The following is a 72089-nucleotide window of genomic DNA, read 5'->3' as shown; positions in this document are numbered from 1 at the left end:
TGACTCGATGAAATAATATGGAAGATCTCATAGGTATTGGTTAATTGAAAACCAACATCTATAAATCATTTTTCGTATTGCCAACCCTCTCTACACATCTAACATATTATGACATATTATGGGTGTCGGCTTGAAAAAAGCCATCACTCATTAAAAAAATAGTAAGGGTGGGGATTATTTTAACCCATGGCCCACATCTCCTGTTGTCTGTCTCACACCCTCCCCCGCTCATTCATCTCCACTGTCACCCCGGCCCTCCCCATTCTTCTCTCCATTTTCTCTCTCCATTGTCACGCACAGAAATTCATCACACGAATTACTGAACTTAATTATGTATTAAAATTCCCTGTCTAGGGCTAGTCAGGGTATAAAAAATACAATATTGGTTACATAACTATTGTTCTTTCAAACATGTGGAAATAACACGTATTCTAACGAGAAAAGCAGTCCACAGGCAACACTTCGACGGCGGAACAGCTCACTCTTGCGAGTGACCTCCATCGGATTCAACCTCTAGCTTTGAAGGGGAAAATACGCAAGGCTAAGTACGAACCACCGTACTCAAAAAGTAGCATGGAAAAGAGAGTAATAAATGATGCAAATGATCGTCAAGGACAGGCTAAGGTTAGTTGTTATAAAGCAGCACTTACTGAATAACAGAGATTAGACTGAATAAAGGTAAATAAGTAAGCAAAGAGTAAATACATAAATAATAGTTGTAAAATACCACATCACTGTCCAACGTTACACCACGCTGCGACAGACCCAACCAGTACTCAACGCTACACCATGTTGTAGTAGTCCCAAGTGAAATCCAGTTTACTCATGTCATCAAAGGTTCGACTAATCATAGTGAATCTGGGAGTCCACCCTTGACCATGGGCACGGCTATTTGAATGGATTATACTCTGATCAGAGGTGTACTTCTATACCCACAAGACACAACTCCACTGCATTTGAACGTGCGCCGACATGCCACAATGATATACCGGAAAGGAGACCGTGATAGGACCTGTCACATAACCCTCCCTATTTAATCGCACCACACTTCATGTTTCACCCCTCCTTTACACCAAGTCGGACAGACCCTCTTGTGCTTTGGTAGATCCGGAAGCAGCAGAGGCCATCGTTACACCATGATGTCCCGTCCAAACTCCATCACGCCCACTCTTGCCTTGGTACGTCAAATAGTTCGAAGTCATGTTTCAAATCCCAACTTACCCATTTTGGCATGGGGTTTTTCCTGAACAGGTTCTTGATTGTCATGTGTGTGACTCTCAGAACCATGCACGCAGCTATTCAGAACTAGTAGTGAATAATGTGTGAACCCATGAGCTACTTGTTCTAAGCACGGCTAAGCATTAACCTAGGCCTAACTCTACTCAAGTTACCCCTGGTATAACATGAATAAAGATGGATAAAAAACGGCATAAATATAGGTTACCAGTAAAATAAAGACAATAAATACTTTAAGTAAAACAATGCATGTTAGAATAAATAAAGCAGAGAGTTTGCAATAGTGGGTTCAATATGATCAATGATTAGTGCCACACACCTTGTTCTGGTCCCTGGAGTACCTCAGCGACGATTTCAATGTAAACCGGCGCGTCGACGGGCTCCAAATCTAAGCGACAAAGCAGAAAAAATAAATAAAATAGGTACAAACTCAACTGAAAGATCACAAGAAAGTATTTTTAATGGATTCTTGGCAATTTTATGAATTTAATGAAATTTGAATGGACTAAAATGGAGACCTGATAAATTAGTTATGAGTTTTAGAAGTTTTCTCGGTTTTTAAACTAAACAGAAAGTCCTAAATAGCATTTTGTCATGCCCAGAAATTACTCACACAAATTTCTGAAATTAATTGTGTATTAAAATCCCTGTCCAGGACCAGCTAGGGTACACAAATAGACAATGTTGATTACATAACCATCGTTCTTAGAAACAACTGAAAATAACACATATTCTAACGAAAATGCAGCAGAAAGATAGGGTAGACATAGCGGGTACGGCTCCAGTCCACAGGCAAACTTCGACGGCAAACTAGCTCACTCCTGAGAGTCACCATCATCGGACTCAACTTCTAGCTCTGGAGGGCAAAATTGAGCAAGGCTGAGTACAAACCACCGTACTCAACAAGCAGCACGGAAAAGAGGGTATTAAATGATGCATAAGGGTCATCAAGGACAGGCTAGTGTTAGTTGCAATAAAGCAACAATTAAGTAAATAATAGAGATTAAATTGAACAAAGGTAATTAAATAAATTAAAGAATAAGTAAATAATAGTTGTAAAATACCACAACACTGTCCAACGTTACACCACGTTGCGACAGTGCCAACCACTACTCAACGTTACACCACGTTGCAGTAGTCCCGAGTGAAAGCCAGTTTACTGTCACACCCGGAGTTTTGTCCTAAGCCTAAAATCGTAAAAAGAAATCCGTAAATAACAATTGGCTTAATTAACTCAGGAAAAATCCCTCTAAAAGAACTTAATTTAATTAAATCCTGGCTCGCAAATTGATTAACTAGATTTAAACTCAAATTGCAGAAGTATAAAATTTGGCCAAACAAATTAAGTTAAACCTCGGCAACAGTGGATCTTTCCTTTCTCCCTCCTTTTTCCTTTCTTTTTCCCTTCCTTCTCAAATTGGGCCGAAGTCCAATTTTCCTCCCCTTCCTTTTCTTTTTCCTTTTTCTTTTTCCTCTCCTCCTTCCTGGGCCGGCCCAGCCGAGCCGGCCAATCTCTCCCTCCAGCCGAGCCGGCCTTTCCCTCCCGCGCGCGCCCTTCCCTCCGCCTGGGCCGCCAGCCGCCGGCCTAGCTCGCTCGCCCGCGCCCGCGAAGTCCGTTGCCGCCTCCCTCCTCCCTCGCGCCACTGACAGGTGGGGCCCACCTGTCAGTGACCGCGCCCTCGCCAGCTCGCGCACCCGCGCCAGCCGAATCCGAGCCCGCGCCGCGCCGCCACCGCGTCGCAACCGCCGCGCCGCAACCGCCGTCGCCGAGTCCTCACCGCGCCCGACTCGGTCTCCAACCACCGCCCCGCCCTAGCCGGCCTCCCCACGCTATAAATCTCCACCGCCGCCGTGTCGTCGCCCACTTTTCCCTCTCCGCCCGAAGCTCCCGCCGCACTCCGCCGCCGTCGCCGCTGTTCGATCTCACTGCCGGACGCCCTTCGTCGCCGTCCAGCCGCGTCACCACCTCCGCCTCGGCTTCGCCGACTTTCCGCCATCTTCACCGCCGCCGGAGGACGTCCGAGCACCCTCGCCGCCTCCTCGCCCTTTTCGCCGTCGTGCCTGACTTCGCCGTCCGCGAGTCACTGAATCGCGCTCGGATCGACGCCGCCATCGCTTCGTCTGCCGTCACCCGTTCCTCCTCAACGCCGACGTGCTGCCGTCCTCCGTCGCCGTCGGTGAGCCCTTCCCTCCTCTCTTCCTCTCCTTTTTTCCGCCGTCGCTGTGTCTCCTCGTCGCCGCGCCGTTGGCAGGTGCCGTGCGTTGCCGCCGCGTTGCCACCGTCTCCGCCTGGCGTCGCCGTCACCACGCGGTCGCCAAGCCGTCACTGCTCGCCACCGCCTCCACCTCTCGGCGCCATCGCCATCACCCTGGGCCGTGCGATGCCGCCCGTCGCCTTGCGTCGCTCGTCGTCACCGCCGCCGCGCGCGTGCGTGCCTTGGGCCTCGCCGTCGCCCCTCCGCCTGCCGTCTTCGTCGCCTCGCCGTCGCCATGGTGGCTTCGCCGCCGCCGGAGCGCCACCGGGCCCGGCGCGTTGTCGCCGCCTCTTCCCCGTGCCGGCGCCGTCCTCCGTTGCCCTCCTCTTGGTGCGACCGCCATCTCCGCCGGCGCCGCCGGTCGCGCCGTCGCCGTCGCGCTCGTCGCGTCGTGGCCGCATCGTCACCGCCCGCCACCGCCGCCCGCTTGTCGCCGGCGTCGCCTTCCCCTCTCTGCCGAGGCCGCCTCCCCCTCCTCCTCTTGTCTGGGCCACTGACGAGTGGGTCCCACTCGTCAGCCGTCGACCGCCCCTTCCCTCCTCTCTCTCCTCCCCGGGTCCCACCTGTCAGCCCCTCATCCTCCCCTCCCCCTCACCGACAGCTGGATCCCACCCGTCAGCGCCTCCTCTCTCCTCGCTGACGTCAGCAGCCCCATTAATTGCGCAATAATTGATTTAGGACTTTTCTATTTAGTTAAAAACCCAGAAAACTTCTAAAATTCATAAGTAATTCATCTAGTCTCTGTTTAGGTCCATTCAAATTTCATTAAATTCATAAAATTGTCAAGAATCCATTAAAAATACTTTCTTTTGCTGTTTCAGTAGAGTTTGTGCCTATTTTATTTATTTTTGTGCTTTGTCGCTTAGATTCGGACCCCGTCGAAGAGCCGGTTTACTTCGAGATCGTCGCCGAAGTTCCCCAGGGGCCAGAGCAAGGCAAGTGCACTCATCTTTGATCATATTGGACCCATTATTGCAAATTCCCTGCTTTGTTTATTCAAACATGCATCGTTTTGATTAAAGTATTTACTGTATTTATTTTCTTCGGGTAAACCTTATTATTATGCCGTTGATTATCCAACTTTATTCATTGCTAGACCAAGGGTAACTTGATTAGAGTTAGGCCTAGGTTAATGCTTAGCCGTGCTTAGAACAAATAGCTCATGGGATCACCTTTAATCATGCTTAGTTCTGAATAGCTGTAATAATGATTCATTACCCGGTTCGGGTTAATGTCAACTAAAATATTGATAATGGTGGGCTGTGGGTGCATGGTTTTGAGAGTCGCACCCATGGCAATAAAGGACCGGTTCACGGGAAACCTTGGAAGTAATTAAGTGCTAACCACATGCCGAAATGGGTAAGGTGGGATTTGAAGCATGCGTTCGAACTATTTGACGTACCAAGGCAAGGGTAGGCGTGATGGAGTATGGACGGGCAATCGTGGTGTAACGAAAGCCTCTGCTGCTTCCGGATCTACCAAGGCACAAGTGGGGACTGCCCGACTTGGTGTAAAGGAGGGGGTGAAACCTGAAGTGCAGTGCGATTAAATAGGGAGGGTTATGTGACGGGTCCTATCACGGTCTCCTTTCCGGTATAGCATGGTGGTATGTCGGCGCACATTCAAGTGTAGTGGAGTCGTGTCTTATGGGTACAGTAGTACACCCCTTATCAGAGTATAATCTATTCGAATAGCCGTGCCCACGGTTATGGGCGAACTCCCAGCTTCACTGTGATTAGTGAACCTTTAATAACTTGAGTAAATTGGTTTTCACTCGGGACTACTGCAACGTGGTGTAACGTTGAGTAGTGGTTGGGCCTGTTGCAACGTGGTGTAACGTTGAATAGTGTTGTGGTATTTTACAACTATTATTTACTTATCCTTTAACGTATTCAATTACCTTTATTCATTTTAATCTCTGTTATTTGTTTAACCGCTGCTTTATTGCAACTAACCCTAGCCTGCCCTTGATAATCCCTATGCATCATTTATTATCCTCTTTTCCGTGTTACTTGTTGAGTACGGTGGTTTGTACTCAGCCTTGCTTTAATTCCCCCTTAAGAGTTAAAAGTTGAGTCTGGTGGAGAGGACTCTTAGGAGTGAGCTGGTCTACCGTCGAAGCTTTGCCTGTGGACTGGAGCCGTACCCGCTGGAGCTAGTCTACCTTTTTTCCGCTGCATTTTTGTTAGAATAAGTGTTATTTTCAGTTGTTTCTAAGAACGATGGTTATGTAATCAATATTATCTTTTTGTGTACCCTGGCTGGTCCTGGACAGGGATTTAATACACAATTAAGTTCAGAAATTCGTGTAAGGAATTTCTGGGCGTGACATTTACCCAAGTCATTAAATGTTCATTAATTACAGTGAAGCTGGAAGCTCGCCCTTAACCTTGGGCACGGCTATTCGAATAGATTTACTCTGATCATAGGTGTACTACTGTACCCACAAGACATAGTCCCACTACACTTGAACGTGCGCCGACATACCACCATGGCATACCAGAAAGGGAACTATGATAGGACCCGTCGCATAACCCTTCGTATTCAATCGCACCACACTTCAGGTTTCGCCCCCTCCTTTAAACCAAGTCGGGCAGCCCCCTCTTGTGCCTAGGTGAATCCGGAAGCAGCATAGACTATCGTTACACCACGACTCCCATCCATACTCCATCACGCTCACCCTTGCCTGGGTACATCGAATAGTTCGCAATTACACTCCAAATCCCACCGTTGCCCATTCTGGCTTGTGGTTATACTCTACAATTTGAATTTAAATCCCATTAATGATTTGCGAACTTTGATTTAATTAAATTAATTCCTCAAGAGGGGTTTTTCCTGAGTTTATTAAGCCAATTGTTAACTAAAATTTCTTTGACGAATTATGCTTAGGATAAAACCCTAGCTGTGGCAAACCTATCCCCCTTAAACAGAGTCTTGACCCCGAGATTCAGAGGCGCTGGCGGAGAGGTGCGGATGGGTGGCCTTGAGCTCATCTTCATTTTCCCATGCCGCTTCTTCTTTTGAGTGGTGACTCCATTGAACTCTGCCGAACCTGATCACCTGGTTTCTGGTATTCCTTTCACTGGTTTCCAAGATTCGAGCTAGCTTTTCCACATAGGTGAGATCCTCCTGGATTTCAAGATGTTCTGGATTAGCTTACTCCTCTGGTACACGCAAACACTTCTTTAGCTTGGATACTTGAAACACGTCATGGATTGTTGCCAAATTGTCAGGTAGCTCCAATTGATACACAACTTCTCCTTTGCGTTCTTTCACGTAGTATTGTCCCAAATAGCGTGGTGCCAACTGCTTCTTTGGTTTGGAACTGATGCACTCCTCGTAGAGGTGTTACACTAAAGTATACATAGCCTCCTGCTTCGAACACTAGATCCCTTCGACGGTTGTCTGCATAACTCTTCTACCTGGTTTGAGCTATTTTCAACCTTTCACGGATAATTCTGACTTTTTCTTCTGTCTGGCTCAAAACTTCAGTCCCAAAAACCTGACGTTCTCCCGTTTGATCCCAGAAAAAGGGTGTTCGGCACTTCCGACCATACAAAGCTTCAAACAGTGCTATCTGCAAACTCGCTTGATGATGAGGACATCAACGCCATCGATACATCCACAACCCCAAAAGTACAACTTCATGGTCCTATTACCCGCACTCGTGCACGTCAACTCAACTATCAGGTGAGTTCTTTCTTGAGTTCATGTTCCTCGTCTTTATACCCCGGAGACGCGTGCACTATTATTTTGCTCAGGAAGGTGATGAAGGTGCACTATTGTGTTTGTGGTGTCCTTTGTGGTTAGGCTTGTGTCTCTACTTCGACTAGCCTAGGACCAGCACTGTACACTCCCTTGAGCGATTATTCAACTTGCCTTGACTAACGTGGTTTCTAGTTTTCTCTTGAGCATTGCTTTTAGCCCACCAATAGCTCCACCTCAAACTCGACTACAGCTTGAAAGGTCTTGTTGCTACAGCAATCGATACATCTCATTCCATGGTTGCTGACTTGTTGGTTGCCGTCCCCACCTATGGGCACGGTAAGAACTGGTAAGAGCTTGTGAGACAGGCTACAAGTGAGTTGAGACACCTCCAATAGTTGTAGGGCTTATATTACACCCTTTGTTGTTTTGTTGTCCTTGTCTTGTAAACCATGACAGGTCTAGAGGATGATGAAGGTGCATCTCATTCCCCACGTACCAAAAGCATCATACAATATTTTACAAGGCAAGTAAAGCAGCACATAGAAGGACTTGATACAGATATGCAGGTGACAAACGAGAAGATTGGACAATTGGAGTCCACGCAGATCGCCACCAACACCGAGCTTACAAGGTTGGAGACATCGGTCGCCTGCATTGACACTAGCCTTGCTCTTGTGAGGCATTTTGATGCTCTTAGAGCTAGAACAGATGCTGGGCACAATGAAGAGGACATTGGCGTAGAGTACGCTGAGGATAATTTGGAGGATGAATATACCGCTGACACCGAACAAGAGGATCGAGATGTTCGTTATCGCCGTCAGCTACACCACAACCGTAGAGGTATGGGTGGTCACCGTCGACGTGAGGTACGCCACAATTATGATGCTTTTTCTAAAATTAAATTTAAGATACCTCCTTTTGATGGAAAATATGATCCTGATGCGTACATTTCTTCGGAGATTGCTGTTGACCAAAAATTTGCATGCCATGAATTTCCTGAGAACACTAGAGTTAGAGCTGCTTCTAGTGAGTTCACTGATTTTGCTTCGGTTTGGTGGATAGAACATGGCAAGAAAAATCCTAATAACATGCCACAAACATGGGATGCTTTGAAACGTGTCATGCGAGCTAGATTTGTTCCATCTTACTATGCACGTGACTTGCTAAATAGGTTGCAACAATTGAGACAGGGTACAAAAAGTGTAGAGGAATATTATCAGGAGTTGCAAATGGGCTTGCTTCGTTCTAATCTAGAGGAAACTGAGGACGCTGCTATGGTTAGATTTTTGGGTGGTTTAAACCGCGAGATTTATGACATCGTACACTACAAACATTACACTAATATGACCCGATTGTTTCATCTTGCTTGTAAGGCTGAACGGGAAGTGCAGGGGTGACATGCTAGTACCAAGGCTAATTTTTCTGCATGTAAAACTACATCAAGGCAGACACACACCGCTCCTCCATCCGGCCGTACTGCTTCCCCATCATCCGCACCCAGTCAAGCAGCACCTACTCCAACGAGTGACAAGTCACGTGGCCCTGTTGTTAGCTACGTAACAAAGGCGGCTCAGCCAGCAGCGAGTGCTTCCTCAATGGCATCCACAGGCAGAACAAGGGATGTTCAGTGCCACCGTTGCAAGGGCTTTGGGCATGTGCAGCGTGACTGCCCTAGCAAGCGCGTTTTGATAGTCAATAATGATGGTGAGTACTCCTTTGCTAGTGATTTTGATGATGATACACTTGCTTTGCTTGCGGCTGACCATGCAGGTAATGAGCCCCCTGAAGAGCATATTGGGGCTGACGATGCGGATCGCTATGAAAGCCTCATTGTGCAACGTGTCCTCAGCGCACAAATGGTGAAGGCGGAGCAAAATCAGCGACACACATTGTTCCAAACAAAGTGTGTCATCAAAGAGCGGTCTTGCCGCATGATCATTGATGGAGGTAGCTGCAACAACTTGGCTAGTAGCGAGATGGTGGAGAAGCTTGCACTTACCACCAAACCTGTTGCCTATTTTACTGAAAAGATGAGTGGGCCTGTTCTGAATTATTCTACTTATGATAAGGAATTGTATGCTCTTGTGTGGACTTTAGAAACATGGTAGCATTATTTGTGGCCCAAGGAATTTGTCATACATTCTGATCATGAGTTGTTGAAGCATATTCGAAGTCAAGGGAAACTGAACCGTAGACATGCTAAATGGGTTGAATTTATTGAATCTTTTCCTTATGTCATCAAACACAAGAAAGGGAAGGAAAATATCATTGCTGATGCTTTGTCTAGGAGATATACTTTGTTGACACAACTTGACTACAAGATTTTTGGTCTCGAAACAATTAAAGGCCAATATGCGCATGATGCCGAATTTAAAGATGTGTTGCTACATTGTAAGGATGGACGAGCATGGAACAAATTCGTCATCAATGATGGGTTTGTTTTTAGAGCTAACAAGATTTGTCTTCCAGCTAGCTCCATTCGCTTGTTGTTGTTGCAGAAAGCTTGTGGGGGTGGTTTGATAGGACATTTTGGTGCAAAGAAGACAGAGGACATTCTTGCTGGTCATTTCTTTTGGCCAAGGATGAGAAGAGATGTTGAGAGATTAGTTGCTCGCTGCACTACCTGTCAAAAGGCTAAGTCACGCTTGAATCCACATGGTTTGTATATGCCTCTCCCTGTTCCTACTATTCATTGAGAAGATATTACAATGGATTTTGTGTTGGGCTTGCCTAGGACTAAGAGGGGGCGTGATAGCATTTTTGTGGTTGTGGATAGATTTTCTAAAATGACATATTTCATACCATGTCATAAAACTGATGATGCTACTCATATTGCTGATTTGTTCTTTCGAGAAATTGTTCGCTTGCATGGTGTGCCAAACACAATTGTTTCTGATCGTGACACTAAATTTCTTAACCATTTTTTGAGAACTTTGTGGGCTAAATTGGGAACTAAGCTTTTGTTTTCTACTATTTGTCATCCCCAAACTGATGGACAGACTGAAGTTGTGAATAGTACCTTGTCTACTATGCTCAGGGCTGTTTTGAGGAAAAATATTAAGATGTGGGAAGAATGCTTGCCTCATATTGAATTTGCCTTTAATTGTTCATTGCATTCTACTACAAAGATGTGTCCATTTCAGATTGTGTATGGTTTATTGCCTCGTGCTCCAATTGATTTGATGCCTTTGCCATCTTCTGAAAACTAAATTTTGATGCTAAGCAACGTGCTGAGTTCATGTTAAAACTGCATGAGACAACTAAAGAAAACATAGAGCGCATGAATTCGAAGTATAAATTTGCTGGTGACAAAGGTAGAAGGGAACTGAATTTTGAACCTGGAGGTTTGGTTTGGTTGCATTTGCGAAAGGAACGGTTTCCTGATTTGAGAAAATCTAAATTGATGCCTCAAGCTGATGGACCGTTTAAGGTGTTAGCAAAGATTAATGAGAATGCATATAAGATTGATTTGCCTGCAGATTTTAGGGTTAGCCCCACATTTAACGTTGCAGATTTGAAACCGTATTTGGGAGAAGAAGATGAGCTTGAGTCGAGGATGACTCAAATGCAAGAAGGGGAGGATGATGACGACATCAACGCCATCGATACATCCATAACCCCACAAGTACAACTTCATGGTCCTTTTACCCACGCTCATGCACGTCAACTCAACTATCAGGTTAGTTCTTTCTTGAGTTCATGTTTGTCATCTTTATACCCCGGAGACGCGTGCACTATTGTTTTGCTCAGGAACGATGGAGAGGATCCAAAAGGGCGACAACTCGCGCGGGTAGGATTCGGATTGCACGACAGCGGCAACTTCTAACGGCCGCCATGACTTCATGCGAACTCCGATTTGGGCATACAAGCACTTCATGGAAAGCATATCAAGTCTATTTTCAAATGGATCCAACCACATGTCATTATCTGCTCTGGAGCGGCTGCTATTTCTGTTTTACTTTGGACTGTTTTCTGCCTCTGGGTGCTGCGTCACCTCTTTTGGCCCAATGGGTTGTGTATTAAGTTGGGCCCACTAGGGGCGTGTCCTAGGGTTAGAGCACGGCATTGTGGTCATCCTATCCCTCTATTTATGCCCCTAGCCGCCACCAAGAACAGCGGGTTTTGATGAATAGAGTTAGCTACTAGCTACCTGCTCACACCGCGCGTGTTGGCTAAACCACCCGTCTGCTTGTATCGGAACCCCAGCATTGTGTTTTTAATAGTGAGACTATCATCTTCATCTAAGCAAATCAGTGCTTCTTCTATTTGTTCTTGCTTGTTCTTCGATTGCTTGCAGGACGGGTGCCCTCGTGGCCGGGTTGTGGCGCACTACAAGTTTTCGACAACCATTAGAGACGGTGTATCGGTTGCTAAGGCGCAACGTCCCTGGATGGTTGTAGTTGAGCCGTGAACATCGTCTTCATCCAATCGAGTTATCTCCCTACCTCTCATCGAAAGATCGGGACACGACCCCTCGCGGGTTACCATCACTTGATAACTGTTGTATGAGAACTCTGTGTACGGCAAATTCTTATCCCATGCTCCCCCAAAGTCGTGAGCGCACGCTCTAAGCATTTTTTCAAGGATTCGATTTACCCTTTCTGTCTGACCATCTATCTGCGGATGATAAGCTGTACTGAAATTCATACGAGTTCCCAATTCTTCCTGCAACCTCTACCAAAACTTTGAGGTGAACTGACTCACCCAATCAAAAACAATCTTTTTAGGCACTCCATGAAGACACATGATCCTAGCCAAGTAAATCTCAGCTAGTCTCTTATCTGAATAGGTGGTGTGAACTAGTATAAAATGAGCGACCTTGTATAATCGATCCATGATTACCCAAATTGAGCCGTGACCGGCAGAGGCCCTCGGCAAACTGGTGATAAAATCTGTCCCGATTTCTTCCCACTTCCATTCCAGAATCTGAAGGGGCTGTAACAGTCCTGCTGGCCATTGGTGTTCTGCTTTAACTCATTGACAAACATCACACAAGATGACATATTCTGCAATCTCTCTCTTCCTGCTGACCCACTTGAACTTTACCTTCAAGTCTTGATACATTTTTCTACTCCCGGGGTGGATAGAATACTGAGTTTGATGAACTTCTTGGAGTATCAACTCCTTTAACTCCTTGTTATGGGGCACACACAACCTGTTTCACATCCAGATGGTTCCCGGTTCATCTTCGGAGAAGTCCCGAGCTTCACCAACTCGCATGTTCTTCTTCAATTCTGCTATTTCTGGATCATTCGCTTGTGCTTGACGAACCTGATCCACCAATGTTGGCTGCAATTCCAGAGCTGCCACAAAACCTTCTTCAACTAAACCCAAATTTAGTCGTTCAAACTCCTGCTGCAAATGTTCACAAACTTCAGTTGACAAAGAGGCACTGCAGTAATTCTTTTGGCTTAGCGCATCTCTAAACCACATTTGCTTTGCCTGGATGGTAACAAATACTTAGATCATAATCCTTGATCAATTCCAACCATCGTCACTAGCAGAGATTCTAATCTGGCTGTGTAAAGATATACTTTAAGCTTTTATGATCCGTATACACTTTACACTTGTTACCAATTTGGTAGTGTCGCTAGATTTTTAAAGTGTGGACTACAACTGCTAGTTCCAAATCTTGAGTTGGGTAGTTGCCCTCATGCGGTCTCAACTGACGAGAGGCATAAGCAACCACTCTTCCTTCTTGCATAAGCACATACCCTAGTCCAGATCTCGAGGCATCACAGTAAACTTGGAAGTCTTTCGCCTAGTCTAGCACAATCAACACTAGTGCCGTCACCAATTTCTGTTTGAGCTCTTCAAAACTCTGAGTGCACTCGGCAGACCATCTGAATTTCTCTTCTTTCTTCAACCGCTGTGTCATTGGCTTAGAAATCTTCGAGACATTCTCAATAAACCGGCGGTAATAACCCGCAAGTCCTAAGAAACTTCTGATTTGAGAGACCATCTTAGGTGGTGTCCACTTTGTTACTGACTCCACTGGGGCATTAGTAAGTCCAAATGACATTACTGTACATTCATACAGGCCATAGCGAGTAGTGAATGTTGTCTTAGGAATATCTTCTTCCCGAATTATCAACTGGTGATACACTGACGTCAGATCAATCTTGGAGAAAACTTTAGCTCCCTTCAACTGATCAAACAATTCATCAATCCTTGGCAGAGGCTACTTATTCTTGATGGTGACATCGTTCAGAGCACGATACTCCACACACATTCTCTTGGTTTTATCCTTCTTCTCGAAAAAGATAATCGGGGCACCCCAAGGCGAGGTACTCGGTTGAATCTAACCCTTCTGGAGTTGTTCATCCACTTGCTTCTTCACTTCTGCCATTTCATTGGCTGCCAATCTGTACGGTCTCTTATAGTTCGCTACAGTTCCTGGTTCCAAGTCGACACGGAACTCGATCTGTCCTTCTGGCGGCGTCATTGTGAGGTCATCTGGAAAAACCTCTGGATACTCGCAAACCACGGGTATGCCTTCCAACTTGTTTGGATCTTTGACTACTTCTGATGCTTGGTCTTCTGCTTCCATCTTATTCAAACTTGTTCCCACTTTAACAGACTCCGGTAACTGATAAGTCACAACTTCACCTTTTTCACTGGTCAAATTGATGGCTCGCTTGGCACAATCAATCACTCATTGGTGCTTGTTAAGCCAGTCCATTCCCAAAATGACATCTAGGTCCTTGGATTCGAGAAGGATGAGATTGGCTAGAAACGGTGTAGCTTGAATTTCTATGGGTACGTCAGGGCTATAGCGGTCCGAAGTCATACTATGCCCTGGAGTACTAACCCGCATCGGGTTCCTTAACTTTTCCCTTGTCAACCCAAGCATTCCCACAAACCTGCTAGAATGCGTAGCACCAGAATCAAAAAGTACCGTAGCAGGTACGAAATTGATAGGAAACGTACCCAGCATGACTTCTAGCACGACCTGTGCTTCTTCTATGGAGGCATGATTGACACATGTCCGCACAAAACTTTGCCCACTGCGCTTCGGCTTCAGGCACTTGTTGGCGAAGTGGCCTGGGTCGCCATAGCTGTAGCACACCCCAGCCTTGGCACATGAATCCTTCCTTGCTAGAGGAGGCTGAGCTATCGGAGGAGGAGCATTTTGCTGTCGTGGAGCTGGTGTTGGGAGGATACGTTGAGTCGGGGCACGCTGAAATTGGCCCCAATTATTGTTGTAGTTGTTGGGGTTGTAGGGACAATGCTAGTGGACACTGAAGATGGATTGCCCGTGCTGCTAACTTGGAGAGTGAGGGCCGATGGGGAACCAGGGCTTCTGCGGGTGCTGCTGGTGAAAGTGCATCTAGCCCCTCAAGCGGGTTTCGGATGATTAATGACAATCATAGTCAAAGCATGTGTGCACTAACCACTTGTGATTGCAAAGAAGTAAAGCGAAGCTTAATTTGCGCTCTAATGTGAAAGGTTCAAGTTAAACTAGAAGTGACTCGTAAGACGAAAAGCAAACAGATTTGAAGCTTTAGAAAGGCGTTTTCTTTTTCGCTTTGAGTCATAGGATAATCCGTACTATTAAGAGGGGTCACCTAGTCAACAAATGCATCCGTGAGTGATTGAGTGAGTGTTAGAGGCTAGGAAAAGAATTTCCAGAGAGCCTGGAACAGACAGTCCGACTCCAGGAAGCTTGTAGAACCGAAGTGTGGGCCGGACGGTTCGGCCCCTAGGCCCGAACAGTCCGGCCTATGTAACTTTATCCAATGGCGAGCTGACGTTTGATAGCCCTATATAATCCACCTCGGGACTCTAGTCGTTGGTGAGGCTTCCAGTTCAATCTATAGGGTTCCTAGGCTGGTTCTAGCCCTCTCCAAGCCTCCCCGACCAATCCAACACCTCCTAGAGTGATTATAGAGAGAATCTAGCCTAGGTTGTATTAAGAGGGATTAGTGAGTGACATTGAGAGTTCTTGAGCCTTCAAGAGAGTGATCAAGTGATCTTGAGCAACCAATTGGATGCATGTGGAGACGTGGAGGCTTATTACTCTAGGAGCTGGAGCTCCTAGACGGATAGGCGTCACCTGTCAGCCTCCAAGCTTTGTGGATCGCCCGGGATCAAGTTTGTGAAGGTTGGCGCCTAACCTCTGCAAGGAAAAAGGCAAGTTCTCTAGTGGATTCTTCTGCTTCTTCTTAGAAGGTTGCTGGGTAGAGCGAATTGCATCTAAGGACTTGCTAGTGCCTAAGAGTGAATTCAGAGACCCGTGTCGATCTTGTGTGAAGAAGCCAAGAGACGAAAAGGATCAAGAGAGATCCCGCTCAGTGGAGCGCCTGAACGGAGAGTAGGATCAAAGGAGGACTGAAAAGTCTCTCGTGTTCATATTTGTGCTCATATTTGTGTAAAAATCTCTCGTGTTCATATTTGTGCTTCCCTTCATTTTTCGCTATTCACGTGTTCTTCCTGAGTTCATTTTCAACACACATACACTACACGTTTGCTAGAACTCCACCAAGAAAGGAGGACTGAAAAGTCCCCTCTTTCACTGACCGGACGGTCTAGTGCTCATACCAGGACAATCCAGCTAGAGCTCTCAGTTCAACCCAAGGGCCCCGACCGGACGGTCCAGCCCTACTGACGGCTGCAATTCAAAAGATTTTTCAGGTCGCCTATTCATCCCCCTCTAGGCTATCTCCCCGGGATTTCAGCTGGTTGGGCCTAAACTAGGAGGCCTTCCTTTTCTTGTCCATCTGGAGGTGCTGGTCCTCCTGACGGATGGCATTGTCTACCAGCCTCTCAAAGTTAGCACAGTCGCCGGAAAGCAACTGCTTTTTCAGCTCATCGTCTAAACCTCCGAGAAACTTGTTTTGCCTTTCAGCGTTAGTGCGGACATCCTTAGGGGCGTATCGCGCTAGGTGATTGAACTCATGAAGGTACTCAGTCACAGTTTTTGTACCCTGCTGCAGAGCATGAAACTCACACTTCTTCTAAGTGACTATCCTGTCAGGGATGTGAGCTTTGCGGAAGTTGATGCAGAACTCTGCCCAAGTGACTTCAGTGGTGGCGGTGCGGGTAACCAAGAAATTATCCCACCAAGCAGAGACGGGACCCATCAACTGATGTGTAGCAAACGAGACCTTTTCCTGGTCGGTGCACCACAGTAAGTTCAGCATCTTCTCAATGGCATGGAGCCAATCATTTCCGTCCATAGGATTGGTGGTGCTCGAGAACGTTCGCGGCCTAACTTGGAGCAACTTGGGCAACTTGTACTACACCGGGGGTGGTCCATTCTGCTGGTTCTAGTTGAGTAACTGCTGGATCATCTGTGTCTGGCTGACGATGACCTGAGCAATGTCACGCCCAGAAATTTACACCAAATTTCTGAACAATAGCATGTATTAAATCTCGGTCCAGGCATCAGCCGAGTACTCACTATGACAAATTAATACACAGTTCCACGACTTAAAAACAAATAAAAACAATTATCTATCGAAATGCAGCGGAAAAGGAAAACAAGACTAGACCATCTAATCTTCAGCTTCAGCTTGCGAAGACGGCTCCACACCACAGGCACTCTCGACGGCGGACTGAACCTTACTTCAACCTTCGAAACAACCTTCTTCTGACACAGGCTCTGGCACTTGCTCTGGTGGGGGAAAAATTAAGCAAGGCTGAGTACAAACCACCGTACTCAACAAGTAACACCCAAGAGAGGGAGAATAGTGAATGCAATAGGGTATCAAGGATAGGCTAAGGTTAAATTGCACAAAAGCTGCAGTAATTTAGCAAAACAGTAAATTAAAATAGACGGAAATAAAAGTAAAGTAACATTTAAAATAATCATCCACTGTCCAACGTTACACCACGTTGCAACAGGCCCAGATCGCTGTCGAACGTTACACCACGTAGCGACAGGGTCAACCCTCTGTCCAACGTTAAACCACGTTGCGACAGACCCAAACCACTGCCAACGTTACACCACATTGCGCAGGGTCAAACCAGTTCCAAGATTAATAAAATTATTAAAGGGGTTCAACTAATCCCAGTGAGTCTGTCGGTTCGCCCAATAACCGCGGGCACGGCTATTCGAATAGTTTTACTCTGCAGAGGTGTACAACTTTACCCACAAGACATGGCTGCCAAGCATGTTACCATGCCCCAACGTATCACCACGATACCTCAGTACGGAAACCATGATAAGACCTTTCACCTAACCCTCCCTAGACAATCGCACCACACTTCAGGTTTCACCCCCTCCTTTACACCAAGTCGGGCAGTCCCCTCTTGTGCCTTGGTAGATCCGGAAGCAGGAGAAGCTTTCGTTACACCACGATTGCCCGTCCATACTCCATCACGCCTACCCTTGCCTGGGTACGTCGAATAGGGACAAGCTAGATTACGAGTCTCACCGTTGCCCATTCTGGCTTGTGGTTAGTACGTGTAAGACCTTCAGGGATTCCTGAGAACCGGTCCTTAATTGCCATGGGCACGACTCTCAAAACCATGCACCCACAGCCCACCATAAGCAATATTTTAGTTGCCATTAATCCTCAACGGGAAAATTAATAATGATTGCAACCATTAAAGGTCTATCAAAGTTTAATCGATAATCAAATAAGAATTGGTGAGCTAGTTAAACTAAGCATGGCTAAGCGTTGCCTAACCCTAATTCTAGTCAAATTAACCCTGGGGTGACAATAATAATAAATGGGGATCAACGGATATAAAGGTAAATGCCCAATAGATAAATACAATAAATAGATTTGCATAAAACAATGCATGTTTGAATGTAAAAGCGGGGGATTTTATAATCATGGGTTCAATATGATCAAAGAAGGGTGCCACTTGCCTTGCTTAGACCCACGAGGAACTTCGGCGACGACTCCGAGAACGAACGGCGCTGCGACGGGGTCAAAACCTACGACAAACAAGGCAAAACAAGAAAAACAGGCTATAAAACTACTGAAACAGAGAAAGAAACTATTTTTAATGGATTCTTGGTATTTTTGTGGATTTAATGAAATTTGAATGGACCTAAACGGAGACTAGATGAATTACTTATGAATTTTACAAATTTTCAGGGTTTTTAAGCTAAACAGAAAAGTCCTAAATCAATTATTGCGCAATTAATGGGGCTGCTGACGTCAGCGAGGAGAGAGGAAGCTGACGGCTGACAGGTGGGGACCACCTGTTGGTGAGAGAGAGGGGGAGGGAGAGACTGACACGCGGGCCCGGGGAGGAGAGAGAGAGGAGGCGGGCGTGGGGAACGACTGACGGGTGGGGCCCACTCGTCAGCGTGAGGGAAACAGAGAGGAGGTGACAGAGCGCGCAGGCTCGGGCGGACGGCGGCGATCGGCGGAAGCGGCGGGCGACGCGGCGGCGGCGGCGCACAGCGACGGCGGGACGACGGCGACGACGCGACGGCGACGACCGGCGAGCGGCGACGACGCGACGGCGACGACGGCGGAGGCGGCGAGAGCGCGGGCGCAACCGACAAAACAGCGGTGACGGCTGGCACGGCGACGGCCGACGACGCAGCACGTGCGGCGCAAGCGACGGCGGCCAAACGTCGGCGACGCGGAGGTGACGACGACCACGGCGGCCGGCGGGAGCGGCGTGCTTCGGTCTCGTTCGGCGATGGCGCGCGACTCGGCGGCGGTCGGCCGAAAAGGGGGAGAAAGAGGGGAGGAGGGTGCGGGTGCTCACCGGCGGCGACGAAGGCGCGGGCGGGTCGGCGAGACCGAGGCGGAGGTGGCGACGTGGGCGGGAGCGGGAGATCGGCGGTGGCGGCGGAGATCGACGGGCGGCGGTGAGGCGACCGGGCGCGACGGCGACGACGCGACGGAGGAATGCGCGGCGCGGGGGACGCTCACCGGCGACGACGAGGATGGCGACTGGTCGGCGACAGCGGCGCGGAGGCGATGACGCGGCTGGACAGCGGCGAAGGCGTCCGACGGCGAAAGTGCGCGGCGGCGGCAAGAGGCAACAGCGCGGCGGCGACACGAGCGGCGGCGGAAAGTGGGCGACGGCGCGGCGGCGGTGGGGATTTAAAGGGTGGCGGCACCGGCTAGGGCGGGCGGAGGTTGGAGACCGAGTCGGCGACGACGCGGTCTCGGCGGCGGCCGTTGCGGCAGCGGTGGTTGTGGCGCGGCGGCGGACTCGGACTCGGCCGGCGCGGGCTGGCGGAGCTCGGTCGCTGACAGGTGGGCCCCACCTGTCAGTGGCGCGAGAGGGAGGAGGAGGTGACGCGGACTTCGCGGTGCGGGCGAGCGGGCGAGCTGGCGACGGGCCGAGGCCGCGGCCCAGGCGGGGGCGCGCGCTGGCGGGCGGAGGGAGGCCGGCTCGGCTGGGCCGGCCGAGGAGGGAGCGGTGGGCCGGCTCGGCTGGGCCGGCGCGGGAAGGAAAAGAAAAAGAAAAGGAAAAAGAAAGAGGGAGGAAAATTGGACTTCGGCCCAATTTGAGAAGGAAGGGAAAAAGAAAGGAAAAAGGAGGGAAAAAGGAAAGCCCCACTTTTGCCGAGTTTTAAATTAAATTTGTTTGGCCAAATTTTATACTTCTGCAATTTAAATTTAAATCCTGTTAGTCGATTTGCGAGCCACGATTTAATTGAATTAATTCCTTTTAGAGGGATTTTTTCTGAGTTAATTAAGCCAATTGTTACTTACGAATTCCTTTTTACGATTTAGGCTTAGGACGAAACTCCGGGTGTGACAAATCCACCCCCCTTAACAGAATCTCGTCCCCGAGATTCGGAGGAGCTGTTAAAGAGGTGCAGATAAGCAGCCTAGAGTTGGCAGAACTTACCTGGAACAAACTCGGGTGCGGCTTGAGCTTCCTTGGCTGAGACTTGATTGACTTGGGCTTGCACGAATCCTGGTTTGTTGCGTCTTGGCTGTGGACACTCCTTGGCGAAGTGACCCGGTCTCTTGCAGTTGAAACAAACCCCTGGCTGCTGAGCTGGTGTTGTCTGGTTTGGCGGTGGCAGTGCTGATAAGGGCTGCAGTTGTCCTCCATTGTTGTCGTCGTCATGGGGGTTGTAGTTGCTTGGGTTGAAAGGTCGGTGTTGACGAACAATCAGTGTCGAAGACCCCTGTTGTTGTCCAAAGTGCAAACGTGGCTTCTGGTTCTTTCCTGTGTTGACTTGTTCCGATTTTCTCTTGCGATCCATCTGGTTGCACTGGTCCTCCTGGCAGATTGCTTTGTCTACTAACTTCTCAAAGTCCGTAAAATCTCTTGAGATCAGCTGTTTGGTCAGGTCATCATCCAAGCCTTCAAGAAACTTCTCTTGCCTTTCAGCATCGGTGCGCACATCTTCCGGGGCATAACGGGCAAGGCGGTTGAACTCATGGAGATACTCTGTAACTGTCATGTCCCCTTGTTGTAGATCACGAAACTCACGCTTCTTCTGTGCCACTATTCCATCCGGCACATGGGCTTTCCGAAAACTGTTGCAGAACTCGTCCCAAGTGATATCTGTAGTGGCAGTCCGAGTAGCCAAAGGTTATCCCACCAAACGGAGGCGGGTCCCATCAGTTGGTGAGTCGCGAAAGCGACCTTCTCTTGATCACTGCATTCCAAAAGATTCAGCTTCTTTTCAATTGCGTGAAGCCAGTCATTTGCTTCCATCGGGTTGGTTGTGCTTGCAAACGTCGGCGGTCGAACTCGAAGAAACTCTGATAACCTTGACTGTGCTGGCAGTGGCCCTTGGTGTTGATTCTGCTGCTGATTCATCAAAAACTGCCTCATCTGTTGGTGTTGTTGTTGCATTTGTTGCATCATCATGGTCATCATCTGAGCCTGATTGGCTAGAACTTGGGCAATCGTCGGGTACTCTTGTTGCGGCGGTGGTGATCCATTGCGCGAACCTTCATGGTTTTCTTGACTTCCAGTTGCTCCAATGTTGTTGCGGTTACTGTTCCTTGTGTTCACCATCTGAGCAGAAGGGGAGAACAAAGGGGAGGAGAAAATCAAAGGGGTTTTTCTGAATTACTCGACTGTAATTTTCTGATCTTGATTAAAACACTAAAAAGAGCACTCAACTCCTGGTGGTACAACCATAACGCCTCCACTTGTTATGGTGAACCGCTAACCCCAAAACACCTACACACACAAAAACTACCAAGCAACGACTAAAAGACGATGCTAGGGTAACGTCTACGGCTCGAAACGGCTGCGACGACTGAAGAAGCAACGCTTGACTCTTGAACGACTCCATCTTCAACTTGAGAGCGACGCTTGGAGTAGCGCAGACCTGACTCCTCACTTGAATCTTCGGTCTTGATACTTGATCTGCTGAAGTTGCTGACGACTGCTGCGACGAAGGCACGGGCTCGTCGATGGGATAACACACATATAGAGAGATCAAGGTTTGAGAAGCAAGTATGCTCGCTAAATTTTCAAAACCAAAAGACTCGACTCTTTTTCTTTGCAAACGACTCAAATTTTGCAAAACCTAATGCATATGAAAGAAGGCTCCTAGGGTTTCCATTTGGCTCATCCTACGGTCAAGATTGGCTCTGATACCAACTTGTCACGCCCAGAAATTTACACCAAATTTCTGAACAATAGCATGTATTAAATCTCGGTCCAGGCATCAGCCCGAGTACACACTACGACAAATTAATACACAGTTCCACGACTTAAAAACAAATAAAAACAATTATCTATCGAAATGCAGCGGAAAAGGAAAACAAGACTAGACCATCTAATCTTCAGCTTCAGCTTGCGAAGACGGCTCCACACCACAGGCACTCTCGACGGCGGACTGAACCTTACTTCAACCTTCGGAACAACCTTCTTCTGACACAGGCTCTGGCACTTGCTTTGGTGGGGGAAAAATTAAGCAAGGCTGAGTACAAACCACCGTACTCAACAAGTAACACCCAAGAGAGGGAGAATAGTGAATGCAATAGGGTATCAAGGATAGGCTAAGGTTAAATTGCACAAAAGCTGCAGTAATTTAGCAAAACAGTAAATTAAAATAGACGGAAATAAAAGTAAAGTAACATTTAAAATAATCATCCACTGTCCAACGTTACACCACGTTGCAACAGGCCCAGACCGCTGTCGAACGTTACACCACGTAGCGACAGGGTCAACCCTCTGTCCAACGTTAAACCACGTTGCGACAGACCCAAACCACTGCCAACGTTACACCACATTGCGCAGGGTCAAACCAGTTCCAAGATTAATAAAATTATTAAAGGGGTTCAACTAATCCCAGTGAGTCTGTCGGTTCGCCCAATAACCGCGGGCACGGCTATTCGAATAGTTTTACTCTGCAGAGGTGTACAACTTTACCCACAAGACATGGCTGCCAAGCATGTTACCATGCCCCAACGTATCACCACGATACCTCAGTACGGAAACCATGATAAGACCTTTCACCTAACCCTCCCTAGACAATCGCACCACACTTCAGGTTTCACCCCCTCCTTTACACCAAGTCGGGCAGTCCCCTCTTGTGCCTTGGTAGATCCGGAAGCAGGAGAAGCTTTCGTTACACCACGATTGCCCGTCCATACTCTATCACGCCTACCCTTGCCTGGGTACGTCGAATAGGGACAAGCTAGATTACGAGTCTCACTGTTGCCCATTCTGGCTTGTGGTTAGTACGTGTAAGACCTTCAGCGATTCCTGAGAACCGGTCCTTAATTGCCATGGACACGACTCTCAAAACCATGCACCCACAGCCCACCATAAGCAATATTTTAGTTGCCATTAATCCTCAACGGGAAAATTAATAATGATTGCAACCATTAAAGGTCTATCAAAGTTTAATCGATAATCAAATAAGAATTGGTGAGCTAGTTAAACTAAGCATGGCTAAGCATTGCCTAACCCTAATTCTAGTCAAATTAACCCTGGGGTGACAATAATAATAAATGGGGATCAACGGATATAAATGTAAATGCCCAATAGATAAATACGATAAATAGATTTGCATAAAACAATGCATGTTTGAATGTAAAAGCGGGGGATTTTATAATCGTGGGTTCAATATGATCAAAGAAGGGTGCCACTTGCCTTGCTTAGACCCACGAGGAACTTTGGCGACGACTCCGAGAACGAACGGCGCTGCGACGGGGTCAAAACCTACGACAAACAAGGCAAAACAAGAAAAACAGGCTATAAAACTACTGAAACAGAGAAAGAAACTATTTTTAATGGATTCTTGGTATTTTTGTGGATTTAATGAACTTTGAATGGACCTAAACGGAGACTAGATGAATTACTTATGAATTTTAGAAATTTTCAGGGTTTTTAAGCTAAACAGAAAAGTCCTAAATCAATTATTGCGCAATTAATGGGGCTGCTGACGTCAGCGAGGAGAGAGGAAGCTGACGGCTGACAGGTGGGGACCACCTGTCGGTGAGAGAGAGGGGGAGGGAGAGACTGACACGCGGGCCCGGGGAGGAGAGAGAGAGGAGGCGGGCGCGGGGAACGACTGACGGGTGGGACCCACTCGTCAGCGTGAGGGGAACAGAGAGGAGGTGACAGAGCGCGCAGGCTCGGGCGGACGGCGGCGACCGGCGGAAGCGGCGGGCGACGCGGCGGCGGCGGCGCACAGCGACGTCGGGACGACGGCGACGACGCGACGGCGACGACCGGCGAGCGGCGACGACGCGACGGCGACGACGGCGGAGGCGGCGAGAGCGCGGGCGCAACCGGCAAAACAGCGGTGACGGCTGGCACGGCGACGGCCGACGACGCAGCACGTGCGGCGCAAGCGACGGCGGCCGGCGGGAGCGGCGTGCTTCGGTCTCGTCCGGCGACGGCGCGCGACTCGGCGGCGGTCGGCCGGAAAGGGGGAGAAAGAGGGGAGGAGGGTGCGGGTGCTCACCGGCGGCGGCGAAGGCGCGGGCGGGTCGGCGAGACCGAGGCGGAGATGGCGACGCGGGCGGGAGCGGGAGATCGTCGGTGGCGGCGGAGATCGACGGGCGGCGGTGAGGCGACCGGGCGCGACGGCGACGACGCGACGGAGGAATGCGCGGCGCGGGGGACGCTCACCGGCGACGACGAGGATGGCGACTGTTCGGCGACAGCGGCGCGGAGGCGATGACGCGGCTGGACAGCGGCGAAGGCGTCCGACGGCGAAAGTGCGCGGCGGTGGCGAGAGGCAACAGCGCAGCGGCGACACGAGCAGCGGCGGAAAGTGGGCGACGGCGCGGCGGCGGTGGGGATTTAAAGGGTGGCGGCACCGGCTAGGGCGGGCGGAGGTTGGAGACCGAGTCGGCGACGACGCGGTCTCGGCGGCGGCCGTTGCGGCGGCGGCGGTTGCGGCGCGGTGGCGGACTCGGACTCGGCCGGCGCGGGCGTGGCGCGGGCTGGCGGAGCTCGGTCGCTGGCAGGTGGGCCCCACCTGTCAGTGGCGCGAGAGGGAGGAGGAGGCGACGCGGACTTCGCGGTGCGGGCAAGCGGGCGAGCTGGCGACGGGCCGAGGGCCGCGGCCCAGGCGGGGGCGCGCGCTGGCGGGCGAAGGGAGGCCGGCTCGGCTGGGCCGGCCGAGGAGGGAGCGGTGGGCCGGCTCGGCTGGGCCGGCCCGGGAAGGAAAAGAAAAAGAAAAGGAAAAAGAAAGAGGGAGTAAAATTGGACTTCGGCCCAATTTGAGAAGGAAGGGAAAAAGAAAGGAAAAAGGAGGGAAAATGGAAAGCCCCACTTTTGCCGAGTTTTAAATTAAATTTGTTCGGCCAAATTTTATACTTCTGCAATTTAAATTTAAATCCTGTTAGTCGATTTGCGAGCCACGATTTAATTGAATTAATTCCTTTTAGAGGGATTTTTCCTGAGTTAATTAAGCCAATTGTTACTTACGAATTCCTTTTTACGATTTAGGCTTAGGACGAAACTCCGGGTGTGACAAGCAAGTAACGGGTTCTTTGGTGGAGGAGGTGGGCGAGGTCCATCCTTATCACTGTTGTCATTGTCACGATGGCCGTTGCGGGTGTTCACCATCTGTAGGAGCGGGAGGGAACATAAAGGGAAAGAACAAAAAGGAACAGCTAAGCGAAAAGGGGCTTTATATAATTAATGAACTGTAATTGTTTGACTTAAGGAAACACACTTAAAATCCACATGACTCCTGGCGGTACAACCATAACCCCACTACTGCTATGGCGCACCACTAGCCCCAAGCGAAGCAAACCTTACACACCAAAGCTAACACACAACGACTAAGGGAAACGCAAACTGAGGGTGACGTCTATTGCTCAGAAGGAGTGTGATGACCGGCGGCAGGGGCAGGTTCTTCCTCATCTTCGGAGCAGCTCCTGGAGTTGTTTGGGAGGCCGGGCTTGTCCTCACCAGAGATGGACTTGTTGCTGCTTGCAACATACTTAGTTCCACTGTGGTCTCCAATAGCGCCGCTGCGAGAGACGCTATACTCTGGGACCGGGGTCGGTGACGTCGGTACAAATTGTATCAGAGGTTGCGGGTTGGAGGGGCCGCTGAGGGGAGCTTGAACTCTTGGTGGTGCACGTGTCCGCTTCCTTGCTGTGATACAAACCTTCGCACCACCGGGCTTTGGGCATCCCTGAAGTATGGCATTCTCCTTCTTCAAGCAGTCAACCTCATTCTCCAGGCGGGCGATCTTCGTGAAGATCGCGATGCATTCTGTCGAGACCTTTCAACATTATACACATCCTACCAAAGGTAGGGTCTTGCTCGCTCCGGGTAGATCGGAACGCACTAACCATCGAGTTGGGTCCATGACCAGGGTGATACCGATAGGCCAAGTGGCGGAACATTAGGTCCTGTCTAGCCCTGAGCGTTGCCATCATGCTATAGGCGCGGCCTCTTGACAAGCATGATTGTGTGAGCCTCCAACTCCTTCTACTTCCAGGTTAGGAAGGCAGCCGGGAATACCATGCAGCTCCAATTTGACGCGGTGGGGAAACTCGCTGCTGAGAGGATGGACCGTGGTGTACTCTGGTTCGTAAGGGTAGCCTAATGTGAAAGACAGCCTTGCTTGCTTTGCCACGAATCTATCCATTCCATGTCCACGGTGAACTGTGGGGTGATCGACCATCTAAAGAACAGCATGGATTAAGAATCAACGAATGCAGAATTTTGTTTAAGACAAATAAACCATAAGATGAACAAAATAAATAAAGTTGTACCTGTAATTTAATTTACTCGCGCTTTTCAACTGAATAGCTTTGACTTTTAAACAACACACACTTTTGAAAGGCACACGCATGTTTTCAAAACAACCCTAACTATTAAAACAAATGCACAATCATCAAAAGCAGAGGGCTCTTAGGGTTTCCATTGAGCTGATCCTATGGTCACAGGGGGCTTTGATACCAACTTGTCACGCCTAGAAATTTCTCACACGAATTTCTGAACTTAATTGTGTATTAAAATTCCCAGTCCAGGACTAGCCAGGGTACACAAAAAGACAATGTTGATTACATAACCATCGTTCTTAGAAACAACTGGAAATAACACGTATTCTAATGAAAAAGCAGTAGAAAGGAAACATACACTAGTTCCAGCGGGCACGGCTCCAGTCCACAGGCAATACTTCGACGGCAGAATAGCTAACTCCTGAGAATCACCTCCATCGGATTCAACCTCTAGCTCTGAAGGGGGAAAATACGCAAGGATGAGTACAAACCACCGTACTCAACAAGTAGCATGGAAAAGAGAGTAATAAATGATGCAAAGGATCATAAAGGACAGACTAAGGTTAGTTGTGATAAAGCAACATTACTGAATAACAGAGATTAGACAGAATAATGGTAAATAAGTAAGCAAAGAGTAAATACATAAATAACAGTTGTAAAATACCACATCACTGTCCAATGTTACACCACGCTGTGACATGCCAACCAGTACTCAACGCTACACCACGTTGTAGTAGTCCCAAGTGAAAGCCGGTTTACTCAGGTCATTAAAAGTTCGACTAATCACAGTGAATCTGGGAGTCTACCCTGACCATGGGCACGGCTTTTCGAATAGATTATACTCTGATCCGAGGTGTACTACTGTACCCACAACACACGAATCCACTGCACTTGATGTGCGCCGACATGCCACCATGACTAACCGGAAATGAGACAGTGATAGGACCCGTCACATAACCCTCCCTATATAATCGCACCGCACTTTAGGTTTCACCCCCTCCTTTACACCAAGTCAAGCAGTCCCCTCTTGTACCTTGGTAGATCCGGAAGCAGCAGAGGCCATCGTTACACCACGATGTCCCATGCATACATGTCACGCCCGGAGTTTTATCCCAGGCCTAAAACTGTAAAAGAAAACCGTAAACAACATTTGGCTTAATTAACTCAGGAAAAATCCCTCTAAAAGGAATTAATTCAATTAAATCGTGGCTCGCAAATCGACTAACTGGATTTAAATTCAAATTGCAGAAGTATAAAATTTGGCCAAACAAATTAATTTAAAACTCGGCAAAAGTGGGGTTTTCCCTTTTCCCTCCTTTTTCCTTTCTTTTTCCCTTCCCTCTCAAATTGGGCCGAAGTCCAATTTTCCTCCCTCCCTTTTCTTTTCCTTTTTCTTTCTCTTTTTCCCCTTCCCGGGCCGGCCCAGCCGAGCCGGCCCACTTCCTCTCGGCCGGCCCAGCCGACCGGCTCCGGCCTCCTCCGCCCGCGCGCGCCTCTGCCTGGGCCGCCGCCCGGCCCAGCTCGCCAGCTCGCCCGCTCGCTCGCCCGCGCTCACGGCGAAGTCCGTCTCGCCTCCCTCCTCCCTTGCGCCACTGACAGGTGGGTCCCACCTGTCAGCGACCAAGCTTCGCCAGCGCCCGCGCCCGCGCCGCGCCGGCCGAGTCCGCCCCGCCCGACTCCTCCGGACGCCGCGCCGCCGCTGCAACCGCCGCCGCAACTCCCGCCGCCGAGTTCGCCGCGTCGTCGACTCGGTCTCCACCTGCCGCTCCGCCCTAGCCGGCGCCGCCACCTATAAAATCCCCGCGCCGCCGCCCCGCCGCCACTTCTCCCCTCTCCGCCCGAAGCATTCCTCCGCGCGCCGCCAGCCGCCGATCTCCTCGTCGGCCGTCGGACGTCGCCGCCCACCCACGCCACCACCGCCGCCCCTACCTCGCTGATCTCCCGCCGGCCTCCGTCGCTGCCGGTGTGCACCCGAGCGTCGTCGCCGCCCCTTCGTCCCTCCCGCCGCCGTGCCCGTCGTCTCGACGCCGTCGGCCGATCTCGTCACCGCGCGTCGCCAGCCGCCGCGCATCTGCGTCATCACCTCCGCCTCGCCCTCGCCGACACGCCGCCATCTCTGTCACCGCCGGTGAGCGTTTCCCCTCTCCCTCTCCCGTTTCCTCCATCATCGCCTCCGAGCTCACCCCTGCGCCGTCGTCGTCGGACTCCACCGGTCGCCGGCAGCCCCTGCCTGACCGTCGCCCAGCTCTGCCGTCGTCACGCTGTCCTCGCGCTACCCTCGCCTTGCTGTCGCCGACGCGACCCCGCCACCATCGAAGCACCGCCGTGCTCGTCGCGTCACTGCCGACGTCCTCCCCGAGCCGCCACCGCCCTGTTGCCGAGCCGTCGCCGGCCATCGCTGCCCCCGCGCCGCCGTCGAGGCTGTCCCTCCTCTCCTCTGTCGCTGCCACTTGGCCGCTCCGCTCGACTCTGCCGCCGCTCAGCCGCCCTCTCCCTCCTCCGCTCTGCTCCGCCGCCACCCGATCCCGCGCGCCATCGCTGGGTGTAGTGCGCTGCCGGCGCTCGTCCTCGCGCGAGCCGCCACCATAAAATCCTCCGCCGGCCGTCTTTGCCGTCGAGCGATCTTCGCCGCCGAGCCGGTGCCGCCGCCGTCGCCCTCCTCTCCGAGTCACCCACCGGACGCCGCTCTCCGTGCCGCCCCTCGCCGGTCCGCGTCACCCACCGGTCGCCGCTCTCCGCGTCGTCCCTAGACGCCGCCCTCCGCCGCTGCTCGCGCCACCGACGTTCTCGCTTCCCGGCTGCCGTCGCCAATCGCCGCCGCCCGCCGGTTCGCGCCGCTCGTCGCCGGGCGCCGTCCTCCGCCGGTCGCCGTCCACCGCCGCCCGGGCGTTGCCGCCCCTCTCCCTCTCCCGGCCGGACCCCGCTCCCCTCCTCTCTGTTCCACGGTCGCCGACCGACGGGTCCCACCCGTCAGCCGTTCCCCGCGCCCTCCCTTCCTCTCTCTCCTCCCCGGGCCCGCGTGTCAGTCTCTCCCTTCCCCTCTCTCCCACTGACAGGTGGTCCCCACCTGTCAGCCGTCAGCGCCTACTCTCTCCTCGCTGACGTCAGCAGCCCCATTAATTGCGCAATAAATCAATAAGGTTTTTCTGTTTAGTTAAAAAACCCAGAAAATTTCTAAAATTCATAAGTAATTCATCTAGTCTCCGTTTAGGTCCATTCAAATTTCATTAAATCCAGAAAAATACCAAGAATCCATTAAAAATAGTTTCTTTCTCTGTTTCAGTAGTTTTATAGCCTGTTTTGTTGGTTTTGTCTTGTTCGTCGTAGGTTTTGACCCCGTCGCAGCGCCGTTCGTTCCCAAAGTCGTCGCCGAAGTTCCTCGTGGGTCTAAGCAAGGCAAGTGGCACCCTTCTTTGATCATATTGAACCTATGATTATAAAATCCCCCGCTTTGACATTCAAACATGCATTGTTTTATGCAAATCTATTTATTGTATTTATTATTGGGCATTTACCTTTATATCCGTTGATCCCCATTTATTATTATTGTCACCCCAGGGTTAATTTGACTAGAATTAGGGTTAGGCAATGCTTAGCCATGCTTAGTTTAACTAGCTCACCAATTCTTATTTGATTATCGATTAAACTTTGATAGACCTTTAATGGTTGCAATCATTATTAATTTTCCCGTTGAGGATTAATGGCAACTAAAATATTGCTTATGGTGGGCTGTGGGTGCATGGTTTTGAGAGTCGTGCCCATGGCAATTAAGGACCGGTTCTCAGGAATCCCTGAAGGTCTTACACGTACTAACCACAAGCCAGAATGGGCAACGGTGAGACTCGTAATCTAGCTTGTCCCTATTCGACGTACCCAGGCAAGGGTAGGCGTGATGGAGTATGGACGGGCAATCGTGGTGTAACGAAAGCTTCTCCTGCTTCCGGATCTACCAAGGCACAAGAGGGGACTGCCCGACTTGGTGTAAAGGAGGGGGTGAAACCTGAAGTGTGGTGCGATTGTCTAGGGAGGGTTAGGTGAAAGGTCTTATCATGGTTTCCGTACTGAGGTATCGTGGTGATACGTTGGGGCATGGTAACATGCTTGGCAGCCATGTCTTGTGGGTAAAGTTGTACACCTCTGCAGAGTAAAACTATTCGAATAGCCGTGCCCGCGGTTATTGGGCGAACCGACAGACTCACTGGGATTAGTTGAACCCCTTTAATAATTTTATTAATCTTGGAACTGGTTTGACCCTGCGCAATGTGGTGTAACGTTGGCAGTGGTTTGGGTCTGTCGCAACGTGGTTTAACGTTGGACAGAGGGTTGACCCTGTCGCTACGTGGTGTAACGTTCGACAGCGGTCTGGGCCTGTTGCAACATGGTGTAACGTTGGACAGTGGATGATTATTTTAAATGTTACTTTACTTTTATTTCCGTCTATTTTAATTTATTGTTTTGCTAAATTACTGCAGCTTTGTGCAATTTAACCTTAGCCTATCCTTGATACCCTATTGCATTCATTATCTCCCTCTCTTGGGTGTTACTTGTTGAGTACGGTGGTTTGTACTCAGCCTTGCTTAATTTTTCCCCCACCAGAGCAAGTGCCAGAGCCTCTGTCAGAAGAAGGTTGTTCCGAAGGTTGAAGTAAGGTTCAGTCCGCCGTCGAGAGTGCCTGTGGTGTGGAGCCGTCTTCGCAAGCTGAAGCTGAAGATTAGATGGTCTAGTCTTGTTTTCCTTTTCCGCTGCATTTCGATAGATAATTGTTTTTATTTGTTTTTAAGTCGTGGAATTGTGTATTAATTTGTCATAGTGTGTACTCGGGCTGATGCCTGGACCGAGATTTAATACATGCTATTGTTCAGAAATTTGGTGTAAATTTCTGGGCGTGACAATACACCATCATGGACACCCTTGCCTTGGTACATCAAATAGTTCGAAGTCATGTTTCAAATTCCACCTTATCCATTTCGGCATATGTGGTTAGCACTAAGTTACTTCCAGGGAAATGGTCCTTAATTGCCATGGGTGCGACTCTCAAAACCATGTACCCACAGCCCACCAATAAGCAATATTTTAGTTGGCATTAACCCTAACCGGGTAATGGATTATAATTAACAGCTATTCAGAACTAGTAGTGATTAATGTGTGAGTCCATGAGCTACTTGTTCTAAGCATGGCTAAGCATTAACCTAGGCCTAAGTCTACTCAGGTTACCCCTGGTATAACATGAATAAACATTAATAAACAATGGCATAAATATAGGTTACCCGTAAAATAAATATAATAATTATATTAAGTTAAACAATGCATGTTTGAATAAATAAAGCAGAGAATTTGTAATACTGGGTTCAATATGATCAAACATGAGTGTCACTTGCCTTGTTCTTATCCCTGGGTTACCTCAGCAATGATTTCGAAGTAAACCGGCGCGTCGACGGGCTCCGAATCTAAGCGACAATACACAAAAATAAATAAAACAGGCACAAACTCTACTGAAATAGCACAAGAAAGTATTTTTCATGGATTCTTGGAAATTTTATGAATTTAATGAAATTTGAATGGACTAAAATGGAGACCTGATAAATTAGTTATGAATTTTAGAAGTTTTCTCGATTTTTATACTAAACAGAAAGTCCTAAATAGCATTTTGTCACGCCTAGAAATTCCTCACACGAATAGACAATGTTGATTACATAACCATCGTTCTTAGAAACAACTGAAAATAACAATTAATCTAACGAAAATGCAGCGGAAAGATAGGGCAGACTAGCTCCAGCGGGTACGGCTCCAGTCCACAGGCAAACTTTGATGGCAGACCAGCTCACTCCTGAGAGTCACCTCCATCGGACTCAACTTCTAGCTCTGGAGGGGGAAATTGAGCAAGGCTGAGTACAAACCACCGTACTCAATAAGCAGCACGAAAAAGACGGTAATAAATGATGCATAAGGTTCTTGAATTCTTGGAAATTTTATGTATTTAATGAAATTTCAATGGACAAAAAGGAAGACCGGATGAATTAGTTATGAATTCTAGAAGTTTTGTGAGTTTTTAAACTAAACAGAAAGTCCTAAATAGCATTTATTGTGCAATAAAGTGAGGCGCTGACGTTAGCCCGGAGAGAGGAGGGGTGGCTGGCAGATGGGGTCCGCCTGTCGTTCAGAGAGGGCGAGGGAGGAGAGATTAACAAGCGGGCCCAGGGAAAGGAGAGAGAGAAAGGGAGGGTGTGCGGCTGGACGGCGACGACGGGCGGCCGGCAGCGAGATCGAACGGCGGCGGCGAACGGCGAGGCACGGCAGCGGCTTGGGCGGAGAGGAAAAGTGGGCGACGGCGCGGCGGCGGTGGGGATTTATAGGGCGGGGCGGAGGTTGGAGACTGAGTCGTGCGCGGTGAGGTCTCGGCGGCGGCGGTTGCCGGCGCGGACGGACTCGGCGCGGCGCGGGCACGTGAGCTGGCAAGGGCTCGGTCGCTGACAGGTGGGCCCCGCCTGTCAGTGGCGCGAGGGAGGAGGGAGGCGACGCGGACTCCGCGGGCGAGCCCGACGCGCGAGCTGTGCCGAGCGGTGGCCCAGGCGGAGGGAGGAGCGCGCGCGGGAGGAGACCGGTCGGCTCGGCTGGGCCGGCCTGGAGGAGGAGGTGGTGGGCCGGCTCGGCTGGGCCGGCCCGGGAAGGAGGAGGGAAAAAGAAAAAGGAAAAAGAAAAGGAGAGGGAGGAAAATTGGACTTCGGCCCAATTTGAGAAGGAAGGGAAAAAGAAAGGAAAAAGGAGGAAAAAGGAAAACCCCACTTTTGCCGAGTTTTAAATTAATTTGTTTGGCCAAATTTTATACTTCTGCAATTTGAATTTAAATCTAGTTAGTTGATTTGCGAGCCTCGATTTAGTTAAATTAGGTTCTTTTAGAGGAATTTTTCCTGAGTTAATTAAGCCAATTGTTATTTACGAATTTCTTTTTTACGATTTTAGGCTTAGGACAAAACTACGGGTGTGACAAACCTACCCCCCTTAAACGGAATCTCGACCCCGAGATTCGGAGGTACTGGCGAAGAGGTGCGGATGGGCGGCCTTGAGCTCATCTTCTCTTTCCCATGTCGCTTCTTCCCATTGGTGTTCTGGAGAGGTTGCAACAGTGTCACGCCCAGAAATTTCTCACACGAATTTCTGAACTTAATTGTGTATTAAATCCCTGTCCAGGACCAGGCAGGGTACACAAAAAGACAATGTTGATTACATAACCATCTTTCCTAGAAACAACTGAAAATTACACTTATTCTAGCGGAAATGCAGCGGAAAGAAAACACGGGTAGATTAGCTCCAGCGGGTACGGCTCCAGTCCACAGGCAACACTTCGACGGCGGAACAGCTCACTCCTGAGAGGCACCTCCATCGGACTCATCTTCTAGCTCTGGGGTGGGAAAGTTAAGCAAGGCTGAGTACAAACCACCGTACTCAACAAGTAACACGGACAAGGGGGAAAAAGATAAATGATGCAATGGGATTAACAAGGACAGGCTAGGGTTAGTTGCGATAAAGCAGCAGTTTAAACAAATAACAGAGAATAAAAGAACCAAGATAATTAGGTACAATAAAGCATAAATAGATAAGCAGTTGTAAAGTACCACAACACTGTCCAACGTTACACCACGTTGCAGTAGTCCCGAGTGATAACCATTTTACTCAAGTTATTAAAGGTTCACTAATCACAGTGAAGCTGGGAGCTCGCCCGTAAACGTGGGCACGGCTATTCGAATAGTTTATACTCTGATTAGAGGTGTACTACTGTACCCACAAGACACGACTCCACTACACTTGAACGTGCGCCGACATACCACCATGGTATACCGGAAAGAAGACCATGATAGGACCCGTTACACAACTCTCCCTATTTAATCGCACCACACTTCGGGTTTCGCCCCCTCCTTTACACCAAGTCGGGCAGTCCCCTCTTGTGCCTTGGTAGATCCGGAAGCAGGAGAAGCTTTCGTTACACCACGATTGCCCGTCCATACTCCATCACGCCTACCCTTGCCTGGGTACGCAATTTTGCCGTCGGACGCCGGTCGTCGCCGTCCAGCCACGTCATCGCCTCCGCGCCGCGCATTCCTCCGTCGCGTCGTCGCCGTCGCGCCCGGTCGCCTCACCGCCGTCAACCGATCTCCGCCGCCACCGCCGATCTCCCGCTCCTACCCGCGTCGCCACCTCCGCCTCAGCCTCGCCGACCCGCCCGCGCTCTCGCCGCCGCCGGTGAGCACCCGCACCCTCCTCCCCTCTTTCTCCCCCTTTCCGGCCGACCGCCGCCGAGTCGCGCGCCGTCGCCGGACGAGTGCGAAGCTCGCCCCTCCCGGCGGCCGCCGTGGTCGTCATCGCCTTCGTGTCGCCGACGTCCAGCCGCCGTCGCTTGCGCCGCGCGTGCCGCGCCGTCGCCGCTCGCCAGTCGCCGTCGCCGCTGTTCTTCCGTCGTCGCCGTGCGTCGCCGTCCGCCGGAGCCCGCGCGCTCTATCCCCTCCTCTCTGTTCCCCTCTCGCTGACGAGTGGGCCCCACCCGTCAGTCGTCCCCGCGCCCGCCTCCTCTCTCTCTCCTCCCCGGGCCCGCGTGTCAGTCTCTCCCTCTCCCCTTCTCTCACTGACAGGTGGTCCCCACCTGTCAGCCGTCAGCTTCCTCTCTCCTCGCTGACGTCAGCAACCCCATTAATTGCGCAATAATTGATTTAGGACTTTTCTGTTTAGCTTAAAAACCCAGAAAACTTCTAAAATTCATAAGTAATTCATCTAGTCTCCGTTTAGGTCCATTCAAATTGCATTAAATTCATAAAATTGTCAAGAATCCTTTAAAAATAGTTTCTTTTGCTGTTTCAGTAGAGTTTGTGCCTGTTTTATTTATTTTTGTGCTTTGTCGCTTAGATTCGGACCCCGCCGAAGAGCCGGTTTACTTCGAGATCGTCGCCGAAGTTCCCCAAGGGCCAGAGCAAGGCAAGTGACACTCATCCTTGAACATATTGAACCCATTATTGCAAATTCCCCGCTTATTTATTTCAAATATGCATTGTTTTAATTAAAGTACTTACTTTATGTTATTTTCGGGTAAACCTTATTATTATGCCGTTGTTTAGCCAACTTTATTCATTGCTAGACCAGGGGTAACTTGATTAGAGTTAGGCCTAGATTAATGCTTAGCCTTGCTTAGAACAAATAGCTCATGGGAACACATTGTAATCATGCTTAGTTCTGAATAGCTGAGATAATGATTCACTACCCGGTTCGGGTTAATGTCAACTAAAATATTGATAATGGTGGGCTGTGGGTGCATGGTTTTGAGAGTCGCACCCATGGCGATTAAGGACCGGTTCACGGGAAACCCTGGAAGTAATTAAGTGCTAACCACATGCCGAAATGGGTAAGGTGGGATTTGGAGCATGACTTCGAACTATTTGACGTACCCAGGCAAGGGTAGGCGTGATGGAGTATGGACGGGCAATCGTGGTGTAACGAAAGCTTCTCCTGGTTCCGGATCTACCAAGGCACAAGAGGGGACTGCCCGACTTGGTGTAAAGGAGGGGGTGAAACCTGAAGTGTGGTGCGATTAAATAGGGAGAGTTGTGTAACGGGTCCTATCACGGTCTCCTTTCCGGTATACCATGGTGGTATGTCGGCGCACGTTCAAGTGTAGTGGAGTCGTGTCTTGTGGGTACAGTAGTACACCTCTGATCAGAGTATAAACTATTCGAATAGCCGTGCCCACAGTTACGGGCGAGCTCCCAGCTTCACTGTGATTAGTGAACCTTTAATAACTTGAGTAAATTGGTTATCACTCGGGACTCTTGCAACGTGGTGTAACGTTGAGTAGTGGTTGGGCCTGTCGCAACGTGGTGTAACGTTGGACAGTGTTGTGGTACTTTACAACTGCTTATTTATTTATGCTTTACTGTACCTAATTATCTTGGTTCTTTTAATCTCTGTTATTTGTTTAAACTGCTGCTTTATCGCAATTAACCCTAGCCTGTCCTTGTTAATCCCATTGCATCATTTATTCTTCCCCTTGTCCGTGTTACTTGTTGAGTACGGTGGTTTGTACTCAGCCTTGCTTAACTTTCCCACCCCAGAGCTAGAAGTCGAGCCCGATGGAGGTGCCTCTCAGGAGTGAGCTGTTCCGCCGTCGAAGTGTTGCCTGTGGACTGGAGCCGTACCCGCTGGAGCTAGTCTACCCGTGTTTTCTTTCCGCTGCATTTCCGCTAGAATAAGTGTAATTTTCAGTTGTTTCTAAGAAAGATGGTTATGTAATCAACATTGTCTTTTTTGTACCCTGGCTGGTCCTGGATAGGGATTTAATACACAATTAAGTTCAGAAATTCGTGTGAGGAATTTCTGGGCGTGACAAGTTGGTATCAGAGCCACCTTTGACCGTAGGATCAGCCCAATGGAAACCCTAAGAGCCCTCTGCTTTTCATGTTTGTGCATCGTTTGCGAAAGTTGGAGTGTTTTGAAAATGGGTTAGTGTTTTTTAAAAGCGTGAGTGATTTAAAAAGACAAAACCCCTTTTGTGGAAAAGCGTGAGTAAATCGATTTACGGGTAAAACTTTATTTACTTTGTTTCTTTTATGATTTATTTATCTTGAAATAAAAATTTTGCATCTATTGATTCCAAATCCTTGTGTTCTTTAGATGGCCAACCACCCCTTGTATCATCGTGGAAACGGGATGGCTGGATTCGTGGCAGAGTTGGCAAGAGTCTCGTTCACAGCAGGATACCCCTATGAGTCGGAGTACACCACGATCCATCCTCTGGAAGGCGAGTTTCCCACCGAGTAAGATTGGAGCTACATGGAATCCTCGGTTTCCTCCCTAACTTGGAAGCAGAAGGAGCTGGAGGTTCGCATGAGCATGCCTGCCAGGAAGCTGCTTACAGTCTGATGACAACGCTCAGGGCCAGGCACGACCTGACGTTTCGGCATACGGCTTACCGGTATCACCCTGGTCGTGGACCCAATTCCATGGTCAGTAGGTTTCGGTCTGCCCGAAGTGAGCAAGACCCTACCTTCGGTAGGATGTGCACGGTGCTGCAGGGCCTCGACCAGATGCACCACGATCTCCACGAAGCGTCCAAGGCCTTGAACGACGCCAAGCTTACCCAGATCGTCCGCCTGCAGGATGAGGTCGACCGCTTGAAGAAGGAGAACGCCAGGCTTAAGGGACTCCCAGAGCCCGGAGGTGCAAGGTGTCGCACGACGGCAAGAAAGCGAACCCGTGGGCCGCCAAGAGTTCAGTCTTACCCTGGTGCCCCGGATGAACCAAGACCCTTGATGCAGATGGTGCCAACTTCTCCGACCCCAGTGCCCGAGGAAGGTGTCTCCCCGTTCAACGCTGCAAGGAACCGCAACAGGGTCGTCTCAGTCTCAAGCAGCAGTGAGTCCGCTTCTGGCGAAGATGAAGATGGCCTCCCCAGCAACTCAAGAAGCCGCTCTGAAGACGAGGAAGAAGACCCGTCCCCGGTCGTCGATCGCCGCTCTCCCTCCGTGCCTTAGACGTCGCCCTTAGCTTCGTTTTAGTCGTTGTGTGTTAGTTTTGGTGTGTTAGGTTTGCTTCGCTTGGGGCTAGTGGTGAACCATAGCAGTAGTGGGGTTATGGTTGTACCGCCAGGAGTTGTGTGGTTTTTAAGTGTGATTCTTAAGCAAGACAATTACAGTTCACTAATTAAATAAAGCCCCTGTTTGCTTAGCCGTTTCTTTTTCTTCTTTCTCTTTCTGTTCCTCCCGCCCCTGCAGATGGTGAACACCCGTCACAACAACCGCGACACCGACCAGTCCAGCACCGGAGGACCACCCCCGCCGCCTCCACCAGAGAACCCGTCGCTCGCCCAGATTCTTGCTAGCCAGACGCAGATGCTCTCTTGGATGATGCAGCAGATGCAACAGCAACAGCAGCAACATCAACAAGTGCTCCACCAGCTTCTAAATCAAAGCCAGAATAACCAGCAACAGCAGGGACCACCCCCTGTGCAGTCCAAGTTGCCGGAGTTTCTCCGTGTTCGTCCCCCGACCTTCTCAAGCACCACCAACCCCATGGAGGCAAGTGATTGGCTCCATGCTATTGAGAAGAAGCTCAACCTACTGCAGTGCACTGACCAAGAGAAGGTCTCTTTTGCCGCACATCAACTGATGGGTCCCGCCTCTGCTTGGTGGGATAATTTCCTGGCTACCCGCACCGCTACTACGGAAGTGACTTGGGCGGTTGCGGCGCGGCGGCGGACTCGGACTCGGCCGGTGCGGGCGCGGCGCGGGCTGGCGGAGCAGTCGCTGACAGGTGGGCCCCACCTGTCAGTGACGCGAGAGAGAGGAGGGAGGCGGCGCGGACTCGCGGCGCGGGCGAGCGGGCGACGCGGGAGATGGGCCGAGCGGCGGCCCAAGCGGGGCGCGCGCTGGCGGGCGGAGGGAGGCCGGCTCGGCTGGGCCGGCCGAGGAGGAGGCTGCGGGCTGGCTCGGCTGGGCCGGCCCGGGAAGAAAAGAAAAAGAAAAAGAAAAGGAAAAAGAAAGAGGGAGGAAAATTGGACTTCGGCCCAATTTGAGAAGGAAGGGAAAAAGAAAGGAAAAAGGAGGGAAAAAGGAAAACCCCACTTTTGCCGAGTATTAAAATTAATTTGTTTGGCCAAATTTTTATACTTCTGCAATTTAACTTTAAATCCTGTTAGTCGATTTGCGAGCCACGATTTAATTGAATTAATTCCTTTTTAGAGGGATTTTTCCTGAGTTCATTAAGCCAATTGTTACTTACGAATTCCTTTTTACGATTTAGGCTTAGGACGAAACTCCGGGTGTGACAACCATAGTGCATCATGTTCTTTTACATATCTTGCATCATATCGTAACAATCCACTTGTGATATGCACAGTCCATTGTCAAAACAACAAAACAAAATCAAACAAAGTAATATGTATTTTGAAGATAGCACAAGAGGCTGGAACAACTATTTTATTGTTCAACATGAAAAAGGTTTTTTTTGCACAGTGTTCAAAGTTATCTTCAAATTGTTAACATTTTGAAGACAATATAAAAGTCTAAAATAAGCATGGCTGCCCTTCAAGAGCCCATACGATAGAGGATCTTGTCTTCAATCTAAGTGAAGTCTTATTTCCTTGATACATTTTTCTCAAGATGGTTATGTTTTAGCACAATATTTTCTTCAATGTCCGTTTGCTTCTAATGACAATTTCTAACTGCCGACAACACTTTATCTGCTTCACATCTATGTCGCTCTGACATCTTTATGTACTTCAGCTTAAATCCTTTCAGCTCCAACTCAATTTGTTGCATCTTTTTGTATTCATTATCTTGGATCTCTGCTATCTTAGTCACTCACTCCTAAACTTACTCAAAATTAGCTTGCATTTATTTCATGTCCTGATTCAACCAAAATCGCAAAATATCCACATCTTTATCATTGACGTCGAGGTTGAGATGCCCATTGATAGGTATCGGAGTCTTGACAGGCTTGGCTCCAATACATCCTTCAAGTATTTGGCTTGAGAGATGAAGTCTTTGAGTTGTTTCACTTGGAGTCAAAAGAAACTTCAACTCGCGCATCGTCGACATCTCGAATCTCCTCGTCATAATCTTACAAAATTCTTCACTAAAAGAGATGTTAGTAGAACCAAATACAGTGTCGTCAACATACATTTGGCATACAAATATATCATTTTTAAATTCTGAGTGAAGAGTGTGGTGACCTATTCTTTTTTGAGCCCGTAGAGTGCCTTGTGAAGCTTGTAAACATGGTTGGAGAACTTTGGATCTTCAAAGGCTGATGGTTGATCAACATAGACCTATTCTGAAATCGGTCCGTTCAAGAACGCGCTCTTGGGATCCATTTGATATAGCTTAAAGTCATGGTTAGCAGCATAAGACAAGAAGATTCTAATGGATTCAAGATGAGCAACCGGCGCAAAGATTTCACTAGTCAAAACCTTCGACTTTGGTGAACCATTAAGTCACTAATCGTGCTTTATTGCGGGTGACCACTCCATGCTCATCTTATTTATTGCGGATGAACCACTTGGTGTCGATGACGTTGTGATTGGGTCTTTCAACTAATGACCACATTTCATTTCTTGTGAATTTGTTTAATTCTTCTTGCATAGCCATAACCCAATCCGGATCATTAAGTGCTTCTTCCACCTTGAAAGGTTCCAAAGACGAGACAAAAGAGCAGTTCTCACAAAAATTTGCAACTTAAGATCTAGTAGTTACCCCTTTTGGATGTTGACAAGTATTTTGTTGACGAGATGATCTCTTTGAACGGTTTGATGGAACTGAGGATAGTGCAACGTGGTGGCTTGAGCTTGTTTAGTGCCTCTTTACTCACATGTGAGCACGACATCGATCCCATCCCCAATGGATTGATCCATTTCACCATCATCACTTTGCTCTTGTTCAACTTGATTTGAGGGGTCTTACTCAAATTCTTATTCTTGCTCCCCATCAACCTCTCGGGGTCTCTCATCCCCAATTGCTTTGTTTTCAATATCCTCCTTCGAAGTCCTAATTTCTATATCATTCACTTCAATTTGCTCTATTTGAGAGTTGTTAGATTCATCAAACGTCACATCCCTTAAGACCTCAACAATTCCAGTGGATTTGCTGAAGACTCGATAGGCACATGTGTTTGCCTCGTATCCTAAAAAGAATCTCTCGTCTACTTTGGATGCAAACTTAGAAGAGCAAGACCTTTGGCTAACAATGAAGCACTTGCAACCAAAAACTCGGAAATATGATACATTTGGCTTTTTATCGATTAGAAGCTTATATGCATAGCTTGTGGAGGTAGAGCCGATTATGGGAATGGCACGCGGTGTTGACGGCTTTAGCCCAAAATATATCCAGAGTCTTGTACTCATCGAACATTGTCCTAGTCACCTCAATGAGCATCTGGTTCTTTCTCTCCACAATACCATTTTAAGGAGGGTCATATGGAGCAGAGAACTCATGCTTGATGTCCTCCTCTTCTAGAAATTCTTCCACTTGAGTATTCTTGAACTCTCCACCGTTGTCACTTTGAACCCTCTTGATCTTCACATCAGACTCATTTTGCTCCCTCTTGGTGAACTTCTTGAAGATCTCTTGGGTCTCACTCTTGCCATGCAGAAAGAACAACCAAGGGAAGCGTGAATAACCATTGGCAATTACAAGATCATATTTTTTTACCTCCTATGCTTAGATTAGCTTCGAGTCCAAAGAGGTCCATGTGCAGTAGTTCTAATGGCCTTGAGGTTGTCATGACATTCTTGACGGGATGAAATGCACCTACTTGCTTTCCCGCTTGACATTCAAGACACACACGGTCTTTCTTAATGGTTATATTAAAAATGTCAATAATATATCCTCCCTTTAGAAGACTTGACAAGTTTCTCATCCTCGAGTGACCAAGGCGACGATGCTAAAGCCACCCTAAGGATAATTTGGCGATTTAGCAAGATTCTGGGTTAACTGCATCGTTATTGAAATCAACAAGATAGAGATCATCCTTCAATCTTCCCTTAAATACCCCGGAGTCATTGGTTGGATTCGCCACTCCTAAGTGTGAACCCCAAAATCACTCAAGCAGCGGTGGAGGAGAAGGGATACCAATCCCGTGCCACTCTGCTGCCTTGGCATCCCTGGCCAACGCCAGATCTGCCTCGAGATCATCACCATCCACGCCACCATTGAGCCCTGCTACCGGCAGCTCCCCGGTCACTCCGCCCCGCGGCCACTCCACGCCGAGGGAGGAGCGGGTGGTGAGGGAGGACTGGTGGCCGCCAAGCTTCCATGCCACTCCAAATCCGCGCTGTCGTCATCATCCCCTGCTTGGCTTGAAAATTAAAATTATAGGGACTCAATGCAAATACAAAAATTTAGGGACTCAAAAGTAAAAGTGAAAACACAAAATTTGAGCTGTACAAAATGGAATCCTCTGATGTAGCAGGTTCCATTTGCACCGTTTTGTGCAAACAAAATACAAATCCAACACCGAAATTTTTTTTGCCATGTTCTTTGACTAGAGTTTATTTAGGAAAAATCAAGTGACAGTGGAGGAAATATTTTGGACTTGGCACATAGAAGTTCGGACTCTGCCACGAGCCCACTCCAGGGTTGGCAATGACGTGCAAGAGCAGAGACAACTTCGAATCTAAATAGATCTTTTATCTTGTTATATGACCCAAACACAAGATTGATCAGATCTGATCTATTCTTCTTCCTCAACTCATGTGAAAAGAAAAGGAGACGCCAATGGTAGCAATATGGGACCAAATGCACCTGAAAGTAGGCTTCGATACCTTTTCAATAAGTACAGGCTTCAGGAATCCTTTTGGATCAGTGACAAAATATGTCTGTATAGTTGCTGATGTCAGAAGACCCAAACCCCAATTTATACGTGCAGAACTTTATCTCTTAGCTCGTATCGCCTAAAATTGTAGTAGTATATTGATAGATCAATTCACGAAGACTATAGGTTAATCATATCATCAATCGATTTCATTGATCATCGAAGCATTTTGTATGTCTTCTTCCCTTTTTTCACTCATGTAGGTAGTTCTATAAACGATGATACATAACGTACCACATCATTTGTTTAAATATATTTTGTTATGAACGTTGATATCGGCCTCACTGAGTATTTACGTATCAGCTATGATTCGGATGAGACAGATAGATCTAATCAACTAGGCTTAGCTCCCTCTACGATTCACCCCACTCCCACCTATTTTCTCCATGAACTTTCCATCGCCGCTTGGAACGTCTCGCAGAGAACAGCCAGCCTTGTGCTCGGCAGGCCCAGATTCATCGGTGCTCGTCGAGCAGGGGTGATAATGGGCCCAACCCTCTTATCTACAAAACTTAAAGGCCGGATTCAAAACGGGCTGAAAATAAAATTGTATAATTTTAAGAAATAAATAGGGTTGGAAAAGAACCCACGGTTCTTGGCCCATTCCCACCTCTAGTTGGAGCTCTAGATCCTCTCCATCAGCATGTTCTCGTGATCATCTTGTTTGCCTCCTCACTCCACTAGCTTGCCCGGTAATCATCTTCTCATCCGATGCAGATGGCCATGAGTAGGAGTGGTAATGGGGCAAGACCTAGCAATACATGCTTACCAACGCATTGACCATCTGTTGTAAAAAAACAAACTTAGCAACACTTACTAGTAGGTGAGGTGAGTTTGTAATGCATAATTCGTGTTGCAGCACATGCGTTGCAACATCTTACACAATTGGCAATTAATAATAGTATATATTGCTAGTTATGTGTTGCAAAGGATGAGCTGTGTTGGTAAAACTTTTAAGACTAGATATGTCAATCTCATCCGTAGTTAACCAAAAAAATTCTCATATATAAAAAAATAACATATTTCAATCTTATCCGTAGTTAGCGAAAGAAATCTTATTCATAAGAAAAATAACATATTTTAATCTCATCCATAGTTAGCAAAAAAAAATCTCATTCAAGGAAAAATTACATATTTTAAAAAATTCTCATATATAAAAAATAACATATTTTAATCTTATCCATAGTTACCCAAAAAAAACTCATTCATGAAAAAATAACATATTTTAAAGCCACCTCTGCCTGTTCATCTCCTTTCAATTTTGTTTTTGTTCACCTTTCATGATGCCGGTAAAAATCTGGAGCCGGTGAATTTCTTTTCACCTTCATCTATGTCTACGGTAAATCTTTCATGACGCCTCATTTGTGTCTATCGTAAACTTTGTTTTCTTGGATTTTTATGGTTATATTTTTTCTTTGATACTAGATAATACTGTAATGAAATTTATTACTACCTCCGTTTTTTCATAATATAAGATGTTTGACATTTTTGGTTACATCGTTTGAATATTCATTGTATTCAAAAATTTAGTACGAATATAAAAAATAACAAGTCGTGCTTAAAGCCTTTTGATAATAAAGTAAGTCACAAGCAAAATAAATGATATTTTCATAATTTTTTGAATAAGACAAATGGTCAAACATTACAGGTGAAAAAGTTAAACATCTTACGTTATAAAACGGAGAGAGTAAAATATAAAGTACTATGGATTTGGAATGCTCATACAATTATATTTTTTTATATTTAATATTGGCAAAATTTGCTACAGGGCATCGAAAAAACACGTAATTAGCCGGTGGACACTGTAAGATCACGAATTTGTTGCATGGCACCACAAAAGTGTGTAATTAGCTATAAGGCACTCTGGTCAATTTTTTATTATCTTTGGAGTCAAAATTTCTAAAAATGACGAGATTGCTCTTGTTGGTCAACCTGTTATACGCCCTTATTGCCGCTAGGTCGCTACTGTCGCCGCCTGCTCACTCGCTCTGTAGGCTAGGGTTCAGGTGTGGTGCGGCGCCGAGACCAACTGGGTCTGTTCGAGTGGACCCGGTTGACATAACGGGTTAGCTAATTACCGAGGGCAATCTCGTCATTTTTAGATTTTTTGACCCCGAAAATAATAAAAATTGGCCGGAGTGCCCTATAGGTAATTACCACATTTTTGTCGTGCTCTGCAGTAAATTCGTGATCTTACGGTGTCCACGGCTAATTATAGGTTTTTTCGATGGCCTATAGCAAATTGTGCCGTTAATATTACAGTGATAATTTCAACCTACTAAAAAATAGAGGCGCGCAACCATGCAAATACGGTATATTTGATTCAATAAAACCCACCAACTAAAAAATAGAGGCGCGCAACCATGCAAATGCAGTATATTTGATTCAATAAAACCCACCAAACGCCATCTGACCTTTCTCACGTTTATTTAATGCGAATGACCAAATAACTACTTATGCTTTCCTACAACCATAACGAACTCACCCTAAATAAGAGAGATGTGCCAGCGTCGAGATTGATGCGACAAACCAAACATAACCTTAACCGTGGTGAAGCGAGCAATGGGCTAGAGCGAGCTTGGAGTGAAATGAGAATGTCATAGGATACTTCTCTACTTGTTTCCCTCCATTTCAACTATTTTAAATAGCAATCCATCAATACAGGGCTGCAGTCCCGACTCCGGAGGGCTGCAGGGGTGGTGGCCTCTACACATGCAGCCCGCCACGTACCCCCACCACAAAAATAAAAGGTGAGAATAATTTTTGTTATTGTATTTTAATTAAGTATATAATAAGTGTGACTAATATTGCAATTATAAACTAAATCTCAATTAATCCATACACATAATTGTCTATTCATATTAATTTCAAATTTCTAAACTGCCGGTATCTTGGTCCTAATATACAACATATTTTTAGTTATGTATTAGATAAAATGCTTGACCAAATAGTAGCTAAGTTTTCTTATATTTTGTGACGAAGGTAGTTAATAACTGCAAGATAGATAATTTGTTCGATCTTTATTTTGCCATTGTCTAATTTTTATCACTGCTTATAATCTGCATGCTTTGTGCGAAATAATTTCTTTTGTACTGTCGTGTGTTGTTTGTTTACAGCACGTGATATATATTACAATTGGAAAATCGTGAGATTTATGTATACCTTCCGGTATTTTTTTCGTAATTACTAGTCAATTTGGCCCCCTCATGCTTATAAATCCTAGGTTTAATCCTCATCAATACTCGTAGATTGGTGAAATAATCATATTGTGACATTTACATATTGTTTGATTCTACTTACCCTTGCTGCCATAATTTACAGAGTAAACAGTACATCACCCCTTTTGTTTTATAAACCTAGGAGTGCGATTCTCGTTTTGTACCAGTAAATCACAGAATTCCCCATTTACACAAACTTTTTCCCGAGCAGAAAAGATTCACCAGACTGTTGCAAGCTGTTAGTCCCACATCATCTAGGGCATTGATGAAGGCCTAGACAATACAGACAGACATTCGCGGCTACATAGAGAGCAAGCCTGTTAGATGTACCGCTAGTTTTAAGACATGGCGTACATGGTATTTGATAGAGTGCTATGGAATACCCATCATCCAAAATTTATCATCGTATAAGAAAAACGAAATACCAAATTAATTATCGTATAAGGGAAGACAATATATTATGTATTAGTTTGAATGTGAACAGTCATTTGGTTCATACACATATTAAATGCTTACATTCATGCAGTCGGTATTAATGTGATTTGCAAATTTGGATTTTGCATGTTTACATACACCTTGTGATGTGTGACTCTTTAGTTTTTAATGTTTATCAAATAGATTCTTGATCTTTGTACCGAGACTTATGATCAATTTAGAACAAAGGTAATAGGAAACGGTATATTTGCGAATGAATAATACCTTTTTGATTAAAAATTTTTATACATGTTCTTAGCAATCAAAAAGCAACGATAAAAAGTAAACTAAAATAAAAAATGTCCTAACATTAACTCTAGATTTAAGGCTAAATTTTAAATTTTAACATAGAGCAGCGAAAAGAAGAGGCTCCGTCGGCATACATCGTCCAAAATAAAGTGCAAGCAAATCTAAGCATAGATAAATGCGCATTGAGATTAGTACCTCTAGATAATAAGTAGACTCGACTCTGACTTTGACGACACCAGTAGAGGGCCTAGAGGCTAGGAGGTGGACTAGCTAGCTAGCTAGCTCTCCACCGTTGCACGATCCCTGGATGGACGAGAAACACACACACGCACAATTAACACTGCATCTTCTTTTACGAAGCTACGTACTACTCGCATGCGAAATTGGCGACCGCGAGCGGGTAGGCGAAGGAGTTGGAGTACTGGAAGGAGACGGCGTCGCTGGGCCCCAGGGGCCCGCCGCGCCTGACGAGGCAGTCGTTGAAGCCGACGCGCTGGAACTGGCTCGGGTCGACGAGCTCCGTCGACGCGAACTCGCCGCAGGAGACGTGGACGTCGTACACCGTGCACGCCGCGCACACGTTGATGATCTCCACGCTGTAGGCCGGGATGCCGCTGGGGAGGTGCTCCTCTCTGCTCTGGTACAGCACCACGTTCTCCTCGGAGCAGCTGCCGGGCTCCATCCGCTCCGCCTCCGTCCAACGGCGGCCGGCGATGGGAGGCTGACCTCCACCTGGATCAACGCATACGCCATACGTACGTTACATGTGCGTAGCACCGAGACAATTCATATATAGCTCGAAATCTCAAGTGTATATCGTACTGATGTTTAGAAGCTTGCGCATGTCTAGCGTCTTAGCCTCCGTCGCGGAGGAAGATGATGATTCCCCAGAGACTGCAGCTGCGTTAACAAACGAGATGTTATTCAAGCTATCTTCATTCATGGGACAAGAGTGTAAATTTTGGTTGGAATGTAACAGGTAGCTACGGAATCCAGTGTAGAAGCATCGCCTATTATTCATTTCATCCCAGCTTATGATAGAGGAGTTGAGATATTCATCAGTTTGGTATAATACGTTGCATGCATGTATATCTGCCTACTTACCTACTGGTTACAAGAGCACAAGTGAGTTCGAGAGTTCAAACAGAAAGATCTTATTTTCTTAAAATTTGACGCTCTACAAACGTAAGAGAAGATCCGGACAATCTTGCCATGGACCATGAGAACCGATTATCTAGCGAGGAGGCTACACATACCTTGGCTAGCTTGAAGGAGCAGCAAGACGATGGCCACAGCCGCACAGGACCGCATCCTAGTATAACTGGCCATTGGCTTGACGACTGAACACTCTGTTTCTCTGTAACCTGTACTTCTCAAATACTTCTGCCGATGCACGAGCTCTATATATACGTCGATCTTGGCTCTGCAATTTACTCCTTCTGCACGCCGCTTGACTCGGGAGACGCCACGCATTAACTGAACGCGAGCACGCGCGCGCGCCATTCGAACGGTTGGCTGTGGGGCGCCTCGAGGCCGGCGGATTGGCTCGTCATGACGGCATATGGGGGACTGCCACTACTCTACGCGCAACGTCGCTGACGCAGCCACCCCGCCTGAGAGCAAGTTGAATACTATAGCCAACCACTAGCTCCAATTTATTTATAGTCAATCTAATAGTCAATTCATATAATAGTTGCCTATAAAACATTAGTACATGGTCCCACATGTCATACACACTCTCTGTCTCGGAGTCCATATACAGCCGATTACAAATTAATAGCCCACCTCTTTTCTCTCTCCTATTTTATCTCTTTAAAATATGCTTATATCTGCCTTACGGCCTGCTATTGTACCTGCTCTGAAGAAGTGAAGCCACCACGGCAGCCGTCCAAGTTTTCCAACATATTTGTCGTTGAAAGAATGAGGAATATACAGATTGAGTGAGTAAGTAAGGTCAGTCTCAATGGGGTTTCTTGGACGTATCATAAACATTAATTAAGTGACACATCAGAAAAAAAGAATATTTGCATGAAACTATCAGGAGAGAATGAATTCGTTTCATAATCATGGAACGTTTAGGCACCATTATGGCCAAGTCATCGGTAACGCAGTGAAACTCACGTTGAGGGCTTGAGACGTTTCATGCAATCAAACATTGTTTGCATGCTCGTCTAGGTTGGTGTATATGATCTCAACTTTCAGCAATAATTAAATGCTTTATTCAGCTTTGGAATTGGTACAAAAAATGTTGCACTGTGAGTAGTTATTTCATGCATCGTTTTATCGAGTTGTTTTGAAAACTGTGTAATGAAATTGTGCATTGAGACTAGCCTAATATCATCTGCAAAACTCCGTGTAGGTCCCAGAATGTATGGTTGGAAGTCTCACAAAGGTACCGGATTCCCAACAGCCGTGATGAGGGGGGCTCAGACCATCAGACCAGCATATATAAATTGTGTGATTTTATTATCTTAAAAAATGAGTAGTATGATTTGCAAAAAAAAAGGTTGTACAATTTGCAAAAAAAAAAAGAGTTGCTCGCCTCGATTCAACGTTCATTCTTCAAGACCACTAAAAAAAATCAAAAATTGAAGTAAGCACATCATGGAATCAATAATATTTACCACCGAATCATACAAGAACTACATGGATGTAGATACAATTCGTTGAAGAACAAAAAGCTAAAACACAGAACTTACATGTATGCATCTGTCGCCTCCACCTTCCTCACCGACAGTGCGGTTCGTTGACCTCCCTGAAGTTGGATCCGTCACTGAAATTTCACCAATTTCCGAGTACACTATATGAGTTTTACTACAGACCATCATCCTATTAAACAAATAAAATAAACATAGTCCTAGCACGCAACACAAAAAAACTCTAATGCAATTCCAAAGAAGCAACATCAGCTGACACAACGCACAAGTAGCACTTAAGCCTAACATCTTCGAAAGGTTTCTCATTAGACGTAGCTTTGGCTTATAGGAAAAAAAAGGAAAAAGAAGGTCGAGTAAAATCACCGTACTTAATAAGCCACACCGAACAAATATAATAGAACAGAGGCATAGCTTGCACAAATTTACAACACTACAAAGCAATTACTTTGACAAAAGCAAAAACAATTGAGCAATTAAGTAATATTGTTAAACCAATCACTCGTCAATGCTAAACCATAACACACCAGGCCCAACAACAATACTATGCTAAACCACACAATACCAGTGTCTATCTATATTAACAAATTTTAACATGTTAATGTAATTATGAAAACAATGAAACTAATCATGGTGAATCTCCTTCAATAGCCTATAACCGTGGGTGTGGCTATTTAAATGGTTTTACTCTAATGAGAGGTGGGTATATAAGTCTCCCAAGGCTTTTCCATGAACCGGTCCTTAATTACCATGAGCACTCCCATCAACACTGTAGTCACATCCCACCATGACAATGAACACTGTAGTCGCATCCCACCATTTGTCATGTTTTTGTTGTCTAGTAAAAACCACAAAACACAACTACTTTCATTGCGAGGCAAAGTCCTCACTTATTAATTAGAATGAATATAGTGTCTCAAACTCAAACTAAGTGAGGTAAAGAACTAAGCATGGCTAAGCATACCAGTTTAAACAAAAGATAAAACCAAGTTACAAGGTAACAAGATAGATACAACATAAGATCTTAATAGCGAAGCATAGGTAAATCTCATAAGCATATAATTGTGAAAACATGCATGTTTATAAATGAACAATGGGAAAACTAATTTTAAAAATTGGGATCAACATGGTCAAGGATTAGGAACATGGATTGCTAATAGTGTGACTTGCCTTGTGACTCTCCAATGGCGTGGTCTACCACCTCGTAGTAGGCTAGACCTTGGGTTGCACCGAAATCTAGAACAAACAATTAAAAACACTCAAAATAGTACAAATAGTTACTGAAATAGGAAAAAAAACTATTTTTAGCGGATTCTTGACCACATTATTGTGCTTAAATGGACCTCAGATTAATTAGTTAAGAATTTTATAATTTGTGTTGTTTTCTCGGTAAACATGAAAAATGAGTTAATGACTTTTTAATGGCAACATGAATGAAATAGGAAAATGGTGTTGTTTAGACAAGAATTAATTAAGTAAAAGAAATTATTTCCCATTATGAGGACATCAGCACCATCAAATTTTCACGTCTCCACCAGTCCAATTTCATGGTCCTATTACCCACGCTCGTGCACGTCACCTCAATTATCAGGTGAGTTCATTCTTAAGTCAATGTCCATATTACTTATATCCTAGAGACAAATCTACTCTTTTTTAACTCGGGAACGATGGAGTGGGTCCAAGGAGAACAGGATTCGTGCGGGCTAGATTCGGACTACAGGACAACACCAACTTCTGACGACCACCACAAATTCATACGAACTCTGATTTGTACATGTAAGTACTTCATCAAAAGCTTATTAAGTCTACTTTCAAACGGATCATTCCTCATGTCCATATCTTTCCTGGAGAGGCCAAATTCGTTGTTTTACTACAGAGACCTTTTTATGTCTACGATATTGTGTCACCTAATTTGGGCCTAATGTGTTGTTCAGACAAGTGAAGTTGGTGATCCGTATGATGGGCTACTATGTCCTGCGGTTCGGAGAGGACTGAGCTGTTACTACCCCCTTGGTTTCCGGGTGGACCCTTTCACTCTATTTTATAATATACGCTTAGCAAAACGAATGTTTTTTGACAGACGTAAGACATGGATTCTATATGAACCAATGGATCGTGTATGAGATTAGAATAACTTCAAAATAACTGACATATTTTTTTTATTTTTTCTGATAAAAATACATGAAAAAAGGAGGTAGAGTTTTTTTTGGATTTATGGTTAAAGAAGAAAAAGAAGAAAACTGGGGTTCTGTTGAAAGGTGAAAAAGTAAAGTCTAAGCGACATATGGTATCCAACTGATTCAATTTGGGACACATGTTAGGGCTAGAGGACAACCTCAACTTGTTGACCCACCGATATATTTCCCTTAGCCATCATAGAATAATTTGGGTTCTATTTACATCAAAGTTTAGCTTCGCTACTTTTCTATGTAATCCCATGATCGGTTATATTGCTGGTTTGCTTGTTAAGGAACCCCACCTTTGATACTTTTTGTTGATTCAATCCTTCATCTTTAGTTAGCAAATTGAGCTGCTTGTTCATCTTGTTTGCTAGTTCTTGAGTGCTTGCAGAACAAATACCCTTGTGGTTGGGCTGACCGTGCATCCATCAAGATTCAAGATTGTATTTATAGTTTGTGTAACGATTGTTAAGGCGCAACATCCCTGGATAGTTGTAGTCAGATCGCCAATATCGCTCCATCAATAGACTTATCTTCTAATCAAAAGATTGGGACACACTCGCGTACATCATCCCACGTCACGATCCGCTACTGTCACACCCGAAGTTTTGTCCAAAGCCTAAAATCGTAAAAAGAAATCCGTAAATAACAATTGGCTTAATTAACTCAGAAAAAGTCCCTCTAAAAGAACTTAATGTAATTAAATCGGGGTTCACAAATCAATTAACTGGATTTAAACTCAAATTGCAGAAGTATAAAATTTGGCCAAACAAATTAATTTAAAACTCGGCAAAAGTGGGGCTTCCCTTTTTCCCTCCTTTTTCCTTTCTTTTTCCCTTCCTTCTCAAATTGGGCCGAAGTCCAATTTTCCTCCCCTTCCTTTTCTTTTTCCTTTTTCTTTTTCCTCTCCTCCTTCCCGGGCCGGCCCAGCCGAGCCGGCCCACCTCTCCCTCCAGGCCGGCCCAGCCAGGCCGACCTTGTCACACCCGGAGTTTTGTCCTAAGCCTAAAATCGTAAAAAAGAAATTCGTAAATAACAATTGGCTTAATTAACTCAGGAAAAATTCCTCTAAAAGAACCTAATTTAACTAAATCGAGGCTCGCAAATCAACTAACTAGATTTAAATTCAAATTGCAGAAGTATAAAATTTGGCCAAACAAATTAATTTAAAACTCGGCAAAAGTGGGGTTTTCCTTTTTCCTCCTTTTTCCTTTCTTTTTCCCTTCCTTCTCAAATTGGGCCGAAGTCCAATTTCCTCCCTCTCCTTTTCTTTTTCCTTTTTCTTTTTCCCTCCTCCTTCCCGGGCCGGCCCAGCCGAGCCGGCCCACCACCTCCTCCTCTGGCCGGCCCAGCCAAGCCGACCGGTCTCCTACCGCGCGCGCTCCTCCCTCCGCCTGGGCCGCCGCTCGGCCCAGCTCGCGCGCCGCGCTCGCCCACGGAGTCCGCGTTGCCTCCCTCCTCCCTCGCGCCACTGACAGGTGGGGCCCACCTATCAGCGACCGAGCCCTCGCCAGCTCGCGCGCCCGCGCCGCGCCGCGCCGCGCCAAGTCCGAGTCCGCGCCGCCGCGGAGACCTCGCCGCGCCCGACTTGGTCTCCAACCTCCGTCCCGCCCTAGCCGGCACCGCCACCCTATAAATCCCCGCCGCCGCTGCGCCGTCGCCCACTTTTCCTCTCCGCCCAAGCTGCTGCCGTGCCTCGCCGTTCGCCGCCGCCGTTCGATCTCGCTGCCGGCCGCCCGTCGTCGTCGTCCAGCCGCGCCATCGCCTCCGCCTCGGCGTCGCCCACCCTCCTCCGGCCCCCGTCGCCGCCGGTGGACACCCCGCGCCCTTCGCCGCCCCTTCAACCTCTCCACCGCCGCGCCGCGCCGCCTCGCCACCGTCCGCGGATTTCGTCACCGCGCGTCGCCAGCCGCCGCTCGTCTGCGTCACCACCTCCGCCTCGATCTCGCCGACTCACCCGCCGGTCGCCGCCGCCGGTGAGAGTCATCTTCCTCCTTCCCCCTCTCTTTTCCTTCCGGCCGACCGCCGACGAGCCGCACGCCGTCGCCGGACGTGTGCGGAGCTCGTCGTCGCCGCCGCCCGCTGCTGTCGTCGTCGCCTTTCCGACGCCGTCATCGAGTCGCCGTCACCCGCGCCTGTGCGTGCCCGCGCTCGCCGCCCGGTCGTCGACGCCACGCCAGTCCGTCACCGCCGCTTTGCCCGGCTGCGCTGCGTGCGCCGCTGCCTCGGTCGTGCGCCGCTGCCTCGGTCGTGCGCCGCGCACCGTCGCCGGACGTCGGTCGTCGCCGCCGCGCCGTCGCCGTCGCGCCGTCGTCACCGTCGCCGTGCACCGCCGCTGTCGCCGCCGCCTACTGCCGCCGTCCGCCCGAGCCGCACCCCGCTCCCCTCTCTGTTATCCCCTCTCGCCGACCGACGGGTCCCACCCATCAGCCGCCGCCGCGCCCTCCTCCCTCTGTCCTCCCGTGGGACCCTTGTCACACCCGGAGTTCCGTCCTAAGCCTAAATCGTAAAAAGGAATTCGTAAGTAACAATTGGCTTAATGAACTCAGGAAAAATCCCTCTAAAAAGGAATTAATTCAATTAAATCGTGGCTCGCAAATCGACTAACAGGATTTAAAGTTAAATTGCAGAAGTATAAAAATTTGGCCAAACAAATTAATTTTAAAACTCGGCAAAAGTGGGGTTTTCCTTTTTCCCTCCTTTTTCCTTTCTTTTTCCCTTCCTTCTCAAATTGGGCCGAAGTCCAATTTTCCTCCCTCTTTCTTTTTCCTTTTCTTTTTCTTTTTCTTTTCTTCCCGGGCCGGCCCAGCCGAGCCAGCCCGCAGCCTCCTCCTCGGCCGGCCCAGCCGAGCCGGCCTCCCTCCGCCCGCCAGCGCGCGCCCCAACTGGGCCGCCGCTCGGCCCATCTCCCGCGTCGCCCACTCGCCCGCGCCGCGAGTCCGCGCCGCCTCCCTCCTCTCTCTCGCGTCACTGACAGGTGGGGCCCACCTGTCAGCGACTGCTCCGCCAGCCCGCACCGGCCGAGTCCGCGTCCGCCGCCGCGCCGCAACCGCTGCTGCCGCAACGACCGCCGCCGGGACCGTGTCGTCGCCGACTCGGTCTCCAACCTCCGCCCGCCCTAGCCGGTGCCGCCACCCTATAAATCCCCGTCGCCGCCGCGCCGTCGCCCACTTTCCGCCGTCGCTCGTGTCGCCGCCGCGCTGCTGCCTCTCGCCGCCGCCACGCAACTTCGCCGTCGGACGCCTTCGCCGCTGTCCAGCCGCGTCATCGCCTCCGCGCCGTGGTCGCCAACCAGTCGCCACCCTCGTCGTCGCCGGAGAGCATCCCCTGCACCGCGCATTCCTCCGTCGCGTCGTCGCCGTCGCGCCCGGTCGCCTCACCGCCGCCGGTCGATCTCCGCCGCCACCGCCGATCTCCCGCTCCCACCCGCGTCGCCACCTCCGCCTCGGTCTCGCCGACCCGCCCGCGCTCTCGCCGCCGCCGGTGAGCGTCCCCATCCTCCTCCCCTCTCTCTCCCCCTTCCCGACCGACCGCCGCCGAGTCGCACGTCGTCGCCGGACAGGTGCGAAGCTCGCCCTCGCCGCCGACCGCTGTGGTCGTCGTCGCCTTCGCGTCGCCGTCGTCTAGCCGCCATCGCCTGTGCTTGCCTGTGCCCGCGCTCGCCGCTCGCCAGTCACCGTCGCCGCTGCTCTGCCGGGTTGCGCCCGTGCATCGCCGCCTCGGCCGTCGTCGCCTTCGCGCCGTCGCCGTCGCGCCGCTGTCACCGTCGCCGTGCGCCGCCGTCGCCGCGTCGCCCGCAGCTCCCGCCGGCCGCCGCCGTCCGCCCGAGCCGCGCGCTGCGCCTCCCCTCCTCTCTGTTCCCCTCTCGCTGACGAGTGGGCCCCACCCGTCAGTCGTCCCCGCGCCCGCCTCCTCTCTCTCTCCTCCCCGGGCCCGCGTGTCAGTCTCTCCCTCTCCCTCTGTCTCACCGACAGGTGGTCCCCACCTGTCAGCCGTCAGCTTCCTCTCTGCTCGCTGACGTCAGCAACCCCATTAATTGCGCAATAATTGATTTAGGACTTTTCTATTTAGCTTAAAAACCCAGAAAACTTCTAAAATTCATAAGTAATTCATCTAGTCTCCGTTTAGGTCCATTCAAATTTCATTAAATTCATAAAATTGTCAAGAATCCGTTAAAAATAGTTTCTTTTGCTGTTTCAGTAGGGTTTGTGCCTGTTTTATTTATTTTTGTGCTTTGTCGCTTAGATTCGGATCCCGCCGAAGAGCCGGTTTACTTCGAGATCATCGCCGAAGTTCCCCTAAGGCCAGAGCAAGGCAAGTGACACTCATCCTTGAACATATTGAACCCATAATTGCAAATTCCCCGCTTTATTATCTCAAATATGCATTGTTTTAATTAAAGTATTTACTTTATGTTATTTTCGGGTAAACCTTATTATTATACCGTTGTTTATCCAACTTTATTCATTGCTGGACCAGGGGTTACTTGATTAGAGTTAGGCCTAAGTTAATGCTTAGCCATGCTTAGAACAAATAGCTCATGGGAAAACATCGTAATCATGCTTAGTTCGGAATAGCTGAGATAATGATTCACCACCCGGTTCGGGTTAATGTCAACTCAAATATTGATAATGGTGGGCTGTGGGTGCATGGTTTTGAGAGTCGCACCCATGGTAATTAAGGACCGGTTCACGGGAAACCCTGGAAGTAAATAAGTGCTAACCACATGCCGAAATGGGTAAGGTGGGACTTGGAGCATGACTTCGAACTATTTGACGTACCCAGGCAAGGGTAGGCGTGATGGAGTATGGACGGGCAATCGTGGCGTAACGAAAGCTTCTTCTGCTTCCGGATCTACCAAGGCACAAGAGGGGACTGCCCGACTTGGTGTAAAGAAGGGGGTGAAACCTGAAGTGTGGTACGATTAAATAGGGAGGGTTGTGTAACGGGTCCTATCACGGTCTCCTTTCCGGTATGCCGTGGTGGTATGTCGGCGCACGTTCAAGTGTACTGGAGTCGTGTCTTGTGGGTACAGTAGTACACCTCTGATCAGAGTATAAACTATTCGAATAGCTGTGCCCACGGTTACGGGCAAGCTCCCAGCTTCACTGTGATTAGTGAACCTCTAATAACTTGAGTAAATTGGTTATCACTCGGGACTACTGCAACGTGGTGTAACGTTGAGTAGTGGTTGGGCCTGTTGCAACGTGGTGTAGCGTTGGACAGTGTTGTGGTATTTTACAACTGTTTTTTTATTTATGCTTTACTGTACTTAATTACCTTTGCTCTTTTAATCTCCGTTATTTGTTTAAACTGCTGCTTTATCGCAAATAACCCTAGCCTGTCCTTGTTAATCCCATTGCACCATTTATTCTTCCCCTTGTCCGTGTTACTTGTTGAGTACGGTGGTTTGTACTCAGCCTTGCTTAACTTTCCCACCCCAGAGCTAGAAGCCGAGTCAGATGGAGGTGCCTCTCAGGAGTGAGCTGTTCCGCCGTCGAAGCGTTGCCTGTGGACTGGAGCCGTACCCGCTGGAGCTAGTCTACCTTTGTTTTCTTTCCGCTGCATTTCCGCTAGAATAAGTGTAATTTTCAGTTGTTTCTAGGAACGATGGTTATGTAATCAACATTGTCTTTTTGTGTACCCTGGCTGGTCCTGGACAGGGATTTAATACACAATTAAGTTTAGAAATTCGTGTGAGGAATTTCTGGGCGTACAAGTTGGTATCAGAGCCTCCTTTGACCGTAGGATCAGCCCAATGGAAACCCTAAGAGCCCTCTGCTTTTCATGCTTGTGCATAGTTTGCGAAAGTTAGAGTGTTTTGAAAATGGGTTAGTGTTTTTCAAAAGCGTGAGTGATTTAAAAAGACAAACCCCTTTGGTTGAAAAGCGTGAGTAAATCGATTTACGGGTAAAACTTTATTTACTTTCTTTCTTTTATGATTTATTTATCATGAAACAAAATTTTGCATTTATTGATTCCAAATCCTTGCGTTCTTTAGATGGCTGACCACCCCTTGTACCATCGTGGAAACGGGATGGCTGGATTTGTGGCAGAGTTGGCAAGAGTCTCGTTCACAGCAGGATACCCCTATGAGCCAGAGTACACCACGATCCATCCACTTGAAGGCGAGTTTCCCCACCGAGTAAGATTGGAGCTGCATGGAATCCCCGGTTTCCTCCCTAACTTGGAAGCAGAAGGAGCTGGAGGTTCGCTTGAGCATGCCTGCCAGGAAGCTGCCTACAGTCTGATGACAGCGCTCAGGGCCAGGCATGACCTGACGTTTCGGCATTCGGCTTACCGGTATCACCCTGGTCGTGTACCCAATTCCATGGTCAGTAGGTTTCGGTCTGCCCGAAGTGAGCAAGACCCTACCTTTGGTAGGATGTGCACGGTGCTGCAGGGCCTCGAGCAGATGCATCACGATTTCCACAAAGCGTCCAAGGCCTTGAACGACGCCAAGCTCACCCAGATCGTTCGTCTGCAAGATGAGGTCGACCGCTTGAAGAAGGAGAATGCCAGGCTTAAAGAACTCCCAGAGCCCGGAGGTGCAAGGTGTCGCACTACGGCAAGGAAGCGAACCCGCGGGCCGCCAAGAGTTCAGTCGTACCCTGGTGCCCCGGATGAACCAAGACCCTTGATGCAGATGGTGCCAACCTCTCCGACCCCAGTGCCCGAGGAAGGTGTCTCCCCGTTCAACGCAGCAAGGAACCGCAACAGGGTCGTCTCAGTCTCGAGCAGCAGTGAGTCCGCTTCTGGTGAAGATGAAGATGGTCTCCCCAGCAACTCAAGAAGCCGCTCTGAAGACGAGGAAGAAGATCCGTCTCCCGTCATCGATCATCGCTCTCCTTCCGTGCCCTAGCCGTCGCCTCTAGCTTCGTTTTAGTCGTTGTGTGCTAGTTTTGGTGTGTTAGGTTTGCTTCGCTTGGGGCTAGTGGTGAACCATAGCAGTAGTGGGGTTATGGTTGTACCGCCAGGAGTTGTGTGGTTTTTAAGTGTATTTCTTAAGCAAGACAATTACAGTTCACTAATTAAATAAAGCCCCTGTTTGCTTAGCCGTTTCTTTTTCTTCTTTCTCTTTCTGTCCTCCCGCTCCTGCAGATGGTGAACACCCGTCAGAACAACCGCGACACCGACCAGTCCAGCACTGGAGGACCGCCCCCACCGCCTCCACCAGAGAACCCGTCGCTCGCCCAGGTTCTTGCTAGTCAGACGCAGATGCTCTCTTGGATGATGCAGCAGATGCAACAACAACAGTAGCAACATCAACAAGTTCTCCACCAGCTTCTAAATCAAAGTCAGAATAACCAGCAACAGCATGGACCACCCCCTGTGCAGTCCAAGCTACCAGAGTTTCTCCGTGTCCGTCCCCCAACTTTCTCAAGCACTACCAACCCCATGGAGGCAAGTGATTGGCTCCATGCCATTGAGAAGAAGCTCAATCTACTGCAGTGCACTGACCAAGAGAAAGTCTCCTTTGCCGCACATCAACTGATGGGTCCCGTCTCTGCTTGGTGGGATAATTTCCTGGCTACCCGCACCGCTACTACGGAAGTGACTTGGGCGGAATTCTGTCTTAATTTCCGCAAGGCCCATATCCCCGACGGGATAGTCACACAGAAGAAGCGTGAGTTCCGCGCTTTGCAGCAAGGTACTAAGATGGTGACAGAGTACCTTCATGAGTTCAATCGCCTAGCGCGATACGCTCCCGAGGATGTCCGCACTAATGCCGAAAGACAAGAAAAGTTCCTCGGAGGCTTGGATGATGAATTGAATAAACAGTTGCTTTCCGGCGACTATGCTGACTTTGAGAAACTAGTGGATAAGGCCATCCGTCAGGAGGACCAGCACCTCCAGATGGACAAGAAGAGGAAGGCTTCGCAGTTCAGGTCTAACCAGCCGCCTCCTCAGAAGCCCCGATTCCACACCGGGCCCTATCCTTCGAATCAGCAACACGGGCAATCAACCTTCATTGTCCGCCAACATCGTCCTTACAATCCCAGCAACTTCTCCAGTGGTCCATCCCAGCATGCTCCACCTCAACGCGCTCCCCCTGCACCAGCTCCCCGGCAATAGAATGCTCCTCCGCCGACAGCTCAACCTCCTCCGGCCAGGAAGGATGCAGGTGCAAAGCCTGGAGTGTGCTACAACTGTGGCGACCCAGGTCACTTTGCTGACAAGTGCCCGAAGCCGAAGCGCAGTGGGCAAAGGTTCGTGCAAGCTCGCGTGAATCATGTCACCGCCGAAGAAGCACAGGCTGCGCCGGAAGTAATACTGGGTACGTTTCCTGTCAACTCCGTACCTGCTACAGTACTTTTTGATTCTGGTGCTACACACTCTTTTATTTCAAGAAAGTTTGTGGGATTACTTGGGTTAAGAAGGGAAAAGTTAAGAAACCCGATGCGGGTTAGTACTCCAGGGCATAGTATGTTTTCGGACCTTTATAGCCCTAATGTGCCCATTGAAATCCAAGGAACACCCTTTCTAGCCAATCTCATCCTTCTCGAATCTAAAGACCTAGATGTCATTTTGGGAATGGACTGGCTTATCAAGCATCAAGGAGTGATTGATTGTGCCAAGCGTACAGTCACCTTGACCGGTGAAGGTGGTAAAGTGGTGACTTATCAGTCGCCGGAGTCAGTGTCAACCAGGACTTGTTTGAATCGGATGGGAGCTGAAGAGCAACCCTCGGAAAAAGTTAAAGACCCAAAGAAGTTGGAAGACATACCAGTGGTTTGTGAGTATCCGGAGGTGTTTCCAGATGATCTCACAACGATGCCGCCAGAAAGGGAGATCGAGTTCCGTATCAACTTGGTACCAGGAACCGCACCGATCTATAAGAGACCCTACAGGATGGTAGCCAATGAGATGGCAGAAGTGAAGAAGCAAGTGGATGAACAGCTTCAGAAAGGTTACATCCGACCGAGTACCTCGCCTTGGGGTGCCCCGGTTATTTTTGTTGAGAAGAAGGACAAAACCAAGAGAATGTGTGTGGACTATCGTGCTTTGAACGATGTTACCATCAAGAATAAGTATCCTCTGCCAAGGATTGATGATCTGTTCGACCAGTTGAAGGGAGCCAAAGTTTTCTCCAAGATCGATTTGAGATCAGGGTATCATCAGTTAAGAATTCGGGAAGAAGATATTCCCAAGACGGCATTCACTACTCGCTATGGCTTGTATGAGTGTACGGTAATGTCGTTTGGACTTACTAATGCCCCGGCATTAGTACCTACTCAGGGAAAAGATTAGCCGAGATTTACTTGTCTAGGATCATGTGTCTACATGGAGTACCGAAGAAGATCGTTTCTGACCGAGGACGTCAGTTTACTTCAATGTTTTGGCAGAAGCTACAGGAGGAATTGGGAACCCGACTGAATTTCAGTACGACTTATCATCCCCAGACCGATGGTCAGACAGAGAGGGTAAATCAGATTCTTGAAGACATGCTTAGAGCTTGCGCTCTCGACTTTGGTGGAACTTGGGATAAGAACCTACCGTATGCAGAGTTCTCATACAACAACAGTTATCAGGCCAGTCTGCAGATGGCACCTTTTGAAGCATTGTATGGGCGAAAGTGTCGTACACCCCTCTTCTGGGATCAAACAGGAGAACGTCAAGTTTTTGGGACTGAAGTTCTAAGTCAGGCCGAAGAGAAGGTCAGAATAATCCGTGAAAGGTTGAAAACAGCTCAAACCAGACAGAAGAGTTATGCAGATAATCGTCGAAGGGACTTAGCCTTCGAAGCAGGAGACTATGTGTACCTCCGCGTCACACCTTTGCGAGGAGTATACCGATTTCAGACCAAAGGAAAATTGGCACCACGTTTTGTGGGACCATACCGGATAGTGGAACGCAGGGGAGAAGTTGCGTATCAGTTGGAACTCCCCGCTAACATGGCCGGAATCCATGACGTGTTCCATGTGTCGCAGCTCAAGAAGTGTCTCCGTGTGCCTGAGGAACAGACCAACTCCGAGCACATCGATCTGCAGGAAGATCTGACTTATGTGGAGAAGCCAGCACGGATTCTAGAAACCAGTGAAAGGAAGACTCGGAACCGTGTGATCAGATTCTGCAGAGTTCAGTGGAGTCACCACCCAGAAGAAGAAGCGACATGGGAAAGAGAAGATGAGCTCAAGGCCGCCCATCCGCACCTCTTCGCCAGTGCCTCCGAATCTTGGGGTCGAGATTCCGTTTAAGGGGGGGTAGGTTTGTCACACCCGGAGTTCCGTCGTAAGCCTAAATCGTAAAAAGGAATTCGTAAGTAACAATTGGCTTAATGAACTCAGGAAAAATCCCTCTAAAAAGGAATTAATTCAATTAAATCGTGGCTCGCAAATCGACTAACAGGATTTAAAGTTAAATTGCAGAAGTATAAAAATTTGGCCAAACAAATTAATTTTAATACTCGGCAAAAGTGGGGTTTTCCTTTTTCCCTCCTTTCTCCTTTCTTTTTCCCTTCTTTCTCAAATTGGGCCGAAGTCCAATTTTCCTCCCTCTTTCTTTTTCCTTTTCTTTTTCTTTTTCTTTCTTCCCGGGCCGGCCCAGCCGAGCCAGCCCGCAGCCTCCTCCTCGGCCGGCCCAGCCGAGCCGGCCTCCCTCCGCCCGCCAGCGCGCGCCCCGCCTGGGCCGCCGCTCGGCCCATCTCCCGCGTCGCCCGCTCGCCCGCGCCGCGAGTCCGCGCCGCCTCCCTCCTCTCTCTCGCGTCACTGACAGGTGGGGCCCACCTGTCAGCGACTGCTCCGCCAGCCCGCGCCGCGCCCGCGCCGGCCGAGTCCGAGTCCGCCGCCGCGCCGCAACCGCCGCTGCCGCAACGACCGCCGCCGGGACCGCGTCGTCGCCGACTCGGTCTCCAACCTCCGCCCGCCCTAGCCGGTGCCGCCACCCTATAAATCCCCGTCACCGCCGCGCCGTCGCCCACTTTCCGCCGTCGCTCGTGTCGCCGCCGCGCTGCTGCCTCTCGCCGCCGTCGCGCAACTTCGTCGTCGGAGGCCTTCGCCGCTGTCCAGCCGCGTCATCGCCTCCGCGCCGCAGTCGCCAACCAGTCGCCACCCTCGTCGTCGCCGGAGAGCATCCCCTGCACCGCGCATTCCTCCGTCGCGTCGTCGCCGTCGCGCCCGGTCGCCTCACCGCCGCCGGTCGATCTCCGCCGCCACCGCCGATCTCCCGCTCCCACCCGCGTCGTCACCTCCGCCTCGGTCTCGCCGACCCGCCCGCGCTCTCGCCGCCGCCGGTGAGCGTCCCCATCCTCCTCCCCTCTCTCTCCCCCTTCGCGGCCGACCGCCGCCGAGTCGCACGTCGTCGCCGGACAGGTGTGAAGCTCGCCCTCGCCGCCGACCGCTGTGGTCGTCGTTGCCTTCGCGTCGCCGTCGTCTAGCCGCCATCGCCTGTGCTTGCCTGTGCCCGCGCTCGCCGCTCGCCAGTCGCCGTCGCCGCTGCTCTGCCGGGTTGCGCCCGTGCATCACCGCCTCAGCCGTCGTCGCCGTCGCGCCGTCGCCGGACGCCGGTCGTCGTCGTCGCGCCGTTGCCGTCGCGCCGCCGTCGCCGTCGCCGTGCGCCGCCGTCGCCGCGTCGCCCGCTGCTCCCGCCGGCCGCCGCCGTCCGCCCGAGCCGCGCGCTGCGCCTCCCCTCCTCTCTGTTCCCCTCTCGCTGACGAGTGGGCCCCACCCGTCAGTCGTCCCCGCGCCCGACTCCTCTCTCTCTCCTCCCTGGGCCCGCGTGTCAGTCTCTCCCTCTCCCTCTCTCTCACCGACAGGTGGTCCCCACCTGTCAGCCGTCAGCTTCCTCTCTCCTCGCTGACGTCAGCAACCCCATTAATTGTGCAATAATTGATTTAGGACTTTTCTGTTTAGCTAAAAAACCCAGAAAACTTCTAAAATTCATAAGTAATTCATCTAGGCTCCGTTTAGGTCCATTCAAATTTCATTAAATTCATAAAATTGTCAAGAATCCATTAAAAATAGTTTCTTTTGCTGTTTCAGTAGAGTTTGTGCCTGTTTTATTTATTTTTGTGCTTTGTCGCTTAGATTCGGATCCCGCCGAAGAGCCGGTTTACTTCGAGATCGTCGCCGAAGTTCCCCTAGTGCCAGAGCAAGGCAAGTGACACTCATCCTTGAACATATTGAACCCATAATTGCAAATTCCCCGCTTTATTATTTACTTTAATTAAAGTATTTACTTTATGTTATTTTCGGGTAAACCTTATTATTATGCCGTTGTTTATCCAACTTTATTCATTGCTGGACCAGGGGTAACTTGATTAGAGTTAGGCCTAGGTTAATACTTAGCCATGCTTAGAACAAATAGCTCATGGGAAAACATTGTAATCATGCTTAGTTCAGAATAGCTGAGATAATGATTCACCACCCTGTTCGGGTTAATGTCAACTAAAATATTGATAATGGTGGGCTGTGGGTGCATGGTTTTGAGAGTCGCACCCATGGTAATTAAGGACCGGTTCACGGGAAACCCTGGAAGTAAATAAGTGCTAACCACATGCCGAAATGGGTAAGGTGGGATTTGGAGCATGACTTCGAACTATTTGACGTACCCAGGCAAGGGTAGGCGTGATGGACTATGGACGGGCAATCGTGGCGTAACGAAAGCTTCTCCTGCTTCCGGATCTACCAAGGCACAAGAGGGGACTGCCCGACTTGGTGTAAAGAAGGGGGTGAAACCTGAAGTGTGGTACGATTAAATAGGGAGGGTTGTGTAACGGGTCCTATCACGGTCTCCTTTCCGGTATGCCGTGGTGGTATGTCGGCGCACGTTCAAGTGTACTGGAGTCGTGTCTTGTGGGTACAGTAGTACACCTCTGATCAGAGTATAAACTATTCGAATAGCTGTGCCCACGGTTACGGGCAAGCTCCCAGCTTCACTGTGATTAGTGAACCTCTAATAACTTGAGTAAATTGGTTATCACTCGGGACTACTGCAACGTGGTGTAACGTTGAGTAGTGGTTGGGCCTGTTGCAACGTGGTGTAACGTTGGACAGTGTTGTGGTATTTTACAACTGTTTTTTTTATTTATGCTTTACTGTACTTAATTACCTTTGCTCTTTTAATCTCCGTTATTTGTTTAAACTGCTGCTTTATCGCAAATAACCCTAGCCTGTCCTTGTTAATCCCATTGCACCATTTATTCTTCCCCTTGTCTGTGTTACTTGTTGAGTACGGTGGTTTGTACTCAGCCTTGCTTAACTTTCCCACCCAGAGCTAGAAGCCGAGTCAGATGGAGGTGCCTCTCAGGAGTGAGCTGTTCCGTCATCGAAGCGTTGCCTGTGGACTGGAGCCGTACCCGCTGGAGCTAGTCTACCTTTGTTTTCTTTCCGCTGCATTTCCGCTAGAATAAGTGTAATTTTCAGTTGTTTTTAGGAACGATGGTTATGTAATCAACATTGTCTTTTTGTGTACCCTGGCTGGTCCTGGACAGGGATTTAATACACAATTAAGTTTAAAAATTCGTGTGAGGAATTTTTGGGCGTGACAATGGTACACATGAAAAACTCTCTAAAATAGCTCCTCTAGATCTATCTCTTAAACTACTAAAAACTGTAAAAATATTTAGAGCAAAATCCCTCTCATAACATATTTCCTCTCCCTCTGAAGGTGCACCTTAACCTTAGCCTTCCACCCCTCTCATAGGCTTGGAGGGGCTGATTCCACCCTTAGTAAATGACCAAAAAGCCCTCAAAACATAGCCCCTACTCAGACTCATTTCAGCCATTACATACAAAAATGCATGCTTCAAAATGAGCCACGTTAGGGAAGTTTAATCTTGATGTTCGAATTCAATCCTTGATGGATGTCTGCAACTTGAGGGAAAGCTCTACTTGATTTATATCCGCACTTTCCACACTAGTTGTTTTTTCCATCACATGTGATGTGACCAAGACTAGCACTGATACAACCATTGCACACATCAAGAGCAAGATGCTCACATGCCGCAATCCAATTAGGCCACCAGCGACATTACTAATTTTAAACGGATGCCAAATTTGCATACGAGCTCCGTTTTGGGTCTGTGAGTACTTGATGGAAAGATCTTGGAGTCCTCTTTCCAATGGATCTAGCATCATTGTCAAATTCTATCCAATTCATCTGCAAATGAAGAAATATTGTGTTGCATCACCTGTCGTGGGCCTTTGGGCTTGTAATTTCATTTGGGATAGGCCCAAGAGGGGCCCAAGTGGAGTGCACCCCAATCTGGTGGAGCATGACCCTAGGGCACCCTCGGTCGTCCTCCCACCCCTATAAATAGCTAGGTACCCCTTCAGGGTTTGTCGGGTTTTGTTAGATTAAAGTTTAGCTTTTGCTATTTCCTTGTACACGTGTGTGCTAACGCAACCACTCGGATACTTGCTCTTCGGAACCCCAAGTTATCATTTGTATTCAATTTCTATTTGCAATATCAAATTGCTTTTATCTTGTTCTTGGTTGTTTCTTCGATTTGCTTGCAGGAATAATGTTGATTTGCACCGGCAAGATCAATAAACCAACGAGAGGTTTATCGATCGCTAAGGTGCAACACAACGTCCTATACGGTTGTAGTCGGATCATCAACGTTTCTTTCAAATCGTAGTTACCATAACTCACCTAAACATCGGGCCACCCCCGTGCACATCAAGTGGTATTAGACGTTTTGTTGCTCGGTGAGTTTATACCATCCCATAAACGAGAAAATAGCCAAAAAATAGTAGATTAGATTAGTTCATCCTTTACCTAGCCATCTTTGTGCCTTGCATAGTTTTTTTTAGTTTTTGCATTGTTGAGTTTTGCATTGCATTGTTGAGTCGGTTGTTGCTCTTAGGGTTAGTCCGTCGAGTTTCGAGTTCTGTTCACGTTACTACTACCATTGTTGTCAACCGCCGTGTCTTTGTTGTCACCGGGACCTACGAAAACGGAAACGGCTCAAGCTTGGACGCGAGAAGGAGAAGGACCCATTACCGTGCTTCAAGCTTGCACGCGAGAAGGGAGAAGGACGATATAACATATCAAATTAGATTGACTAGAGGATAACAAATCGGTTTTTGGGAGAAAGTTTTGCAGATTACGATCAATCAGTTGGTTTGTTTCCATCTACATCCAAGTATGTTTCTTGCAAGTCCACACCCCCACGTGATTCCCTGTAGGTCCGACTTCCTCCCTCTCAGTTTCCATCTACACCGCGACTTTCCAGACAAATTTAGAAAATTTTTTATTTGTTTTCAGAATCGAGATTCGTTTGCAAAAATGGAATCATCGTGTCATTAGGATTCAATTTTTGTATACATCAATTTTTGGACGACAATTTTATATTTAGGCCCCTGTAATTTTTGACATTTACATTTCAGTCCCTGTATCTTTGCATTTTTGTCCTTGGTTAGGTCTGGCGAAAAAAATCAAAAAAATATTAAAAAAATAGAAAAATGCAGAAAGGTGCAAAAAAAGAGCAAAGTCGCACCAAAAAAAGAAAAGAGAAAAAAGAATAAATAGAGAAAAAAGAAGAAATAAGAAATGGAAGAAAGAAAAAACATATTGTATCTTTGGGTTTGCTTTCATATATCAGAGTGATGCTTGACTTGTGTCGTGTTATCTTGTGGTATCGTTTGCGTCAAGGCTCACCTCTCTAGTTTGTTCTAGCCTAGGACCAGCATGGTACTTGACTTTGAACCGTTAGTCAACTTTGCATTATCTGATTCGAGCATTTGGTGCTCCTTTGCTACATATTTAAGCCTACCCAGAGTCCACATATTTGATTGCAGCCGTATAGCAAGTGTTTGCCAAGGCATGGATACATCCAACCTCTATTGGGGTGTTCGGTTGAGTCGGTGTATGTCACCTTTCCGCTTGCATTGGTAAGATCTTGTAAGAGGTTGGCTAAAAGCTTGAGTGTGTATGATATTTAAGCCTCCACTATCTAGTAGTTGATAGGAACGTGCATACTCTTGTGTGTGTTTTGTTTCCTACTAACCATGGCAGGATTGTGAAGGGAATACGAGAACATCTCTTTGTATACCTTTGACGAGATATGACGCCTTCTCCACGTGATGCATATGAGGTACCGGACTATAATTTTGCACAAGTTGAATCTAAGTTACCAATCTATGATGGGAAGTATGATTCTGTTGCATATATTGATTGGGAGCTAGTAGTAGACAATGAATTGGATAACTATGATTTTTCTGATGCTCAAATGATTAAGGCTGCTAGTAATAAGTTTACCTCTTCTGCATTATTTTGGTGGAGTTTTCTGAGTAACAAACCTGAAACTTGAGATGAATGCAAAACCATGATGAGAAAGTGTTTCATGAGTTCGTATTATAAATGTACCCTTCGTGAGAAATTAGAACATCTGAAACAAGGTGATAGAACTGTTAGGGAGTACATCCATGAATTTAAAGTTTGTATCATATATAGTGGTCTAAAAGAATGTAATGAAAACACATTGCGTAGATTTTTTAATGGTCTTAATTCTAAAATTCAGGTTATGCTTGCCAATGTGATATACAATCATATTGGACACCTATTCATGCTTGCTTGTAGCACTGAGAGTCAGATCATATCGAATGAGCGGAAGCATGAACAATGAGAATTATCTCGTGTTTTGGAATCCCCTACATCCTTGTGCAACGATGGTGTGCAAACATGCTAGGAGCAATCTTTTCTGTCTCCTATTACTAATGTTTTGTAGGGACTTTAGAACCATCAACAAAAGGAGGAAAATGATCTTTTTGAGAAGAAAACAGAGAAGCATGAAGCACCTGCGATGTTTGACGAAAATTTGCAAGGTAAATTAAATGGTGCCGAGATAAATGAAGGTGAGTATTCTCAAGGTGAGCTCCACATGTCCACTTTTCATGCTATAGTAGAGCAATCATTAGAGGAACCAATTGTTGAGATGCCTTTGTCCCAAGTTGATTTACTGGCTGTTCCTTGTGATAAACAAGAGTTGTGTGATAATGCTTCACTTATATCCATGTTGCAACTAATGAATGAACATGATATTCCTGTTGTTAATTCTTTCTACGCTGATTTTAAGCACGATGTTCACATTGCTAATAAAATTGAGAAACGTGAGTTGCAATCTTCTTTAAATACTTTGGGCTTTGTTCAGTTTGATGACTATTGTGAGCTCGATAGTTTGAAGGAGAAATTATTTGCTAAGTTTGATTTGCCATGTCCAACTAGTACTATTTTTCATATCTTTGGTAAATATAATGATAAATGAAAATATTTGGTGCATATAGTTTACATATGTTTCAAGTTAGAACCTCTTGTAGCTGTGGACAAAAATTGTAAGCTAGAGAGCCATGTTATCACAAGTCATGTTATCTCGAGTTTGTCTTCTTTTGATGTAAAGAACCAGGTTAGTTTTGAAGAAGGGGAGCAGCCAGAGCACTCAATGCTACTACCTTATGCCATTAAAAATTTATCATGTCATTATTTTGCTTCTAAAGAAGGGGAGCGAGATGTGCTACAAGCGAATAATTTCAATAAAGTTCGTACGTACTATGTTGTGCATCCTAATTACCAGGTACATTCGTTTCATTGGACATCAAAACTATTCGCTAAAGAATTTTTGATATTGCATGACAAAATTTTATTGCGGTTCATTTCATGTACCCAATTCTATGGGCAAGATCATGCACTTCACGAAGAGTACTACATGGAAAAGCTGAGTACAGTTTTCCGTGAAGAAGGGGAGGATGATGTGACCAAGCCTACGACTGATACAACCGTTGCTCACATCAAGAGCAAGATGCTGACATACTGCAATCCAATTCGGCCACCCGTGACATTACTAATTTCAAACGGCCGCCAAATTTTCATACGAGCTCCGTTTTGGGTCTGTGAGTACTTGATGGAAAGATCTTGGAGTCCTCTTTCCAATGGATCCAGCGTCATTGTCAAATTCTATACAATTCATCCGGAAATGAACAAACATTGTGCTGCGTCACCTGTCATGGGCCTTTGGGCTTGTAATTTTGTTCGGGACCCAAGTGGAGTGCACCCCAATCTGGTGGAGCACGACCCTAGGGCACCCTCGGTCGTCCTCCCACCCCTATAAATAGCTAGGTACCCCTTCAGGGTTTCTCGGGTTTTGTTAGATTAAAGTTTAGCTTTTGCTACTTCCTTGTACACGTGTGTGTTGGCGCATCCACTCTGATACTTGCTCTTCGGAACCCCAACTTATCATTTGTATTCAATTCATATTTGCAATATCAGATGGCTTTTATCTTGTCCTTGCTTGTTTCTTCGATTTGCTTGTAGGAATAATGTTGATTTGCACCGACAAGATCAATAACCCAAGGAGAGGTGTATCGATCGCTAAGGCACAACACAACGTCTTGTACGGTTGTAGTCGGATCATCAATGTTTCTCCCAAATCGAACTTATCAGAACTCATCGAAAGATCGGGCCATCCCCGTACATATAAAGTGGTATTAGAGCTTTCGTTGCTCGGTGAGTTTTTACCTTCCCATAAACAAGAAAATAGCTAAAAAAATAGTAGATTAGATTATATTAGTCCATCCTTTACCTAGCCATCTTTGTGCCTTGCATTGTTCTTTTCAGTTTTTGCATTGTTGAGTTTTGCGTTGCATTGTTGAGTCGGTTGCTGGTCTTAGGGTTAGTCCGTCTAGAGTTTCGAGTTCTGTTCACGTTAGTACCACATTTTGTAGTCCACTGCCGTGTCTTTGTTGTCACCGGGACCTACGAAAACGGAAACGACTCGCTGCCAGGGTTCCATTTTTGTGGTTTTGGTAATTTTTCGTCGGTTAGTTTGGGAGTTGTGTCATTTGCATCTAGGGTTTTCTTTCTGCCATTACCGTGCTTCAAGCTTGCACACGAGAAGGGAGAAGGACGATATAACAGATCAGATTAGATTTTGGGAGAAAGTTTTACAGATTACGATCAATCAGTTGGTTTGTTTCCATCTATAGCCAAGTATGTTTCATGCAAGTCCACACCCCCACGTGATTCCCTCTAGGTCAGACTTCCTCTCTCGGTTTCCATCTACGGCGTGACTCTTGATACAAATTTGGAAATTTTTTTATTTGTTGTCGGAATCGAGATCCGTTCGCAACAACGAAATCATCATGTCGTTAGGATTCCATTTTTTGTATAGATCAATTTTTGGATGACAATTTTACATTTAGGCCCCTGTAATTTTTGATATTTATGTTTCAGTCCCTATATCTTTGCATTTTGGTCCTCGGTTAGGTCTGGTGAAAAAAATCGAAAAAAAATTAGAAAAAATAGAAAAAGAAGAAAGAAAAAACATATTGTATCTTTGGGTTTGCTTTCATATATCATACTGATGCTTGACTTGTGTCTTGTTATCTCGTAGTATTGTTTGCGTCTAGGCTCGCGTCTCTAGTTTGTTCTAGCCTAGGACCAGCACGGTACTTGACTTTGAACCATTAATCAACTTTGTATTATCTAATTCAAGCATCTGCTACTCCTTTGCTACATATTTAAGCCTACCCAGAGCTTCACATATTTGATTGGAGCCGTATAGCAAGTGTTTGCCAAGGCATCGATACATCCAATCTCCATTGGGGTGTTTGGTTGAATCGGTGTATGTCAGCTTTCCACTTGTATTGGTAAGATTTTGTAAGAGCTTGGCTAAAAGCTTAATTGTGTGTGATATTTAAGCCTTCACTACCTAGTAGTTGATAGGAACGTGCATATTCTTGTGTGTGTTTTGTTTTCTAGTAACCATGGCAGGATTGTGCAAGGGAATATGAGAACATCGCCTTGTATACCTTTGTCACGCCCAGAAATTCCTCACTCGAATTTCTAAACTTAATTGTGTATTAAAATCCCTATCTAGGACCAACCAGGGTAAAAAAACAATGTTGATTACATGACCATCGTTCTTAGAAACTACTGAAAACAACACTTATTCTAATGGAAAAGATAACATAGACTAGCTCCAGCGGGTACAGCTCCAGTCCACAGGCAACGCTTCGACGGCGGAACAGCTCACTCCTGAGAGTCACCTCCATCGGATTCCACATCTAACTCTAAAGAGGGAAATTAAGCATGGCTGAGTACAAACCACCGTACTCAACAAGTAGCACGGAATAGAGAGTACTAAATGATGCATAGGGATTAACAAGGTTAGGCTATGGTTAGTTGCAGTAAAGCAACATGTATAAATTGCTAGGTGGAGCACGACCCTAGGGCACCCTCAGTCATCCTCCCACCCCTATAAATTGCTAGGTACCCCTTCAGGGTTTCTCAGGTTTTGTTAGATTAAATTTTAGCTTTTGCTATTTCATTGTACACGTATGTATTGGCGCAACCACTCAGATACTTGCTCTTCAGAATCCCAACTTATCGTTTGTATTCAATTCCTATTTGCAATATCAGATCGCTTTTATCTTATTCTTGCTTGTTTTTTCGATTTGCTTGCAGGAATAAGGTTGATTTGCACCGGCAAGATCAATAACCCAAGTAGAGGTGTATCGATCGCTAAGGCGCAATACAATGTCTTGTACGGTGGTAGTCGGATCATGAACGTTTCTCTCAAATCATAGTTATCACAACACATCGAAAGATCGGACCACCCCCGTGCACATCAAGTGGTATCAGAGCTTTCGTTGCTCGGTGAGTTTTTACCTTCCCATAAACGAGAAAATAGTAAAAAAAAATAGTAAATTAGATTAGATTAGTTAATCTTTTT

At 47.8% G+C, this 72089-nt stretch overlaps 1 protein-coding gene across 1 annotated transcript; it reads right to left on the bottom strand.

Annotated features, from left to right (window-relative positions):
* Window positions 1-46951: 46951 nt before the first annotated feature.
* On the bottom strand, window positions 46952-47913 carry LOC102712112 (TPD1 protein homolog 1B-like). The gene is made up of 3 exons (XM_006661618.2): window positions 47832-47913; window positions 47407-47478; window positions 46952-47316 (listed from the first exon to the last, which is right to left on the bottom strand). The coding sequence occupies exons 1-3, from the start codon at window positions 47911-47913 to the stop codon at window positions 46952-46954; spliced, it is 519 nt and encodes a 172-aa protein (XP_006661681.2).
* Between the last annotated feature and the right edge of the window lie 24176 nt (window positions 47914-72089).

This window comes from Oryza brachyantha, chromosome 10, assembly GCF_000231095.2.
Source record: "Oryza brachyantha chromosome 10, ObraRS2, whole genome shotgun sequence".
NCBI classification, from domain to species: Eukaryota; Viridiplantae; Streptophyta; class Magnoliopsida; order Poales; family Poaceae; genus Oryza; species Oryza brachyantha.
This window is presented reverse-complemented; position numbering and strand designations above follow the sequence as displayed.

Excerpts from the sequence above, each read along its gene's own strand:
- LOC102712112 (XM_006661618.2), bottom strand. The coding sequence starts at position 47,913 with ATGGCCAGTTATACTAGGATGCGGTCCTGTGCGGCTGTGGCCATCGTC. Across the intron at positions 47,479-47,831 it reads AGCTAGCCAAGGTATGTGTA|TCTCTGGGGAATCATCATCT; the intron begins GCCTCCTCGCTA and ends ACGCAGCTGCAG. Across the intron at positions 47,317-47,406 it reads GCGCAAGCTTCTAAACATCA|GTGGAGGTCAGCCTCCCATC; the intron begins GTACGATATACA and ends GCGTTGATCCAG.